The sequence below is a fragment of the Marmota monax genome, unplaced genomic scaffold (assembly GCF_021218885.2).
Source record: "Marmota monax isolate L192 unplaced genomic scaffold, Marmota_monax_Labrador192_F-V1.1 WCK01_AAM20220418_F8-fsc00013, whole genome shotgun sequence".
NCBI lineage: Eukaryota > Metazoa > Chordata > Mammalia > Rodentia > Sciuridae > Marmota > Marmota monax.
The window spans coordinates 21,890,882-21,962,970 of NW_026692202.1; the positions used below are offsets into that span (position 1 = coordinate 21,890,882).

At 37.4% G+C, this 72,089-nt stretch overlaps 1 pseudogene; it reads right to left on the reverse strand.

Moving 5' to 3' along the window:
* Window positions 1-9,138: 9,138 nt before the first annotated feature.
* On the reverse strand, window positions 9,139-44,686 carry LOC124083295 (14-3-3 protein theta-like; annotated as a pseudogene).
* Between the last annotated feature and the right edge of the window lie 27,403 nt (window positions 44,687-72,089).

Here is a 72,089-nt window from a genome sequence, read left to right on the forward strand (position 1 = left end):
TATGTGTCACTCGGCTAAACACTGGGGATATTATGAGAGCAAGAAAAAAGGAAAAGTCTGTTTACTTTTTCTAAGTCTTTTTAAATTTTTTTATGATTTAAAAGAGGACCAATAAGTCAAGGACAAGGATTGGAGAAAGGAAAAGGATTTATTTGGAATACCAGCAAAATGAGAAGGTGGTGAAATAAGCTACTGAGGGGAAAAGAATTTTTTTTTTTTTTTTGGCTCAGCATAAGTTTTAAGCTCCTTTCATCCTTCGGCAAGGAGGAAGGGAGGAGGCTTAGGTTAGGGAAGGACTGACCACTGGAGATCTCAAACAGTACTCTGGAGGTCTTGAATGGGACATTGTGGTTGGTATGTATGTAATCCCAAGTTTGCGATATCCCTATACATCTTGAAAATATCTTGATTATACTTATCTTGGCATCTTCAGCCCTGAGCAGGGAAGAAAGAGATTAGTAAATTTAGGGCAGATAGATCTTGTACTACCAGTCTCTGGCAAATATTCCTTAAATGATTAACATGTCTATCTGCAGAGTTAAACAGAATTCTGACCCAAAGGTTAAGGTACCAAAGGGAGACAGATACAGTATAGAGTTAGAGAAGCAAAGATTTTCACCCTATTTTTGTCACCCATTAGACACTTTCTCAGGCCCAATTGAAGAGTCAGTGTTTTTAGAAGAAGAGACTTTCGAGTCCCTGAAAAGTAACCTAGGCAATAATTATCATCATGCTCAGAGGTTCCATCTACAGCAAAGCTAGTGGTAGACTAATAATATATTGCTCTGTTGTGTGCTGATTAGTGATTTTTAAAAATCAACTAAAAGCAAGTGAAGCTAGAAGGCTTATTTAGGTTTTCCTCAAATACAAGCCCCCCGACCTTAAGATATTTATAAAAAGACTGGAGTGAGATGAATTAAGTGATAGGAAAAGGAATGCAATCAAAGTAGTTTTGAATGTTGGAGTCAGACCCAGTGTTTGACTCACCTAGAGAATCAAAGTGACATAAGATGTAGGAAACTATGAGATCCTTGTTTGCCACAGCCACTACCATAGCTCAGTTTTCTCTAATCAAGGAATCTTCCAATCTTTTCTTTGTCCAACTATGAAGCAAAACTAGGAGGTAATTTCATTCTGCCTCTGAAATCCTTACTCATTCCCCTACAGTTGTCTTTTCCTTTAATCATCCTCAACAAGCACTTCTCAAAAGCCAAAGTATGCCTCCCAGCTCAAAGGCATATTTATACCTCCAAAACAAATTGTTCCCTGCCTGGCCACACCCCCTTTGGCCTTGTCATACTCTGAACCCTTTCCTCTGGTTTCCCAGACATTATTAAGTTCTGCAACTTGTAATGAAGGTGAAAGAGGTTCTTGTGAAGGAGGTGGTGGAGTTGGATGATTTACAATACCTCCAGTACAAACCAATCAATGGGCAATCAAAGAAACCAATCAAAGAACACTATGTCTAAGAATTAACTTATCATTGTCTTTCCTTCAAATCTTGAGGTATGAGAGATTAGGGTCCCAGGAGCAACTTTGCCTTGATCAGCAGAGCTGGTATGAGCCTAAGGATCTCCCTTTCATCCAGCCCTGTTGCTGTTATATACTGTTACTAGGGAACTAACTTTTCCAAAGTGTAAACAACGAGATCTTGTTTTTCAAATGTTGTCCTGTCATCCTGGGGAGCATGCACAGAGACACCCAAGTCTGACCTTAAGTAACCTAAAAGAAAGAATCCCCTACATAAGATCTCATACATATTTCTTGTATCTCATGTATCCCAGGGAGGAGAAATTGGTGCATATGCAATAAGCATTATGGACAAGACACAGAAATCTGTCAATCACTTCTTCTTTAGCCTAAACCACTCCTAGCAAATGTTCACCAAAGGCGAACAAAAAACTCAGAAGCACATATAAGGTCTCATCCCCTCTAAGTCCATGGGCAGATTCCTTCCTGTCCCAGTTGCACCCTCAGAACCCATTTTCCCGCAGTAAACTCTCTTAACTGCTTCTCTTTGTTTGGTAAATTCTCACTGCTTCTGTGCAGCCGTCACCCAACTGTTCAATGACAAATCTGACTTAGATTTTTCATTTATATTAATGTCACAAACCCTGCCATACAACCAGACTGCTGATGCCTTATCTTTTTCTCCTTTCATTAGAAAGAGTATTTTGTTCTCCAGATGAGAAACAAAAGGGTAGAAAAGTTGAGTTGTCTCTATATGGTAAAACGAATCCTTCAGTAGCTAGCAAAGTATCTGGCTTGGCATTTGCATGCTGAGAAGGAGTATGTCAACACAGTTTTAGTACCTACAATGACGCTTCTGTGCCAGTGTCGCTTAAGGCCAGCTGTATCCACCAAAGTAAGAAAACATCAAGGATGGGCATTTTAGCTCTGAAAAGTTTAATCTAGAACAAAATCCCCAAATTTTCAGTGACATTATAATAAGAGAACCCAAATATCTTGTCTATGATGTGGGAATATAACGTAGACAAGATATTTCTTGATTTCTCTTTCTCAATACCAAATATATTGGTTCCTTAAATCAATCTCTGGCAAAAATAAGTAAATAAAATAAATAAAGTTATTTAATTATGAAATAAGGACAAGGGTCAGTTTTGAAAATATGATTCTTCCAATCCCCAAAGAAAGTTCATAATTATAACTGGAATAAATAAAGATTGTATTAAAAAAATTTTTGCACAGAAATAGTTATCGAAATGACAAAGAGAAAAAGAAGCTAATATTCACAAAATTGTTCATGTTTTAGGAACTAGGCTATACTGTAATGGCACCCCTCCTCCACAGAAAATCTTAATCAAGCTTCTCCAGTGGGTGGTAAACCCCCCGCCACCCACCTCTGTGTTCAGTCTCGTCTGTACTACTTCAATAAAATTTTTATAAATAGAGTTTAAGTAGTGAAGCCAAGCCCTTGTCCCAGAGCCCACACAGGCTGGAATATGGGCAGAGAGCATGGGCAGGGACAGCATGGAGCATGCCGTATGAGTGTAAGCCCATTGTGTAGCAAGCTAGGGCCAAGGGGCAGACCAGGATGGTACAGTAGGCCTACCATTAGTATTGATACTTTTTCAAACCCTGATTATCATACATTTTAACCAATATCATTAGTACTTTTCCAAACTCTAGCATAAAACTGCACTGACCAAGTGCCACCTAAACCCCTAGACTAGCACACTCAAGTGGCAACCCTTTCGCCCTGTGGAAGTTCTATTTTTATTCACATTTGAATAAATTCTACTCTTAACACTTACTCATCCTTGTCTGTGGATTTTATTCTTTGAATTCATGAGACAAGAACCCAGAAAGAAAATTTGGTGGTGAGTTTCTGGAGTCAGCTGCAACACTAGAGGGCATAACCTACCATTAAGAGATGCAACATGTTTCTTGGCTGCAGAGGCCCGCAGCTTATCCAGACCCCACCTGCCGGCAGAAGTGGAGAAACTCCAGTTTCAGTGGGATGAATTAAACATATAAAGCCAAATACTAATGTATTTTTGAAGACTTGGAAAAGAATCGCATTTAACATGCTCCTTTTTTTCATGAGTTATTGATCATAAAGATGAAAAAAAAAGTGATGTGAAGTGGTTGCAGTAAGTGAGATTGCTGGAGATGAGACTACAGTTATTTTCAACACTCTGAGGACTTGTCCTCATTAGAATTAGAAATCTTGACTAGAAATCTAGAGTAAATATAAGATTGCACTTACAAAGCAGTGACTCATCATTTCATCCAATGTATTATGTTACTGACTCTACTAATTTTCAGTTTATGTGTATGTATACGGTAATGAGGGAAAAAAACATTAGTTCCACCTTACATAAAAGCAAGCAGAGATACAGGCAGGTGTTTATTTAATCTTTCATAGAAGATCAGTAATTGATACCAAATTAAATCTAACTTGTGACTATGAGAATTTATGCTGTGGATGTTAGCCTTTTTCAACAACAAAAAATTGATTCTTCTTTCCCCTTTGTGTAGCTTTAACTCTCAATTTTTAAGAATTAAGTTGCTCAATACATCCACTACTCTGACCTCCTCCTTTCTGGTTTCTACCAATAAAGCAATCTGTAAAGAAATTTGAGACTTTGTCCTTCTGAATTAAGAGTGCATGATCCGTTTGCAAAGGGATGAGCATCAGCTAGGGGAAAAAACGTGGAACCCCACCAATTCAAACAATGGACTACTAAAGTAATACAGATCATTCGTGAACCAGGACTCTTCGCAATTAGAGAAGAAAAACAAAGAGGAAAAAAAGGGGGGGAGAATCAAGAAAAAACGAATCAATTATTTTTAATTAAATCAATTATTTTGAAGTTTGTGTTAGTGTTCTCCTTCTCATGAAATACAATTTCGTTTACCTAAGATTCCAAGATTTATTGGGGCAAAGGTACCAATGATCTCCATAGGAGTTTGTCCTAAGTAAGATAACAAAAATAATGCATCAAACCTGCATAAATACCCCATGAAAGCAAAGTCATCTTTGATAGTCTCACCTTTACCTACAGATAGTAGAAAAGTGAAAGAACGCAGTAGTTGTGTAGTTTGGCCTTGGCTCCACCTTTCACTTATTATCTGGGGCCTGGGCCATCACTGTAGTTATCAGAATTTCAGTGTCTTTCCTCATCAGTAAAATGAATATATTTTTCTTAATCTCAGCTGGAGCAGCTCAGATGGGGCTGGAGGACTAGTAATGGCTTCAAGTCCATGTCTGGCCTCCACTGGGGTGATGGATTGGCCACATCAAGGCTGAACCTCTCTTTCTTTGTAATCTCACGTCACTCAGGACTTTCCTTCACATGGTCTTCCTCTCAGGACGGCAGCGTAAGGCTTCTTTAAATGGTTGCCTTGAGCGCCCAGAGGGTAGACACAAGGATCACAAGACTTCTTGATGTCAAGGCTTGGAAATCCCCAAATTTTTTGCCACATTCTATTATTTCAAGTGGATTTGTAAGGCAAGAAGACATAAAAGAAAAGAAATAATTTCAAACTGATGATGGAGGAGCTCAAAGTCATATTGTAAAATTTCATGCAAGATGATAGGAATCGTGTGACCATCTTTGAAAACAGTATACCACAGTCTGCACAGTCCCTAGGGGAAAACCTCAGATAATTATGCTCAGAAATATGTTCATATTGTATAAGCAAATCAAGGAAATACTTTCTAAATAATCTGTGGCTTTATCCAACTATGTCTGTCTGGGCAAGCCTGCTCTATGTGCTACAGCAGGGTCTGACTAGGTGGGCAAGCTGTATCTCAGCAGAAGTAGCTCTGGATGTGGACTTTGAGAACTATTTTCTAAAAAGCACAATTATAGCTTCATTTATTTAATGCCAATTTAATGCTAATGTGGAGCTAGCCAGGAATAAAGAAGTCACCTCTGGACAGATAAGGATCTAATATGTGTAGGCAGGTTCTTCTTGTGAAGAATGGTCATTAGACAGAGATGGGTGGAAAAAGAAACACTGGATTGTTAAAATATGCAATTGCAGCTATGGGCTCTCAGTATAACCACTTGTTATTTATTTTAAAGAACATGTATTTAGAGACTATTCATATTTGCAAAGACCTCTTGATTTATTATACTTGGCAATTTGACTAGTAATCACTTCAGATCTGTTCATAGTTTCTATTTTGAGACACAAAACATAGCATGTATAAGCTCCCAGGCTCAAAATGTAATTCCTACTGGGGAGCTAAAATAAGGTTTCCACCTGCCCACTTTAAAAATTCTTAAAGTGTTGTTTTTCTGCAATGTCCAGGCAGATATTGGCAAAATTCAGAAATGCAGCTGTTCTTTTCAGCATGTAAATATTACCTAATTAATCCCTGGGGGCTAAACTTCCTGTAGTTGCCTATGATCTTATCCAGCACACTCTCAGATGCCAACATCAGCATTTTGCAACATCACTCTCTTCCCTCTCCTCCTCATAAATTCAACTTCCAAAGTGTTTGCAGTGATAGGAAGTATACCAAGAAAGTTAACATACCCCAAAAAAGTCTTTCAAATTCCCATTTTTACATCTCTAATCTCTTCTCTTCACAGGTTCACCCATTACCAATATCTCCCTTCATATCTCCCCTCTATTTCTCCTGCAGTCTCCTTTTAAACTTCTCTATTCTCACAAGCAATCCTCAATTTGAGCAATCCTCTCAACAAAACAAAGCCTTCTCTGGCTGACCTTCCTCAGCAAATTGTGCAAAGAAAGCAATTCTGAAATTATCAATGTTGGTGGAGTGAATGCAGTAAGAAAAGATTCTTGCTCCCTTATTCTTATTCTAACCAAGATGTCACACACCAAAAAATTAAAGATCCTTTTGAAAGAAGACAGAGAAAAGCAGGGTGGGTGGGAAGTGTAAAAAGAAGGAGAGGTTGTATTAACAAGAAAATAAATAAAGAGCAACATGTGTCATAAGAAAGAAGTAACTGCCCTTTTTTGTCCTCTATTTTTTACTTCACCTCTCAGACTCCTTTCTCTCAGAATGTATATGAGAAAAATGTGCCATCTCTTGGTCAAAAGCAACCAAGAAGGAAGCTTGATGTAAATGTGTTACCCTCCAACTGTGAATACAACACTGAGTTGAGGCAGAAGAGGTGAAGTAGAATCTCTCTCCACCTAAAATGGTCCAACTTTCTGGAGGATCCCATATATGGGATTCCTAGATAACAAGACACTACAGGAAAGAATTAGGCACATGGTATGTGATTTGAAGGTCAGAATTCTAGAAATTCAGAAAAGGGCTGTCAAAATCAACTGGGGCTGTCAGAAAAGATTCCACAGTCTGCCGGTGCTGGAGTGGCAACATGATGGCCAAGAAAGAAAATATTTTTGCTGGGTATAAAATTGGGGGCTGCTTTTCAGTATTTTAAAGATTCCAATTCATGTCCAATTCACTGTTATGCAGTTTCTAAAGAAGTCAGCTACAATTCTAACTTCTGATTCTTTATAGGTAATGTGTCTCTCTGATTTTTAAAAATTTCTTCCATATGTTTCAATATGATGTATCCAAGTGACTTTTTTTCTGTTGTTTTTTAAGTAGAGGGAGCATTCATCCTGAATTTGGTATTCTTGGACCTGTTGTTTTATATACTTCATTATTCCTGAGAGATATTTATCATCATATCTTGGTATATCTTTCTCCCCATTCTCTGTCTTTCATCCTTTGGGGAGTGCAATTACACCTATGTTAGACTATTCTATATTATCTGAAGGCCTTGGGTACTTTGATTTTTTATTTATTTCACTCATTTTTGTCTTTAGTTTTAATTTGAGTAATTCCTTTTAGCCTATCTGCAAATCCATTAGTTCTTTTCTCAGCTTCATTAAGGCTACTGATAAGCCTGTTGAAGTTATTCTTTATTCATGTTTTCTTTCTGGCATTTCCAATTGACTCTTTCTTATGCTTTCCATCTCTTTGGTATACTTTCTAATCTGCTATAGTATAGTTCTACTTTTTCTGTACTAGAGTGTTAAACATATTAGTAATATTTATTTAAAATTCCCTCTCTGGTAATTCCAATATCTGCTATCATCTCTGAGTCTGGATTTGTTCATTGCTTATTCTCTTTAAAAATAAGCCTTTTCTCCCCTTGATTTATGTGTGTCTGATGATTTTTGTTGATTGCTAATGTTTATCTGTGAGACTAAGAAAAATAATATTTATACCTAGAAATTTGAGCCAATTTGGTCAAGTTTTTTTTTCATATTGGTATGGTTACTTTCAGTGCACCACCAAGTTTAAATTCCCCTAGCATTACCTTTTACTTTTTATTAATAGAATTGAGTCATTTGGCATTTCTTAATCAGCACTGGAAATAGGAATAGAATTGCCACAAATGATTTAGACTAGCAAGAGGAGCTCATTCCCTAAGTCTGGAGATGTGTTTGACTTCCTCAGGGCATTTGACTATCCATTTTCTGAAGAAAATTGGGGTTCTATTAGGCAGAAAATCAACTTTTAGACTGGGGGGTAGTTATAAAATTTAATTTAATTTTATGTTACACAGGGCATAATATTTTCACAAGGTTTTTTTGAGACTGGAATCATTGATTAGCAACACATAATAGTAGTCCAATTCTCTAAAGAGCAATTATTAAACAAACTGGAAATCCTCTCACACATGTACAAATTTGCATAGAAAAATACTGAAGGTTTAGACTTGGGCTTGTCTGCTTTTATTTTCCCTTTCTGCGGTGTTAAGAAATGACACAGGGCTGGGGTTGTAGGTCAGTAGTGCCTAGCACATGTGAGGCACTGGGTTCAATACTCAGCACCACATATAATTAAGTAAAATAAAGGTCCATTGACAATTTTTTAAAAATTTTAAAAAAGAACTGACAGAAAGCACTTTAATTTGCCAAAAGCAATACTTTTATTCCGGCAGTGGTATGCTACTTTAATCACATAGTAAAGTGAATACCAGAACTGCAAAGTCAGGAGGTGTAAATGAATTTTTATTGAGAAGGGAAGTTGTCAACTTAAATGGTAGCAAATTAATAGTGAGTAAGAAACACCCTGTTGTCATAGATAGATGTGACTTCCATAATATGTGACATATAGGAGCCTTTTCAATTTGTGACCCTCGAACCAGGAAGAAATACTTTTCCCTATCAATCTAATATTTCTGGATTCCTACTGAAAAGGAAGACAGTAAGAGTATGAAAAATTTGATTACTAATAGGAAACCCCCAAAAAAGAATAAGGAAAGGAATGGAGAAATTAAGAAATTACATAGTACACCATTTCAATCATAATTAAGTACATTTTCATGTCTTCACAGTAATACAAAATACAGTCACTTGCAAAACTGGTTCGTATTACCTAAATACCAGATACATTTTTAATCCTCTACTAAGTGTTTGGAAGTTAACTTATGTTTAAATGAAATGAAAGTATTATACCTTTCTAAAGCAGTAACTGCACGCCAGGAAGGCCAAGGTGAGTACAAATGAAAGGATGGAGTTCTCCCAGAGAAGCAGTGTGAAAAGACTATAAACAGGTGATTCTATACACACAGATGGGTTCCTTTGGTATAGGAAATCCAAGTGGAATAAAAAAATGTAGGTGTACAAAAAGATTTCTTGAAGAAGAGAAGGATAACATCCTATTTGTATTTAGTTTTTGACCCCTTCTGCAGAATCACATTGTTCTCCACACTGTTGTCCATAATGTTAAATTGTCTGTAAGCAATGGCACAACCAGAGTGCGGTCTTTGAATACATCTTCATTCAGTGTATCAGGTTCTGTAATGGCCTCACCAAAAGCCTTTAGCCAGTGTGAAGGCAAGCTCTGGGTTATTGGGAATCTCCTGATAAAATACTGAAAAGTTCAGAGCCAGTCCCAAACAAACTGGGTGTGTGGGTTGTATCTCTTTCTTGCTTAATCAAATGCTTCTTGGTGAATTCCTTGGGAATTATCTACCATTTGTTTCCTATCACCACATGCAACTTTAGCAAGTAATTAGAAGTAATGTCCCTTCATTTTCACATAGGAGAGCTTACTCTCTGAGTGAGCTGCATTAGCTATTAAATGCTGATCCAACAATACCAGGATGGTGGTGCAGACGGACTTCATCTCTGACCATACCCCCTTAATCAGTGGCAACTTCTTGTCCAAGGTACTGGATTTTCTGCTTGATGCTTGAGATGAGCTTCCAGGCAGACCACCAGCCTCAATCACGTTCTTGTAGTCTACAGAGAGCAGGTCATGTTCCTTGCTGGACAGCTAAGCCCCTGATCTGTCACTGCGTTCAGGCAAATGGCTGTGTTGTCTTAATGTTCCTCCTGTTCGACCTTCTGGCTCAACTCTACCTTTAGCAGGGCATGGAGTGGAGTGGGGTAGGTGAGGGAGCAAGGTCAAACGTGGCCCTCAACTGATCCAGAGGAGCCCTCCTCCAGAGCTTCTCCTCTCCTCAGTAAATCCCACCACTTTGATTTTTTTTTTATCAACTTTTCATTTTATACTCAGATTAAAGCTTATGGAAGCTCAGCTGCCACATCTCAAGGACAAAGTTATGTACAACAAAATTCAATACATGTAATAAGACTTCGTAGTTCTACGTGTAGTTTAGTCTGGCTATGTGCCAAACACCACCTCATCTAAGCCAGACACATATTACTGATCTTAGAGTTGTACAGTTGTATAATGTGCAGCACAACCACAGAGATTTGGCATGGACTTGGTCCTTATTTATCCCCTTCCAGGAGTACCCATCTGGTTCACATACTTCCCTGAATTTAGAGCTTCAGACTTGGAACAAGGGTGTGTTGCTCTAAAGATCTAGAGATGCCAAGGTTACAGTCTTTGAACCAGCTACCAGTTAAATCTTGTGATGCACTATTATGCTAAATAAGCATAAGAAGAGAGAAAAATGAACTAGAGAACAAAGAAAAGAAACTGGTCCGAAGACTATTTTATAATATTTCCATATCAGTTTCTCTAATTTTTTGAACAGAGACAAAAGTCAAAATATTAAAACTCTTTTTGTAAGTAAAATAATCTTTTAAAAATAATCATACTTTCTCCTTTTTCTCTGTTTAGAAATAATACTTTTATTTTTTAGAAAAATTAGCCTTACCTAACTTGCTATCTGTTTTCTAAAAAAAATTAAGAATTTTAAGAAAAGGAATCTTTAACCTTTGAAAGAGACAGCCCCAGTGAGAGGCATTTTTATAATTACTGAGGCTCATGGTTTTATATTTGGAAAGGAAAGCTGTCTTAGTCTAGAATTATGGCTTATTCTCACTGAAGGTATGACAGGAGCAGGACCTATTTCTAGGTATTCTTCCTTTTCTTTATCTCTTGCTTTATATACTTAATCATTCCAATGCATACTAATTTAATTTTTACATAATTAGCTGACAGTTCAGGAAAAAAAAACCCTGCATATTTATAAATTTCTCTGTAACTCATTTATCTGCCCCTAGATACACAGACTCATAAATACATCCTCTAATCAACACAAGTGAAGTCTCAATCCTAATTTTAGTAATCTTGGTTTCTCTAAGCCTTGATTTCATGGATTGGGTGTTGCTCTAAGGAAAAGTCAGAGCACTGAACCCTCAAGAGGCTTAAGAACAGAAATTTGACAAAATTGAAGTCCAGTTTAGCACAGTTTAGAACTATTTTCCCATTTTGAGAAGCTGTCTACTCTTTTCTTGATACAGAGGATGTTTGCATGTGTTTCTGATGTTGAGCAACTGAGAGATTTTTCCCTATTGTACAATCTAAAAATTAAAACTTACCATAATATAAAAATGGTGGTCTTTGTTTCAAAAATTTAAAAAATACAATAATTCTGTAAAAGTTTCCCACTTGCCAAACATTTTCATAGGGAAAGGGAAAAAAGACCAACTACTCTGCCCCTGTCCCTCCCCAGTTACTGTCCCTAAAGCCCAAACCCTTATGGATGGGACAGAAAGACAGAGACTGATATTGGTGAGGATAGAATTGAAGACAGAAACAAAAACAAGGCCTCTCAGATTTGAAGAACTCAATCTTGGATCTCCAGTAAGTTTAACACACAGTGTATGTGAATTAAAAAGAGGGAAAGAGAAAGACAGACTTGAAGTTCTTTGACTGAAATTCTTCTGGGATACTGTTATTAGGAAATCCATCCTTTAATTAAAGTAAGAAATTGCAAACAACACAAAGAGAACAACTATGATGAGAGATACCCTTTCTGGACCAGGGTTCATTGTAATTGTATTCTCCTTTGCTGAGAAATGTGCAGAGAAGTATTAGGGAGATGCTGAAGGGCTCAGGACAACCCAGAAATTGTAAACACAGTGGCATAGCCATTTGTGGGGAGAGGCAATTTCTCCTTCTGAGAAAAGAACATGTCATTCCTGGTACTTGTGTCAGGGATATGGATCTCTTTTTCTGTAGGCATTTATTGAATAACAACTGTGTTCATAGACTGGCAAAGGGTACAGGTATTATTGATCCTGGAAATAGTGCTTAGAAAAATTAAATGCCTTGGTCTAAAGTGCCACTGAAGCAAAATGGAAACAATTAACAAAGTGAACACACAGTCTACAGAATGAGAGAAAATATTTGCCAATTGTTCATCTGAGAAAGGATTAATATCCAGAAGATATAAGAAAATAAAAAATTAATGAAAAATCAGATAATCCAATTTAAAAATGAGAAAAGATCTGAACAGACATTTCTCAAAAGAAGGAATACAAATGGCCAACAAATATATGAAAAGATACTCAATATCTGTGGTGAGCCGTGTTCTTAGACCGTTGCCGCCATTAGAAGATGGCGCCGGTCTCCGTTGTGGATCTTGGTAAACAACTCCTTATTTGGGAGAGTTGGCACGCTGTCCCTCAGCACCCTATGAGAAAACCCTGCGTGGCAGCTTTGGATTGGACTTGAGTAAGCTTTATTAGGCTGTGCTTGGGCACTCGGCGGGGGTCGCTAGAAGATGATACATGAAACAAGGCCTGAATAAACTGCTGAAAGAAGAATCCTGTGTCGTGTTTTCCCTTGCCGGCGAGGGGTCGTGACAATTGGTGGCCCGGACGGGGAATTATATTCCTCGAACCCAGGATCCAGAACTTTCAGCAGTCAGGGTGGTGCACCGGTAAGTTCCCAGGTAAAGTGGGAATACGCAAGCTAATAGCGGGACGCTCTTCGGTAAAGAAAGAGAGAGCGGGAAAAAGGATGCTCCCCTGTAAATAAGGAGAGAGCGGGGCTTTTGTACTTTCACTTTCTTTATAGCTCTAAAAACATTATGGGTGCTACCTCTTCAAGCCCAATTTTGTTGGCCCTAGATGGGTTGCTACATTCAAAAGGACTTAAGGTAAAGCAGAGCACTTTGCAGATGTTTTTGAGAGAAGCTGCCGGGGCCGCGGCCGCGGTCTGGGCATGAGGATGGCGGTGGGCTCAGTCAAGATGCAGCCGCCGTGTGAGAACCCGGCCCTGGCCGCGGCGGTGGCGGCGGCGGACAGCGCTCTGCGCCGCAGTCCCAGCGCCCGCGAGCCGGAGCGCGAGCAGCCGCCGGCGTCTCTGCGGCCGCGGCTGAAGGACCTGCCTGCACTGCTGCGGAGCGGGAAAACGGAGCGCCGCCGGGGGCCGGGACCGGACGGAGCCGGTGTGGGTTCCAGAACGCCTGACAAGAAGAGTCCCGACAAATACATCTGAGTTAAATATAACCACTTTGGCCATTACTTCCCAGGTGTTAATTCCGTTGTCTCCTTCTAATGAGACTTCTAATGCCACTCATTTTAAGGCTTCTCCTTATTGCACCCCTGAGTATGGCTTCCCTCCTATATTTACACCTTGTCAAGATCACTCTTGGGAGAAACATCAGGTCGCTAAAGGTTTTTCCCTTTCCCCCTCTCTCAAAAGGTACTTGTATAATTCTTCCAACAATAATTCCTCTATAGGAGCGGGTTGGTCCTGGTTTCAATGGTTGATTTCCAATGAAAAGGGGGCCACAGCCGACATCTCCGCTTTGGCTCAATTACGAGGAGTCCAAAGTTGGCTATTTAATGTTTCTGGCAGTACCCAAGACTCGGGGTGGGGTAGGAGACTCAAATCTATTTCACACAATGCACTATTCGGTAATGCAACGTTACCCTCTGCAGCAGTCTGTCTCCAATCTCCGTTTCTGTTCCTTTTGGCTAATGTTACATCACAGGGGATGCTTAATTGTTCTAATACTACCTGTTACTTGTCTGAGTGTTGGAATGGATCCTGGCCTATGGCAGTGGTTATGAAAATTCCAATTTTTGTCCCGATCCCGGTTACTGCGGATCCAGAGTCATTTCCTATTGTTGAACTGATTAGAGCCCGTAGAGATTTTGGAATTACGGCAGCTATAGTGACAGCTGTGGCAGTGTCTGCTGCTGCAGCAGTTACAGCTGGAGTGGCCATGGCTAGTCAAGTGCAGACTGCGGCCACGGTTAATCAGGTCATCCAACAAACTTCCAACATTTTAGAGTCTCAAAGTAAAATCAATCAACATATTTTATCAGGAATTTTGGCCGTTAATCAAAGGGTGGATCTCCTCCAAGCTCAGATTGAGGAATTGTCAGACCTAGTACATTTGGGTTGTGTTGATCATCATGCACATCTATGTATAACATCTCTCAGATTTAATGATTCCAGAAATACCTCTCAAATCATCGGACAGTACCTGGCCGGAAACTGGTCCATGGAAGCAGAGAAGTTGATCCAGACCCAACTGACACAAATTGCCATGTTGAACAACACTCTTGTGGACCCTGTGACATTGGGCCAATTTACGAATTGGCTGTCTTCTGCCTTTTCTTTCTTTAAGGAATGGGTGGGAGTAGGCATTTTTGGAGCGATGTGTTGTTTTGGGGTTGTCCTTTGTCTGTGGCTTTTCTGTCGCCTAAGAGCTCGTCATAGCCAAGAAAAGGCTATGATCATCCAGGCTTTTGCAGCCCTAGAGAATGGTATCTCTCCACAAGTTTGGCTTGCGCAACTTAAACAATAATTTCCTGGGTTTTGGCCATTGCACCCCAAGTTATCTTTGACATTGCACTGGGATTGGCATGCCCTCCTCTTCCTGCTTTCCCAGTTTTGGAAGGCCCATGCACTCTGCAGGCCTTGTTGCCATTGCACGCAGGTGGGCTTCCATGCTGGTGCTGCACTTTATGCTTTGGACCCTTCGTTTTTTCAGGGGCTGAGGGATGGTGTTGCCACTTCCAACCTCATAGTCACTGACCGGCTACTTGTAAAATCCCCTTTCTTTTTCACAGTCATCACGATGCAGGATGCGAGGCAAGGCACTGCACTTGAGTGATCCGGTCTCCGGACCTCAAGGGAAGCATGTCCTATTGCATATGGGTTTGGCGTCCACGCCCCGTCCCACGAAAAAAGACGTCGGCTGATATGGTGTCAGATCTAGGGAAGGCGCCTCCTTAGGACTGAGCCATACATTGCAGCCATGTTTGCACAGTGGGATAGGACCTCTACTTTCGCCTGCATTGTTTTTTAAGAGATAAGGGGGAACTGTGGTGAGCCATGTTCTTAGACCGTTGCCGCCATTAGAAGATGGCGCCGGTCTCCGTTGTGGATCTTGGTAAACAACTCCTTATTTGGGAGAGTTGGCGCGCTGTCCCTCAGCACCCTATGAGAAAACCCTGCGTGGCAGCTTTGGATTGGACTTGAGTAAGCTTTATTAGGCTATGCTTGGGCGCTCGGCGGGGGGTCGCTAGAAGATGATACATGAAACAAGGCCTGAATAAACTGCTGAAAGAAGAATCCTGTGTCGTGTTTTCCCTTGCCGGCGAGGGGTCGCGACAAATATCATTAGTCATTAGGGAAATGCAAATCAAAACTACGATGAGAACCATCTCACCCCAATTAGAATGACCATTACCAAAAAGACTAGAAATAACAATACTGTTGAGGATGTGGAGGAAAAAAAAAACTCTAATATGCTTTAGGTGAGAATGTAAATTAGTACAGCCATTTTGGAGAATAGTATTGGGGTTCCTCAAGAAAACTAAAAGTAGATTTCCAATACTATCCAGTTGTCTCACTTCTGGGTAGAAGTCAAAAGAAATTAAATCTGCACACCAAAGAGATACTTACTTATCCATGTTTATTGTGACACTATTGACAATAACTTAGATTCATATCAACCACCCATCAATAGATGAATGTGTAGGTAAATGTGGTACATATACACACTTGAATATTATTTAGCTATAAATAATGAAATCCTATCATTTGTAGGAAAATGGATGGAGCCAGAGGATATTAAGAAAAATAAGCCATACACAAAAAGACAAATACCATATGCTCTCTCTCATATGTACAAGCTAAAATCATTTGAAATGACTGTAGAATAGTGGGTTAGAAAGTAGAGATAAAGGATTGTTGAGTAATGGATTCCAAAACACAGGTAAAAGGAATAAGCTCCGGTATTCCAAAGCACCATAGGATAACAATGGTTCACAATAAACTATTATATATGTAATGAATATCTAGAAAAGAGGAATTCAAAGTCTCCAAACATAAAGAAGTATGGAGGAAAAAAATGCAAATTACCCTGATTTTACCAGTATATATGGAATGCAGATGTTAAAATATCACACTGTATCCCACTAATATGTAAAAGTAATACATATTAATAAAAATAATCTTACAAAATTAGAAACAAAAGGGAAAATTCACTTAACAAGGAGTGTTGGAAATAGAATTATTCTTGAAATAAATTGAGATTTATTATGAGAAATAATTGTTGTTTGGATCAATCTTACAAATACTTTCTTAAAAATTCAATTTCATTACAATATTATTTTACTTCAATTCTTCTATATGCAAAAATCTTGGTGAAATAGCTGTTTTCTTTTATTTCTGATATCACAAGGGACAGCCTGTTTTACTGTCCAAAGGACTAATGCTGCAATAGGGGAGGAAAAACAAAAAATATATATATTTTATTACATTTTCAGCAATTGAAGGGTAAAAATTCTTTGATGTCTGATAACCAGTAAACTAAGCCTACATCTGTCCTATGACCTAGCAATTCCATTTTTAGTTATACACTCAAAGGAAGAGAATGTTTATGTCCATGAAAATACACATGCTCACGCGCACACACAGAGGAATGTTCAGAGATGGCTTACTCATGAAAGTCATAAAAAAAATGGAGACAATCCAATTGTCCACCAATGAAGAATAAATAAATAAAATGTGGTGGAATCATCCAGTAGAAAACAACATGGCACTATGAAAATATCAAATTACTATTATATGCAATAACTTGGATGAATTTCATAGACAAGCTGTTGTGAAAAAGAAGCCAGATACAAAACAAGAGACTCTGCACATAGAGAAGTCAGTTAATGGTTATCTCTGAGACAGATGTTGTTTCAGGAAAACTTGGTGTACAAGAACCAGTCACCAAAGACAGAAAGTACTGAGAGACCAAAAAAAGTTAGACCAATCCAGGATTGCATAGAGTACATGCTACAATTGGAATGTCCCTGAAAAGGCCCATGTGATAAAGGCTTAGTCCCTGATTTAGCACAATTGAGTGACAGCAACTTTAAGAGGCAGGGTTAGTGAGAGGTCTTCTGGTCTTTGAAGTCATGCCCTCTAAGGGAGTTATGGGACTCTAGCTTCTTTCTCTTTCTCTCTCCTTTGCATCTAGATAATGAGGTGAACAGTTTTGCCATGCATTTCCCCCATGATATACTGTCTTACTACATGTCCAAGAGCAATGTGGCCAGCTAAGCATTTGAAAGTTGAAACTTCCCAAACTGTGAGTTCAAATAAACTTTTTTTTTTCTGTAAGGTGTTCTTTGCAAGCATTCATTATAGTTACAGAAAGTTAACTAACAGAATATAATGCATTAGGAACTATGTACAGAAGTCTGTCCTAGGTGGTAACAAGACAGGAGGATCCCAATATCAGGAGACAGGAGGAAGGGGTTCATATGATAAGCTAATCAAAGGCGGGCCTCAGCCAACCAGAATAGATATGGGCTACCTCAAAAACTATGAAAATGTCAATCGTCAATTAAGAAATAAGTGGGTGTGGATCAAAATGTTTGTCTTATAATCTTTTTTATCCTATATGGTTTGGAATGCATGTCAAGGACAAAATGGCATTTATAACCAAGATAGCTGTATCAGACTTAATCTGGATCCCTACAGTGAGTGGTGTTAACTGGCAAAAGGCATGAGAAGAACTTCTAAGAGAAACATTCTATATTTAATCTGTGTGATGGTTACCCAGGTGTAGGTTTGTAAGAATTCATTAATGTAGAAGAAAACATAGGGCCAACACTCCAACATATTGGCACAAGCACCAACTTCCTTTAAAAGACCCCTAAGGCTCAAAAAATAAAACTAAAAATCAATAAGTGAGATGGTATCAAATTAAAAAATTTCTGCACAGCAAAGGAAACAAGAGCATGAAGAGAGCCTATAGAATGGGGGAATATCTTTGCCAGTTACTCTTCTGACAGGGCATATATCCAAAATATATAAAGAACTCAAAAAACTTAACACACACACACACACACACACACACAATGATAATCCAGTCAGTAAATAGGCAAACGAACCACACTGTTCTCAAAAGAAGAAATGCATAGATTAGCCAACAAACATGAAAAAACAGTCAACATCCCTAGCAATGACGGATATGCAAATCAAAACTACATTGAGATTTCATCTTATTCCAATTAGAATGTCAATCATCAAAAATACAAATAATAATAAATGTTGGGAAGGATGTGGGGGAAAAGTTACACTCTTACATTGTTGGTGGGATTGCAAATCAGTACAACCACTTTGGGAAGCAGTGTGAAGATTTATCAAAAGTCTAGAAATGGATCCACCATATGACCCAGGCATTCCATTTCCTGGTATTTATTCAAAAGAACTAAAATCAGCATACCATACCATATTGATATAGGCACATCAATATTTTTTGTTATTGTTTGGTTGGTTGGTTTCAGTACTAGATACTGAACTCAGGAGTGTTTAACTACTGAGCAATATCCCCAGCTCCTCTTATTTTTTTTATTTTGAGACAGGGTCTCATTAAGTTGCTTAGGACTAAGTTGCTGATTCTTGTCTCAAACTTGCAATCCTCCTGTCTCAGCTTCCCTAGTTGCTGAGAGTGCAGTCGTGTGCCACTGTGCATGGCCATATTGACGTTTATAGCAGTTCAAATCAAAATTACGAAGTTATGAAATCAGTGCAGATGCTGGTCTAAAGACAACTGCATAAAGAAAATTTGGTATCTATACACAGTGGAAATATGTAATTTGCTGGTAAATGGAGGGAACTGGAGAACATCATGCTAAGTGAAATAAGCCAGATTCAGAGTCAAGGGTCAAATTTTTTCTCTCATATGCAGAAGCCAGAGGAAAATAAAGAAATTTTAAAAAGCGAATCACATGGAAATATAAGGGAGATTAGTAGAATAGAGGAAGGGAATGAAGGGGAGGAAGGAGTGGTGAGAAAGGGAGGAAAATTTGGAATAAGAGAGACCGAATTATGATATATGCGTATATGAATATACCACAGAGAATTCCACCTTTATGTATATTTATAAAGTACTGATTTTTAAAAAGCAATAAATAAGTAGAAGGAAGACCAGTATAGGAAGAAGAATAGGAATATAGGAATAGGAAGGTAGAGAGGGAAAGTAAAAGTACTGGGGATTGAAATGGAGCAAATGATATTTCATGCATGTATGAATATGTCAAAATGAACCCACTATTATGTGTAATTATAATGTACTAATAAAAAATATGTATACACATAAATTCATTACACTGTACATTTGAGGTTTATATACCACACTTCATGCATTTTATGCCTGGGCTATAAAATTAAAAAATGAACAATGTTAAACTATTGGTAGTAATATAGAGATGATATATCAAAGACAAGGCTCCTAAGCCAGAGAGGCAAAGGAATCTCTTCCTCTTGTCCCCTTTATTATGTGTGTGTCACTGAGGAAGAAAATGAAACTAAGAAGAGATAAAGAAGATATTCTGATATTGGGGCTAATAAAGCTTTGTGAAATTTATGAGACAGGCTTGAACCAGGATCCAGACTAGGTTCAGCAGTTGATAGAAACTTTGTGATTTGAAAAAGTACCTAATAAGATACACATGGAAGTCCCTTTAAATAACCTCAGAATTCCTACAAGCAAGGTTGAGACTGAAGCTCAGTGGTAGAGCATTTGCCTAGCATGTGTGAGGCACCGGGTTCGATCCTTAGCACCACATTAAAAAAAAAAATGAAGTAAACAAATAAAATAAAGGCATTCTGTGCATCTACAACTACAAAAAATAAAAATAAATAAATAAATCCCTACAAGCCACTGGCACTAAGCGAATGACCTGGTACCAGTATTATAATGTAAACCTGCCCAATTAAAAAACAAATTTTCAAGGAAGAAGCAAACCAAAATAGCATAGTTCTTATTATTTCAAAGTTGTGCTAGCTACACACACACACACATAAAATCTGTATTTAATTTAAAACACTAAAATGAGATTTCTTCAAAAAGCAAAATCTTTGACACTTTTCTTGTCAAGAGGCCTCAACATGAGCAAAGAGAATAGGCTCTTTGTATATGAGCTTTTACATTGTATTTTAATTATGCTGCTATTTTTGTTTGTTGTTCTTCATATGTTTCTGTCACCACAGAACACTGGGGAATGCCTTATACATCTAACATAGCAACACTTAATTCCCTTACCCAGAGACCCAGAATTGCAGGGCCTAGTGCTGCAAGCTGAGGATCACCAGAATTTTGCAAGGGGAATCATTTTTATTGGTTTCATTAAAACATTTTTATTATCTTGCTGGAAAAAGAAAAAAGATTAGAGAATTACAGAGGAAATAGTTCATGAGCTTATACAAAGTTATCCATACTTGGCTAATGAAGCCACTGTATTTTAGGTAAAAAATCTGGTTGTGTTTAATGTAACCCCAAAAGACTTTCTGCAACTCTTAACACTCTCAAATTCCTCTAGGAGTCCTCAGAAGGTGTTCCTTGGGTCTATGAAGCTGTTCTTTGAATCTCCATGAGATGGTTTCCATTTCCTCCTTTCTGGTCTAGATTCCCAAATGTTTCTTCAGAAAGTAGAGTAGTCTGGTCCACAGAGCTCATACAGTGGCACTGAGTGTACAGCCACCATTGTTGCCTTGCTATCATACTTATATGTCAATATGACCATGTTAAATATGTGTGCCTCAGTATGATTCAGGCATACCCTTTTTATCGTTGTGCTATATACAAAGGACCTGAAGTAATGAGACCTTCTGCCTTAAAACTATCAGGTGTGATGACTACCCAGAAGGCTGAGGCAGGAGGATCTCAAATTTCAGTGCAGGCAATTTTGAGAGATCCTATATCAAAATAAAATAAAAGGGTTGGGAATGTAGCTCAGTGGTAGAGCACCCCTAGGTTCAATCCCCAGTACCAAAAAATTTCCAAAAAATAAAAAAATAGAGATTTTAATGAATAGAATCGTTGTTTTTTTTAATTACTAATTCATTTTTACTGAAACAAAACCCCTCTTCCATAGGCTTAAACTGAATTGAGAGTATAGTCTCCATACATTCCATAAAATCACTTCCTTGCCCACTATTCTTTAACCAATTATGTGTGTGGCACATTTTCTTCCCTTCTTCATAGAAGCCTCCTGGTGTCATGATCAGGTAAGACCCAAGGAAACCAATCTCTGGGCAAACCACAAGATCAAAATGATACCTTTAGTACATCCCTTTGCTTAGCTGGCAGGTAGATACTTGCCCAATCTTACTAAAGTGAAAGTTCAGCTATTTATCTACCAGCCTAAGACACAATCCACATAGATTTTGAAGGAAAATTGCTTTCTTTCAACATTCTATCACAAAGTAACAAGTTTTAAAAGGGGGAAAAATTGGTCTCAATTAGGCACAAATTCATAAAATATACTATTTCAACATCTCCATCCCTGGGGCTTTTATAGTATCATCTCCTATAGAAACGGTCATCTTCTTGTCATTTTAATTTTTTAATACTGAATCCTTATATTTCTCCCAACTCCCACCCACAGGGACCAGTTAAATGCCTTTCCGACAGCCCTGCTAGCCAAGAGCTCACTCAATAATGAAGAGGAAATCTAAGGCTAAGGAGGACAAAACATCCTGAGAGACAGAAAGGAAGCTTGATCAGTAACTTGTCTCATTTTATTATGAACACATATGAAGGGTTCGTTTCTCTATCACACTGAATGTGTTCAAACTTGCAAAGATAAAGTTACTGATTGCTTCTTCCCTGCAACTTTCTGTAGCCAAACAGAGACTGAAAATGTATCTCCCACGCATCTATTGATTTTTTCTCACTCAATTCTGTATGTGACCAGAAACTAGTAAATACAGTTTCCATTTTATAAATAATTCCAGAGACTATTTTGCTTTCAATAAGAGTTTGTCTAGTTCTGTTTCTTGGAAAGAGGCAGTGGCATGGCATGTGGCATGATTATACTAGTCCCCCTGCTCCTCCCCTCCCCAGTGTAAAGAAAAATCCCTGCAGGCTGCAATGTTAGCAAGCAATAAGAATGTCACAGATGTTTGTGGGTTTGTGATCAGGTACCTGCTGACATTTAGATGTGTGCCATATCCTCGAGGAACTGCACCAGGGATTGGTGTGCTTTCAGAAAATAAAATCCATCAATTATTTTTTTCTGAGGAGAATGGTTATGATTTGTCCACACTTGCCAGAATACTAACGTTGTTTACTTTGCAGACAAGCTCTTTGAAACCTCTTCATGGATTTAAAGGTCCTTAAAACTGTGGAAAGCTTTTATGGCCATCCAAATTATTTTATTGACCCCATAAGCCTGGATGACTGGATTTGAGATTCTGTGGGTTCTTGATGACAAAGTTGGACAAATCCAGTGCACCTGCCCCAGTTCTACATTCTTTAAATAAATGTTTTTTATTAACTCCTCCAAGAACAATTTCCTTCAGAGTTGAATCTCCTATCTGTCAGTTTTCACTTTATAAACATAGAATACAGTGGCCAGTGTTATGGGAACAGCCTATAGAAAAATGCATAGAGCTCAGTGTGAGAAGCTGATCAACTGATTTGGGTCATGAGAATCTTTAAGTGATTTCAGTTTCATCTTTCATGAGACCGAGGATGAAGCTGGTGCAGCACTGTATCATAGGCTCTGGTAAGGTCATCAGTGTGTAAATCAGTTGCAAAGATAATAGAGTGGAAGACTCAGCAATCTGTTCTTTCAGTGCACTCTTATTTTCATACTCTCAAGAGCAAAATCATGAAGTGTTCATTATTTAAGATATGTATCACTGATTTATTAGAATGTGAATCCAACACTACTCTAACATCACTTATACACACAAGTATTAGATTTGTGGAAAACTCTTACATTGTGAAGCCAAGAGAGGAGGGCTAGGACTATTGGTTTTATTACAACATCTGCATTTTGTTTGAGTTAGACCTTGACCTGTGATTACTGAGTACATTTTCTCTTTCTGTTCTTCACACTCACCTTATTCTGGTTTTCACTCCAAGTATCAGTCCTACCATTTCCAGAGATGCAAAACAAACAAATAAAACATTATTAGAAATACACATCAGTACTAGCTATGGCCCCCATTTGTAAGAATCGCACCATGGTACCTCCCAGTGAAATAAAAATAAGAAAGAGACAAGAAATATATTGCAGTAAAAAAGTGAGATATATGACACCCAAATCAATGCTCAAAAGAAATATTTTAAGCAAAATCCAACTTAAGCAATAAATCCCATGAATGACCAACAAATGAGTAAAAAAGGAGTTCTTATCAGCAACTGAATCACTCTGTAGTTGACCTAAGTGACCCTAAGGACCTCTACTTGCCTCTTCCTCCAGATTCAAAGAAGTTAATAGCACTTGGCAGTTTTAACACTAATGGGATAACTCATAAAGATAATCAATTATTTGTTTAAATGATACCATGCTGATTTTTTAAATTATTCTGGAACACCCAATGGATGGCATTTCAGCATTCCTGAAACACTGTATATTCAGTTCAGATCTGGCAGTGGCTTCTATTCTTATTTAATATTTACTTGAATAAGATTTCCCTGGAACATAGCTGGCAGTCAAATGTATTCTGACCAGATTAGAATCTGATATGAAAAGACTTCAGTTGAATAATATTGTTCAGAAGCCTTGACTGTATTAAGAGTAGTTTGCATTTTAATAGAAATTTCAAGGGGATTGTCGTAGTTCTACTGAAGAGACATCATAATATTCTAAAAAGCAATCATTTATCTAACAAAAATATAATCCTAGATGGGGAGTCAAAACTCATAGTTCATAAATCAATTCAAATATCAGCCTTGCCATGAAACTGCCTCATAAAGGTTAGCACTCATTCATCTTAGTCCTCAGTCTTCTCTAAGCATTCATTCCTCCTTGCACGCCCATTGGCCAGTTTGTGCACTACACATACCATACAGAAACCCAGGGACCCATCCTCTTTCTTGTTTGTTTAAGTTTACCCAGAATCTGTTGAGATATTTAATCTGTAAATGTCCCTTTCATTGTTAACCACCTATATTTGGCATAGCAGCTTTCTAAATATGTATTTCTTCCTCTTCCTTTCTTCTTCTTCTTCTTCTTCTTCTTATTATTATTATTATTAGTAGTAGTAGTAGTAGTAGTAATAGTAGTAGTAGTAAGGGGTTCCTAGGTAAAAAGATGTGAATATTCATGAAGAAAGTATAGTAAAATTATATTAATAAGTTGGAGACATCTCTTACAAATATGGTAAGAATGAGACCTATTATACTAGCTGATTATTGCTGCATAAAAAATCACCCCAAAATGTAATGGCTTGTCAGGTGTGTTCTCATGTGCCCATAGACCCAACTACTTGGAAGGCTGAGGCAGGAGGATCACCGGAGCCCAGGAATTCGATTCCAGTCTCAACAACATAGCAAGACATAGTCTCAAAGAAAAGAAAACTTAATTACTTAATAACTTACAATAACATTTTATTATCTCACAGTTCCTGTTGGTTAGGAATCCAGATGTATCACAGCTGAATCCTCTGGTTCCAGATGTCTCAACAGGCCATGATCAAGACAATAATTCTAGCTGCCATCCGCTCATGGTTGAGTGATCAGCCATTTCCACACTCACTCATTTGGTTGTCAGCAGAACTCAGTCCCTTACAGGTTTCGGGACCAATGGCTTCAGTTCTTCCCCAACTCTTGGTCAGAGACTACCCTCACTTCCTTGCCATGAGGCATCTCCAACATGGCAGTTTTCTTCATTAAAGTGTGTAAGCAAAAAATAAATAAATAAAATAAAGGCAAAGGAAGAAAATATTCAAGTAATATGGAAGTTAGAATTTTTTAACCTAATCCCAGAAGTGACATCTCATCACTTGTACTCTTTTCTTAGAAGCAAGTCAGTAGGTCCAGCTACACTGGGGGAAGAGACTATGCAAGGACATGGATACTCAGAGGTGAGGACCACTGAGAGCCACAGCAGAAGCTGCCTATATCCCTGCTGGAATACCAGCAGCCTCAGCTATAGAAGCTAATGCCTGAAAGGGCTTTTGAACAGCAAAGTAAATAAATCTTTCAAAGTTTTCCCCCTTTTTTGACAAAATGATAAAATTTCCCTTAAGTCTATAGAAAAACAAGTCAAATTAACTTGTAAACATGGTAAAAATTAAGCTTGCTGACTTTACAAGTTTAGGTAGGCTTCCCAAGAAACATTTCATTTTCATTATTAGAGACAAAAGATTAAAGACTATGGGGAGACAAGGGATGCTAAAACTAATATACTAGACATCATCTGCTGGTGACAATAGCAGAGATTCCTTCAATAACTGACAATATTACTTACCTGGGTCATTTAGTGTAGAATGACAACAAAAAAATATCAAAGGGAATCAGGTCAGTGCATGATATCTCTCAGGGAATCAAACCTTCACACTGTAAGATGAAGGAACTCCTTTTCTTGTCCCCTTGAATGATAGGACAACAAATCAGATTGTGACTAGGAACACCTACCCATCAAGGTGTATGATCTCTGCACTCTGATAAGTTTTCTCCCACCTGGGATAGGAGAGATAAATCCTCAGGTAAGCAATAATTCGGAGTTTAATTTGCTGTTTCATTTCAAAGTTTCATTGGCTAAACCTTTCACCAAATCACCAAGGCCCCAGACTGGGAAGTATGTGAGATTACAGGCACAACTGAGGCCTGCCCTGAGAGAATGCCGTCTTTATGAGGAAGAAGCTGTGTTCCCAATAGACTCCAATACAAGGTCAAACGGTGATAAAAGCTGCACCTTGATAATGTTGCTAATCTGCTCCCTGAAGCGGCTCCAGGTTTATCAACATGGGCATCCACTGGAAACTTATTAAAAATGCAGAATCTCAACGCCACCCCCAGAAATACTTAATTAGCATCTATATTTTAACCATATTCCCACAGGAAGTGAAGCACAATCAAATCTAGAAGCACCATTGTAATGCAACTTCAAAAAGCTTTGAGAGAATCATGGAGAGGGGGACTAAGTTCAAGAGGAGCAATTAGAGAATGTGTCATAGAAAAGGTGTCATTTTAACTGAACTTCAGGAGATGTGTATGATTTCAATAGAAAGAAAATAATTTGTGGGAGAAAAAAAGAAACAATAAGATTGAGGTATTGCACAGGAAAGGGGATTGTTTGTTTTGGGAATGAACAATATACTCTCTGTTAAACTAAAGATAAATTAAAAAAGGCTTTGAGTACTGGTTAAAGGTTTTTTACTTTATTTTGTTGTCAATCAGAAGACACTGGAAGTTTTTGAGCAGAGCACAATAGCAATAAAAAAAAAGTTTACAGTCAGTAAAAAAGATATATTGGCTTGGGGAGAGGCCTAACACATACTAATTAGAAATGACTAATATAGGTTGACATAAGGTTAGAAGCTACAGCTCAGGGATGACCTTAGGCAGCCCTGCAATTCTAGAGCAGTAAATGGAAACAAAGAAGTGATAGATGTCAGAGGCATTGCAGAGGGGGAATCCACAGCTCTTAGTGAACATTAGAGGCTTTGCACGTGAGCGATTAGAAAGAAGATGATGTTACTCACTGATCTGGAGTTACTCAGTGATCTGAACAACACAAGCATTTGAAGAAAGAGAGACATATTTTTCCTTGACCTTCAGATCATTAGTTAAAAGCTTGAGGATGTCAGCTGTGTTATTGCTTTTCATGCCCCCTATACAAGCACCATTGCTATCTTGTCAGTGTTACCACTCTCAGCCTTCTCAGTATCTCTAAACTCAATCAATAAAAGTTTATCCTGTTGGTTTTTTTGTTCCTTAAATTTCGTTCAAGGAGCCCACATGAAAGAATTTTTTTAATAAACAAATTACATCTTTGCAATTGCTTTGAAAGCTCTAAATTTCAATTTCGTCTTGAACAAATTGAATGAAAGAAATTCCTTTCAGCAGAGAGTCTGGAAAACTTGATTGTGTCACATTTCAGGAAATAACAGGAAGACAGCATAGAAGAATGGAAGGAAGGAGAGAAACTTCCCGGAAAAATCCACCAGGAGTGAAATCAGTGACTTTTCTGTCAAGTAGCCCTAAGTTTCTTCACTGATGAAAATGATGAGGAGATCATGTTCCAATTGAAAACACTGTTTCTTTTCTCTTGCTTCATGGCTTCATTACCTCCCAAATGAATTACTATATTTAGAATATCATTATTCTAATTATTATTTTATCATTTGTCATTGAATATTTACAGGGAGTGCTTTGTTTTATGCTGTAGTCCCTTGAAGAGTTCTGAAATGCAGATCCTTTTTTAATTAGCAAGTTTAGATGTCTGCAAAGAGAGAAGGGTTTATTGCTAATTTATGCATAAAGAAAATATCTAAAAATAAGAAATTTAAAAAAACAAAGTCTGATTTGAAAATATGAAATATGACAGTAGACAAAATGTACCCCTAAAGAGCCTTCCATGTGGTCATCTGGATGAACCATGATGTGAAAAGAAAGGGTTTTTATTAAAACTCCAAATTAACAAGAAGAGATTCTGCTCTAGTTGGATAGAAGGTACAAAAAACGGCGCCTGCAGCCATAATTCTACTCTAATGAAGCTATCTCAAACAGCAAATCAAGATTTCTTCTATTCTTAGGGAAAGAAATGCATCACCTTTATAATTTTAACCCTTTTACCTATAACCTTGTTATAACTCTCATTAATCTCCTTCTTCCTGAATTTTACTTTCATCAATTTAAGAGGGCAGTATTGAGCAAGAGACTTTTCTTATATTCTATCTATTATATTATACTGAATTGCATGCTATGACAAAAATATCAAGGTTAATCAATAGAAATAAAATGATTTTATTATATATAGTGAATTTATTACATATATGATGTACACATATAAATATATTTATATATTTAAATCCTTATAAGTGACCAAAAGAATGGTGTGAGATAAAAGACCAAAGGAAGCAGAAGGTACAACTGAGATTAAATGAAGCATTCACATTCGACCTTATCTCAGAAATGGGGTACATTATAATGAAAGCCATGTCATACAATAAAGCAAATAGTAGAGAAAAATACTAGTTGGATGATGTACACCCTCCCCGCCACCACCCTGCCCAGGTAGAGGTCTTTGGAGCAATAAATAGAATGGATTGAATAGTCAATAAATGGTGAAGTAATACAATAAAGAATTTGAATGATATTCTTTCAATATGATAGGGTCTTCATTAGAATGGGATTATATCTGTTAAATTTCTGGATTAAAATGGGTAAAAAGACAAAGACAGACTGAAGATTCCAGATTGAAGAAAACTGAGGTGAAAAGAAACAGGGCTGGGGATTGTAGCTCAGTGGTAGAGTGCTCACCTCACATGTAGAAAGCACTGGGTTCCATCCTCAGCAGAACATACAAATAAAATAAAGGTATTGTATCCACCTACAACTTAAAAAATTTTTTAAAAAGAAGTAATGTTATGCTTGACACTAAATTGGATCCTGGACTGTGAAAAAAACGTAAGCCGTTACTGGAACAATTGATGAAATCTGAATATGGACTGTGGATTAGATGTTTGTATTGTATTGTCATTAAATTTTCTAATTTTGATACATTGTTCCAGTTATAAAGACAATGCCCTTGTTATTAAAAAATATACTGAATATTTAAGAATAAAAGGAGGGAGTCGCATGAAGATTTACTGGTTCATTTGAACTGTTTACTCTTTGTCCATGATTAGCTGAGGAGTCCAGGACAAATGCTTGAGAGAATAAATGTGGAGTCATTAACAAGGATCATATACTGGCTACAACAAAGATTAAAAAATATAGAGGAAATAAAGATTTGTGATTTTTGAGGCTGGTCATAAAAGACACTGCAGCTTTGAGCCAGCTACCATGTCATAAAGACATTCAAAAAACACTGTGGAAAACTTTATGTGGAAAGGAATTGCTGCTGCCTATTATCAACCAGTAACAACTTGACAGGCATGTGTGTGAGGCTCCTTGGAAATAGGCCCTGCACCCCACTAAAATCTTCACATGACTGTAACCTGGTAGAAATCTTGACTACACATTCATGAGACTAAGAGACCTTGAGCCAGAAACACCCTGTGACTGTGCAGCCTCAGCAACTCCTGTGGTGTGAACCTTGGTTACCTGTGAATGTTACCTGCAGTAGTCAAAGAATATGAGGGAATCCAAGATGGCGGGCCAGAGAGGAGGTGGCATTCAGTGTCGCTTCTTGACCAGGATCTCACCTAGTGGGAATACTGCGTCTCTGAGAGTGATAGAGGACCCTTATATAGCTGCTCTTGCACAGAAATCATGAGCGCTGTGCCCCCATGCAGGGCTCCATGCCTCAGCTTTCCAGCAGAACTGACTCCTGACACCCAACTCCTGAAGTTCTAGCCCTCATAGGGCTCCCGAGCGCCTTAGCAGGATCACCTGTCAGCACCACTGGGGAACTCCCAGACACTGCTCTGCTCCCAAGCAGGACGCTCAGCTGCTACCTACCCCCAGCGCAACGCCATCACCTGGCTCCTCACACCCCACCCGGCACCCACGCCTGGGCACTGAATCAGACTGCCTCCATCTTGGCTCACCTTCCTCACCATATTTGGTGGGGGCAGCTCCCAGATTGGAACTTCCAGGTACCTGGTTTCCAATACCCCACGCTCCCCAGCAGCAGTAACCCAGCACAGTAACCACCCAACTCAAAACAACTCTCAGTGGGACAGGTGCGCAGTGAAACCAGGGCACCGCCCATAGGAGCCTCTGGGAGAGAGATCCCTCTATTGGGAACTGCTAAGGAAGAGGGAGATGGAGCTAAAGTTTGGAGACTTAACAGAGAGACCAGGAACTGGGAAATCTTTAGGCAAGATAGGGTGATAGGACCAGGCGCTCAAGTCAGACAAGTGGACCCAAAAAGAGACCCTTGAGGTGCAGTCTCCCTGCAAAGACTGGCAGGTGCCCCTCCTTGCTTCCGGGCGCCCTGCACCAGGACCAGCTTTCTCCTCCTGGTTATCTTCACTATCCTGATGGCAGAGATACCACGTAACAACAGACAACCCCACCTATTGGATGAGAACAAGCAGGAAAGATACAGATTTCTAAACTAGCAACAATTCTGGTTTCTTCCCTCAAGATTAAAACTAAAAACTTCCTTTCAACAAAAGAAGCAATCTGTGAGGTGAATAGAGAGCCCACATCTTGGGAGCAAATCTTCACTCCTCACACATCAGATAGAGCACTAATCTCTAGGGTATATAAAGAACTAAAAAACCTTAACACCAAAAAAATAAATAACCTAATTAATAAATGGGTCAAGGACCTGAACAGACACTTCTCAGAAGAGGATATATGATCAATTAACAAATATATGGAAAAATGTTCATCATCTCTAGCAATTAGAGAAATGCAAATCAAAACTAAGATTTCATCTCACTCCAGTCAGAATGGCAGCTATTATGAAGACAAACACTAAGTGTTGGTGAGGATGTGGGGGGAAAGGTACACTCATACATTGCTGGTGGGTCTGCAAATTGATGTAGCCAATGTGGAAAGCAATATGAAGAATCTTTGGAAAACTGGAAATGGAACCACCATTTGACCCAGCTATCCCTCTCCTTAGTCTATACCGAAAGGACTTAAAAGCAGAATACTACAGGGACACAGCCACATCAATGTTTATAGCAGCACAATTCACAATAGTTAAACTGCAGAGCCAACCTAGAAGCCCTTCAGTAGATTAATGGATTTTAAAAAAACGTGGCATATATACATAATGGAACATTACTGAGCAATAAAGGAGAATAAAATCATGTCATTTGCAGGTAAATGGATGGCATTGGAGAAGATAATGCTAAGTGAAGTTAGCCAATCCCAAAAAACCAAATGCTGAATGTTTTCTCTGATACAAGAAGACTGATTCAAAGTGGGGTAGGGAGGAAGAGCATGGGAGTAATAGACGAAATCTAGATAGGGCAGAGTGGTGGGGAGAAGGGAGGGGGCATGGGGTTATAAATGATGGTGGAATGTGATGGACATTATTATCCAAAGTACATGTTATGAAGACACAAATTAGTGTGAAAATTGTTTGTATACAACCAGAGATTTGAAATATGTGTGTTCTATATGTGTAATAAGAATTGTAATGCATTACACTGTCATACATAAATAAAAAGATTAATTTACATAAGGTAAATAAGCATCTATGTTTTATACTTCTTATATTACTATGGTTCACTAAAGAACCCCTGGTTATGGTAAGGGATGGCTACCACCTTTACTAGCATGTTCACTATGGAAGAATGTCAAAAATACTATTCTGTTACAAATATCAAAGTTTTTAGATTTTTCTGATTTTTTTCCTTTCTTTTGTATATTTTGTATTTATTTCAAACTTCCTCACTAAATGTTGTTTTTAACCACCATCTGTATTTGGTTCTAAATATAGTTCTAAAATTATTATCCCATTAAATCATTACAACAATGACAAAAAAAGAATAAAAGGATACAAATATGAAAAAAAAAATGGGTAAAAAGATTTTCGTGCAACATTTAGGTGCTGTGTACACTGTTGTTACCAATAATATCAGTACCTGGATTGGGGGAAAAATAAAGCTGGCATGCTATAATGCCTTGATTTAATTGAGACATTCAAAATACACTTATCAAAACTTAAAAAGACATAAACCATTGAATATTCCAAACAGTGTATTTAAATGTACAATTATATATGTTTGTTTATTTATATAACCAGAAGCCTATAAATTATCTGCAGTAGCAGAATGGTGGAGCTCATGTTATCACACAGGCCTAGAAATATACAATTGGCATTAATCAGCAGAGATAATAGTTAAATGTGTGGGAGTTGTAGTTGCCTGAGTCAGAAAGAATATCAAAAGAATATAAAAAACAGGAGACGCCTATGATGTGGCCACAATTGGGGAATGGTACACAATCATGAAGGAAAGATTCAATGGGACATGTGACTGAGAACTGCAATTGGGGGGTGATAGTGAGGCCAAGAGAAGGAATGTTTCCGAATGGTGAAGGTGGACATAAGTTAAGGAAATTAAGACATGACACTGTGTCTTGTGTGGAAGATCAGGGTACCATCATGGTTGTTTCTGGGAAATTCTTTCTTCTTGATTTACAGATGGTCATCCTCTCACTGCATTTTTACATGCTATGAAATTGGGGAATGGTAGAAAGAGAGAGAGGGATTAGTGCCCTCCTTATAAGGGCACTAATCCCATGATGAGGGCTCACCCTTATCTAAACCTAATTACTTCCCAAAGTAATTAGGGAAAATGCCATCACATTGAAGTCAGGGGCTTGAACACATGAATTTTAGGTGGGAAAAACAAAATCTATAGCAGTACTTGATAACAACCACAAAACTTCAATAGTAACAATATTAAGCATTTATTTAGTTTATAATTCTGTAAGGTGTTAATGACTCTTTGGGTATTACCAGGGTTTACCCAGATTCTGGTCTGGACCTCAACCTGTGCTGACGAGACAAACTGGGTTTAAATGGGCTGGCTGAAACACTGAGCTAAGAGGAAGGCACGAATAATCACACAACACAGACATAATTTTCAAATCAGGGGCAGGATGGCTTTTTGACCTTAAGTGTCAGCTTCCGTGCTAGAAAGAGAGAGCTCTGGAAAAAGAGAGCATGAGACCATGTTTCCTTTATTTTATAGCGGGGACATCAGAGAGGGATAAGGTTTCAAGGGTGGAGTCTTGCTTCATGATGTCTTGTCTCCTGGTCAGCAGATTGACTGACATCTTTTGGCAGGTCACATCCATCTCAGGTGCTGTGTGGGATCTTAGGCAGAGCTTGAGGGGGAGGCTCACCTGCATCATGCCATCTATCCCTGACAGGGAGTTCGCAGTGCCAGACCTATCCCCTCATTTGGCTACTATGAGCAACAGTCCACACACACAGCATATGGACGGCTTGTGACATCCTGGTAATTGGCTGGTTCTCAGCTAGGGCAATAGGACCATCAGACATGTTGGTCTCATCTTATTTAAGAGTAACCTTGCATTATTCTTCTGGTGATGGCATAGACACAAGGGTAAGGAAAACAAATTACCTAATTTTTTTTAAGCTCTATACATTGCTGTCACTAAAATTTCTTTGACTGATTCCAGATTCAGAGGAAGAAAGTTATATAAAGTTACATGAGGGGCTGGGGTTGTGGGTTATCGGTAGAGCATTCGCCTAGCATATGGCAGGCCCTGGGTTGGATCCTCAGCACTACAAAAAATAGATAAATAAAATAGAGGTATTGGGTCCAACTACAACTAAAAACTAAATATTAAAAAAAGTTACATGAGGATAAGTGTAGATACAGAACCACATGAAAAATTAGCGGCATTAATGTGATAACCTATCACATACAGAAATATATGTACATGTGCACTAAGACATGTGAAAATGTATATAACATTATTATCTGTGTAATAATTGCAAACCACCCTAATGTCTTTCAACAGAATAGTCAATTGAGAATAGATAGTTGTGGTGTAGTCATAAAATGAATGAATATAGCTAAACAAAATAGCATGAATGAATCTTCCAAACGTAATGTTAAATAAAAGGATTCAGTCACAGAAAGGACATTCTGTACAATTTATTTATATGATTTGAAGATGACACAAAACCAAGAAGCAGTGTTAAGAATGCTTGGTGAGAGTAAAACTATGCTTAAAAGCAGGAAATTGTCAACAAAAATAACTACTTATTAATCAATATATAATAAAAATAAAAATCATGACTATATCTCCCAGTGCAGATGGCTGTGGTGGGGTGAAGAATTGACAGGGATAATGAAGTGGGTTTCTGGGCTATAATTTTTCTTTTAAAGAGTTATGCTGCTCACATTGATCGTCACCTTGTGATAATATACTGACCTATAAACTTTTGCTATTGTAGTTTGCAGGTGTAACATTTCACAATAAAAAGTATTAAAGGGTAAAAGGAAGAGCATATACTTCCTTTGTTGTTGTTGTTGTTTCCCTCTGTATATAGACAAAAGCAACAAGCTGGACAGAAGAAAAACCTTACCAGGCTTATTTTCAGTAATATCAGAAAATAAATATAATCCTTTGTCTCTAAGTATGTGGAATAACTTCTAAAAGAAATGAAATAGTTAAAAGAGTTGAACAGATCAGAAGATGTAAGGAAAGAAATGCTGATTTTATTTTAAACTTCATAGACTAATTTGCTTTCTAAACTATGTGCAACTTTGGTAAATACTTGAAAGATTATAAAATCAATAGTGTTTTAATAAGTATAGTTTTAATAGCATCAGTAAAGCCTTCAATGTTGTGGCTCTGCCAAACCCTGGCTGAATTTATGCTGTCTGTGGGTGTCTCTAAGGGAGAATGAAAGAACACCCCTCCCACATCACTTTTTATTCTCTCATCCTAGAATCTTCTGGAGGTTTCCTGAATGATTTCATTTCATTCATGAATAACTCTTATCTTGGGTGACTGTCTAAACCAAAATGGAAGAGAAGACTTACTACAATGGAAATCTTGCAACTCCAAGAAAAGTAGCTATCAATATTAAGAAATAAAACTGTCCTTTCAACCATGCAAACTGCATTCAGTTACTACAGGTCCTTTGAAATGACAGACACACTGCAGATTGTGTGGGCTGTCTACTAATAGTGCAACCTCACAAGGCTTGGTTCCCTGCCCCAGACAAAGCCAATAAATCCAGAAGCAGTGCATAGGAGGAAGAAGGACTTGTGCTGGAAGCTGGTAGGCTCTCACCTTCAAAGACCATCTTACCCCCTGCCCTAGGGGAAACTCTTTTACCTGATTTCTCAAGGAAAGGTATTTGGGTTCCAGATAGATGGGCACTTCAATTTTCCAGTGTTTCATAAAGCTGTTTCTTCTGCAATGGGGCTGTGTGCATCTTACCAAGTTCACATAAGTTGGTGAGAGATGCAGAACAGTGGACCTAAAGAAAACTTAAATGATCAAAGTTTCCACGTGATCGCAGGGGCTTGTTTGGTTTTTAGTGTGGTCAGTGTTTCTGACAAGCAGCCTTCCAGGTGTGATGTTCTCCTGTAACTTGGTACTAGGAAATGTTCTGGAAGGCAGGATTTTAAGCATTTTTAACTAACTTTAGTGTGCTGCTAACCTATAAGAGAGAGGGCAGGCAGAAGCAAAGAGAAACTTCTGAGGATTGGGTCTACAGTCAGGAAGAGGGTTATGTATGCTTTCAATAGGAACATGGCTAACCCTGTCCTCCCCCAAGGGACACAGAAAGCTGTGTAGCTTTTCAGTGAGGACTTGGATAGAAGACAATTTACAGGTCAGAAAATCCAAAATTGCATTTTCTTTCTCCTGGCCAAGTCTCCCCAGAGGAGTGGGATGGAAGTGCTATGAGAAACCGGCTCCCTGGGTGGGGCAGGACTATCTAATGAATTGCAACTTTTTGGTTAAAGACCAGAATACCTTGCCAGAAGTGCAAACGGCAATAGAACCTGTGTGGTGGATACCCAAACCTCACCACCTGACTTTTAGAGGAGGGACAGAGAGATGGTGATCAAAACACTCTTCCTGAGGTTCATTGTTTTGCATTCCTACAGCCTGCCAAAAATACAAAGGCCTTATTTTTTCCACAGTAAGAATATTAACAATTCACATTACTGAAAACAAAATGTCAAATGGGGAAAATCTTTTCTCTGAATTTACTTTGGACACTTGGGCATTGTGGTTTCTTTGCATTCCCAGACACACTTGACTGGTGACAAATATGTAGGCACATTATTAGAATAGCAACCAGTTGCCACTGTTTTGTTAAAAATCTAAAATTTAGACATTTTACATGCAGAATCTTCAAGTAAAACAGACTTTAGAAGGGGAAAAAAGCTCTGCCAGGAAAAGTTGAATGTTGCTCATGAAGGATTCTGTTACTGCATGAAACACCTTTTCCTATAATTGCTATTACCAGAAGTAGTCATTTTCTCTCTGAACAAAGACAATAAAGAAAACAATGGCAAAGTACATTTCATAGTCATACATTGAGCCCATTCCAAAATAGGTATAAGTTTATTTAAATAACAGCATAATTAAGTCCATACTAATTATTGCCTTTAAAGGAAGAACATAAAAAATACTTGCAAGAATTATGTAATCATATTAGTTGTACCATATTATACATCTGGTTAAATTAAAACAATGAACTCTCAATCAGACAGTGAAACTTAATTCAAATGGGGTGAACTTCATATTATATAGCTATGAGGATACAAAACTTCTGCCTAGGGAAAAAAAAAAAACACTAACTTTTATCAAATGGTATAAATGACTCATTTCATGCTACACTGCTCATTAAAAATCATCCACCCACCTTTTTCCTTCAGTCCCGTCCCCAATTTTCACAAATCTGGAGATAACCTGAAATGTATCATCTTACTCTCAAAAGTGACTTCCTGGAGCACAGTGCTGATTTATCTATAGCACAGTTGACTTCTTGGTGTTTTATGACTATGTCAGTCCCATACTGCAGTTGGGAGTAGTGATTTGACTGTCACTCTCAGGACTCTTTCTGTCTTGACTGTCATGGAATTATCTGACTGATAATGGTATTATATGCCAATTATTCACCATTTTGAGTACTTATGGTCTGCCATTCTTAGACACACCAAATTGTTTTTGTGAATCCATGTTGCTTTAAAATCTGTTCAAGGTAGCTTTTCATGATTTCTTGACTCATTTGATTTCTCTCCCACTTAAACAATTTTCTTTCCTGAACTGTGTTTGGCTTTGTATAATTCTTTTAGAGCTGTGGTTCTTAACCTGCTATACTTTTACCCCCAGGGGAAATTTATCTGACAGTATCTGCACATTTTTTTTTATGGTCTCCAGAGGGAGTGAGTAAGTGCTCTGGGCATCTGGTGAGTAAAGGCCATGGATGCTGCTCATCACCCTGCAGTGCACAGGACTGCCTCTGCAACACCGAATCATTTGGCTCAAAATGACCCATAATGCCCAAGTGAGAGCATGGGGAAAGGTGAAAGTCCCTCTATTCAAAGCAATCAAAATAAGACTCAAGTCACTGGTACAACATGCAAACTCACTGGCAAAAGCTCCTGCTGGCCCACTGGGAGCAAGATGTCCGTGGAAATTATATTGGTGCAAAAGCTTCCTCTGTATTCATCAGAAATCAGAAACCATGAACAAGCAGAAAGGCCTCCATGGAAAAAGAAAATTGAAATAATGAGATTTTTTAAAGATGTGAAATGAAAGTCAGTTGTGAGTTATAAGGATTTCAAGGAAGCAAAATGAACAGCAGAATTAAAAATTTGCTAGGAATAAAAGCAATGTCTTCATCAATAAAAGCCAAATTTGAGAAACTTTTTGAAAATGGGAATGAGGAAGGAAAAGGACAAAGTCATTCAAATAATGGCAAGAAAAAAAAAAGAGAGAGAGAAGATAAATCACTGATATTTATAAGCATAACTACAGAAGAAATAAATATATTTAAAAGGTATATTCATATTATCAGGCAAAATAACGAAGAGACTCACATAAAGACATATCCTATAATACTATTGAATCATAAGGATATAGAAAAGAATCCTAAAATTATATATAAAAACAAAACTGTGAGGCAACATCTACAGAAGTTATTTCTTTTTAAGAGAAAAAGTTTTTGATGAAAGAATTTGCATTTCAATTAATTTTATTCACATGAATAAAAAAACACAGCTTCTTCTCACACATACAAGGTCAAAGAATAGAAAACACTCACATGCATTTATTTTTAAAAACTTCTCGAAGTTTTTCTCCAGCTAAGAAATGAATAAAACTTAAGAACTCAATACAGCAACTGTTTTTAATAACCTTCCAATGAACACTGAAACCATAAAGTTAAAACTAAATGGCTGATGCAATAATGGTTTAAAAAAACTAAGTCAACTGTTGAACTAATTTCAAAAAAGAACATATGTAAAATAAAAATGGTATCATTTTAAAGAGAAACCTCTAAGACAGTAGAGGTTTTTCAACAAAGTTAAAATAATAAAGATAAAGAAAAGTTGGAATAGTAAAGACACATTAAATTCTTCATCTTACAAGAGCAAGAAAAAGTCAAATATACATCTTTCATTTTTATACTACAACTTCTAAACACCTTCAGTGTAATTGGTGATTGAATTAGAAGTAGCTATAAAAAAATTTCAAAGAAAGAAAGAAAACAAAAGTTAGAATACAAAACAGAAAGAAAAAAATGATGAATTACAAAACTCATCACAATTCTTAAAAATAGATTTAATTTGTTCAATAAAAATAAAAATATAATTAGTCAAAAAAGTAATACACTAAAGGTACTCATAAAATATTATAAAATTTAAAATTTAAATTAATTATGAATAGAATATGATCTGTACTCATAAAATGGATTAATGGTTTAAAAGTAATATTAGAGTTGTTTAGAATGTGGTGAGGCAAAAATTCTTCAAGTTTTATAAAATATTTCTGGACAAATTTGTCAGCATGCCTTAGGAGCCTAACATAGAGATGCATACCCTGTGATCAATTAAACTAAATGCTTGAAAATCATCCTAAAAAATATAATGTAGACAAACAACATTACCTAATAAGATTCATTGTAGTAGTATTTTTATAGTAAAAACTTTAGATATTCCTTAACATCCAAAATAGGGAATAAGTCAAATTAATTATCATATCTGTTACTGTTTAGATGTGAAGTGTCCCCCCCAAAGCTCATGTGTGAGAAAATGCAAGAAAGCTTATATGTGAGAGGGTTGTGTTATGATAGCCTTAACCTAATCAGTGCATTAATCCTCTGATAAGAATTAACTGGGTAGTAAATATAGGCAGGTAGTGTATGGCTGGAGGAGGTGGGTCATTGGCAGCATGTCTTTGGGGTATATGTTTTGTTTGTGGTGAGGGAAGTCTCTATCTCTTTGCTTCCTGGTGCCATATTTCCAGCTGATTTTCTCTCCACATACCTTCTCCATGATGTTCTGCTTAACCTTAGGTCCTGAGGAATGGAATCAGTCATCTATGAACTGAGACTTCTGAAACCATGAGCTCCCAAACAAACTTTTCCTCCTCTAATTGTTCTTGTCAGGTCTTTTGGTTATAGCAATTAAAAAGCTGACTTAAACAATATCCACATAATAACATGTTATACAATCATGAGAAATATGATTTTTAAAAATTATTAGCTATCATAGATGCTAGAAATATGATTTTAGAACCAGATAAAGTTCCATAGTTTACCTATTGTGAGTTGAACTGCTGTTAACATTGGCCATGACCCCAATCACTGTAGTATGCTGATTTTAAGTCCTTTGGGTTTAAACTGAGGAGTGGGATAACTAGGTCAAATGGTGGTTCCAGTTTAAGTTTTTTGAGGAATCTCCATGCTACTGTCCATAGGGGTTGCACCAATTTGCTGTCCCACCAGCAATGTATGAGTATGTCTTTTCCCCCACATCCTCACCAACATTTAGTGTTGTCTATATTCTTGACAATTGCCAGTGAGTGAGATGAAATCTTACAGTAGTTTTGATTTGCATTTCTCTAATTGCTAGAGATGATGAACATTTTTCCATATATTTGTTGATCAATTATATTTCTTCTTCTGTGAAGTGTCTATTCAGTACCTTAGCCCATTTATTGATTGGGTTATTTGTTTGTTTGTTTTTGTGTTTTTTTTTTTTGTTTTTTTTGCTGTTTTTTTACTTCTTTATATATCATAGAGATTAATGCTTTATCTGAGGTGCATATGGTGAAGATTTTCTCCCATTCTGTAGGCTCTCTCTTCACATTATTGATTGTTTCTTTTGCTGAGAAGAAGCTTTTTAGTTTGAATCCATCCCATTTATTGATTCTTGATTTTTACTTCTTGTTTTTAGGAGTCTTGTTGAAGGAAGTCAGATCCTAGGTTGACATGGTAAAGATTTGGGCCTGCTTTTTCTTCTAGTAGGCACAGAACCAATCTAGAAATTGAAGTGCCCTTCAACAGATGAATGGATAAATATGATGTATATATACAATGGAATATTACTTAGCTTTAAAGAAGAATGAAATTATGGCATTTGCCAGTAAATGGATAGAGTTGGAGAATATCATGCTAAGAGAAATAGCCAATCACAAAAATCCAAAGACCAAATGTTTTCTCTTATATGTGGATGCTAACTCGCAATAAGTGTGTGTATGTAGGGGGTATGTTAGAGAAAATAGAGTTACTTTAGGTAAAGGGAGGGGAGGGGATAAGAAGGATAGTAGAATGAAATAGATATTATTAATATTAATATAAATATATTATTATATTAATAAATATATTATTAATGAAATAGATATTATTAACAGTTATATATATATATATATATATATATATGACTGTTGTGATTCTACAACATGTACAATCAGAAAAATGATATATCATACCGCACTTATGTATGATATATCAAAGTGCATAAATGCATTCTACTGTAATGTATAACTAATTAAAACAAAAAAAATTTTTAAAAAACCAAACAGATAAAGTTGTAATATGATCATCATTTAAAGAAAAATCTTTAGTGATATACTTAACTTTGAGAAATTCACCAGAATGATTACACTGGTAGTATCTGCTCAATTTTAATGTTTTACTTGGTCCTGTTATCATTTTTTCCAAATGTTCTGCACAGACCACTCACTCCTGCACTCAGTGGATTTTGTTTTTATTTCAGGTAGTGGATAAGCAGATCAATGACCTGGCACAAAACTTTAAGAGAATGAACAAAATTAAAGTAAGGTTTTCAAAGAAAACAGACCAGTATCTTTAAAGATATGAGAAGATAATTTGTAAACTTCAAAAGTCAATTTCCAGCAGAATTATACATCAATCAAATGCAGGGATTACATGTATTTATCAAGATTAGGCAGAAAAAAGACTTCCAGACATGCAAAAACAGTCTCTCATTAAGTTGCTCAGGGCCTTAGTAAGTTGCTGAGGCTGGCTTTGATCTTGCAGTCCTCCTGTCTAAGTCTCCTGTGCCCCTGAGATTACAGGAATATGCCACTGTGCCTGGTGAAAACTTATATCTTATTACATACATTCTGCCCATTTACCATCTCTATATACTTAAGTGTCTTTATTAGGAAGTTAAGTCAAAAGACATATTTGTATCACACAGTAGGGGGGCCATGGTTAACAATAATGTAATGTATATTTCCAGAAAGCAGGAAGAGATTTTGAGTAGTCTCACCAAGATGAAATGATGAATGTTTGACATGAGGGATATGTCACGTACCCTTATTTGATCATTACACAATATATACATGTATCAAAGTAACATCTTACTCCATAAATATGTACAATTATTATGTGTCAATTAAAAATGAAAAGTTGAAAGTAAATAACAATGCATTTGTTTACAAATACTTAGTATGTAATTGTTTAAAATTGTTGTAACAGGAAAAATATGTACCTTTATTGTTTAAAGTTATAAAAATAAGTAACAGCAAGTAGTGATATAACTGTATTGAGGGAAAGGAAGAAAACAGATGATGATATAAAGGAGTTAAATTCCAAGAAGTCAGAGTTTATATATATAAATATTAGCTAAAATAACCTAAAATAGGTAAAAATTTAAAGAGTGGGGTGGGAGTAAAGTGGGGAGACAAAATATATTAATTTTTATTATTTTAAGTCCTTCTATGCCAAATTATTGTTAAAATTATGCCCATGAATACTTTTTTAGGCTGTAAAACTTTTTTTAGTGAATAATAGGTAAAGATGTAGAGACAGTATGTTTAGTCAACTCATTAGAGAAGTTTGGTTATCAAAAGAAGCAAATATTGGGGAAATACGTTGATGGTGTAAGGGCAAAAAAGCCATGTCAATTGTTTTTTAATGTCAAATCATTATATTTATACTATGATTGAAATAATGATTAAAAACAGACAAATCAATAATATTTTGTGCTTCATCAATGCAGGAGATAAATAGGCACAGTTAACCATTTATAAAGAAAACCTGCCTCTTTTTTTTTTTTTTGGTAGCGGGGATTGAACCCAGGGATGCTCATTGAGCCACATCCCCAACCCTTTTTAAAATTTTTTAACTTTGAGGCAGGGTCTCACCAAGTTGCTCAGGGCCTTGCTACGTTGCTGAGGCTGGCTTTGAAATTGTAGTCCTCCTGCCTCAGCCTCCTGTGCCGCTGGGATTACAGGAGTGCACCACTGTGCCAGTGAAAACTTACATCTTATTACATACATCTTTGTCCACTTATCATCTCTATATACTTATCTTCAAACTTTCAAATAATATAGCTGATGTCTTCAACTTGCCATTGGAAATCTAAGTCAATTTGAAGTGTTCTGCTGGGAAACTTCATTGTAAAAGACTCCCTTGTCCTATTTCTTCAAATTATACAATAGATGACTAAAAGTCAAGACTGGATGGTATCTTGCCCTTGATTTAGAGAAGAACCCCAGTAAGGAAACTACTGGGGAATTCTAGTCTCATTAGAACATCAGTTGACTTATTTTTTCTTTTCTGTGCAGACTGTACCTTCATCTTTATTCAAAGCCCATCTGGGAATCTGCCCCAAGTACCAGCTGGAGTAACATGTGATTGTGTGACTGCCCTGGGTAGTGTAGCGTTCCTCAGCACTTCCATCTCATTGTAAGTGGTGATGGGAGACAGTTTATTCAAGGATCTACCCCAATTTCACAGGACTTTCTTCAACATGACTTGAAGAACTTTTGGCCAGATATTCCAATTAAAGCTCTGCATATCATGTCTAACAGCTGGTTGCCTGACACCCTCAGACAGACCAGTCTCTGCTTCAATTATATACCAAAAAAATGTGTATATTGACACCTCCTTATTTGAGCTGTCACTGTTAAGTCTTATAATCCTAAATTAAATATCCATTCTGAGGCTGTGGATCAAGGATGCCTGAGGAGAAAGACCGAAGGCACTGAGCAAACAGGTGTTATTGGGTTTCAAATGATTAAACACATCATCTTGTCTCCAAGAATAGGTGTCATCACCTATTACTAAATTACTTATGAAATTCATGCCTTTGAGTAAGCTCAACTACTCGCATTCAGAACTAGCTGAGGGCATACTAGTAATTGAGATCAAAGAAGAAAGTTTGAGGTGTTGCTAAATCCTTCCATTCTCCACTAGTTTGGCTTTTACTTCATATTCTAGAACTGAGGTCAAGGTGGAATCTTCCACTTTAATGCACATTATGGAAATCTGTAGTCATTTGAGCTCAGGCTACAGATAAGATTGATCAACTTTCTTTCTTTTTTTTTTTAAGAGAGAGAGAGAATTTTTTTAAATATTTTTTTTACATTTTTCGGTGGACACAACATCTTTATTTGTATGTGGTGCTAAGGATTGAACCCAGGCAACACGCATGCGAGGCAAGCGCGCTACTGCTTGAGCCACGTCCCCAGCCCCTGATCAACTTTCTTAATCAACTAGGAAAGATTCAGAGTGCCTGGGAACACAAAATGAATTTGAAGAATACCCAAAAAAGGAAATAGATTTATTCTCATAAAGCACTGCCTGGCACATAGTAAATGCTTTACAAATATGTGTCAAATGAATGAACTATTACACCATCACTGCTCACTTGGTAGCGATGACTATCTGGAGAAAACTGAAGTGAGAAGATTGTGCCAAGGGCTGATTCAGGAGGAAGGATTCCTTCAGCATTTACCTATGCCTTCCCAAGGCTCAGGAGTGTGAATGGCTCCATATGTGCCATAAAATGCCATTCCTGTTCCAGAGACAGATAAAAACTAAACATTCCTAAAAACCTAACAATAGTAAATTTAAAAAAAAAAAAAAGAATCCCATGTAACTAAAGATTAGGTTTGTTAAGTAAGAATGATTGTTATTTATGCCATTGAACTCTGTATTTCTTGCCTAGTATTTCTGCCCTTGAGTTTGGGGCAGCCATATCCTACCAGAAAATAGAGCATGAGTGCAGTACACTTGTTTTTAACATTAACAAAGGCTCTGGAGAGATCCAAGATGATGAACTAGAGGGAGACTGCATTCCTTGTTGCTCCTTGACTTGGGATTCAAGCAGAGGAAATAAATACTGTTTCTCTGCGAGACAATCCTCCTGCCCACAGATTTCCTGTGTTTCCCCCCATTTGTCCACCATGATCACCAGACCTTTGCCAATATATCTATATTGCCCGCCCTTTGCATGCAGACTGCTGCCAGCCACCTTTGCCTGTTTGCCTGCCTTTTGCCTACCCATCGCCTACCTTTAGCCTGCCCGTGGCCCGCTGCCCAACATTCATATGCCAAGTGCCTACCCCTTGCCTGCCGACCATCCACAGACTCCCATAGAGCACCAGCTGCCTGGAAGTCCACTGTCAGGGTACCTGCAGCTTTGGTTACATGTGGCCACCACCATCTTGGGACACTGGCCAGGGCCTGGGAGTCCATGGCCAGGGGGATGCAGGTCTGTCTCTGCCACCGCCGCCATCTCAGGGCATGGCTGCCTCAGTCTGGGGACACTGGACAGGGTCTGGATATATATTGTCGGGGTACCTACAGGTCTGTTTGCACTTGAGGTCTTCCTATTGGGTGTTCTAGTGGCCGCCATCTGGCTGCCTCTTTGAAGGGTCACTCCTTTGTGTGAACACACCCCTGGTGGTCTCTCTGCAAGTGAATGGCATTGAGATCAAGGGATTTCACTAAGGCAGAGCCTGGGGAATCTGAAGCCCAGGTCCATCAGATGCAGCTAGGTCTGTGTGGGCCAGTCTGGGCCAGGCAAGCCTGCGGAAAGCTGGAGACTGGGGGCACTTGGGAACAGGGTGGGGAGCACAGGTTGGAGAAACTGGAGAAAACTTGACTATCTCCATCTCAGTGAGTCCTGAAGTGTGTGGGGATGGAAGGGGCCAGCTACAATGGTTAGGAAGACCAGAAGAGGGTGAGAGGTCATCTTGCTGTCAGCTGGCCCAACCAATTGTTCTGGCACCCACCAGACTGGAGCTACCATCAAACTTCAGACAATCCCACCTATTGGTAAAAAAGGGAAGCTGAGAACATCTTTGAAAGCCAATGGAAGCAATCAGTCAATTTTCCATAGAGAATTTCATTTTTTTTTCTTTTTTTCCCTCTCTGTCTCACATCTCTACCATTTTGTATCCAAATATTTTTAATTCATCAATTATTGAGGAATGGGATATCTGAATAGTACAGTTTTTTGTGTATTCTTATATTTTTAACTTTTAAGAAAAACTGTATATATTTTTTCTCTCACTTATCTGTCTCACTGGATTCTCTTTCTCACTTCTCTCAAGTAACAGTCAAGCTCTATTAATTCCCTCTTCACTCTTATTATAAATTTTTACCTTCTCCCTTTCTCCCTCATAAAATTATATCCTACACTACTTCTGTTCTCTCTTTGTCCATCATTTTAAAAAGTAAACCATTTTAGCAAACTTACTGTTTATTTTGTAGATAATAATTGAACAAATCATTTCTGTTGATTGTGACAAAACTGTAGAAGTCTTAATAGGAGCTATTTGGATTAAGATTGCATATTGTTTGCATTGGGTGCTGTTAATATTGGTCTCCCTCTTAAAGTGAGGTACTAGAAGCATTCAGGGACACCATATAAGACTTTAGGGTAGAAACTGTACTGTCTCTGACCCATACCACTGGATGGGAAGACACACAAACAACATGAAAAAATAAGGGAATAAAGTGCCTCAAACAAACAATATGTTTCAACAATGGAATCCAGAGACAACGCAGTAGATGAAATGTCAGAGAAGGAGCTTAGAAGGTACATAGTTACACTGATTTTCAAAATAAACGATAATATCAGAGAGAAAATCCAGGAAGTGAAAGATCATTTCAATAGAGGCAGAGATTATAAAAAGGAATCAAGAAGAAATCCTTGAAATTAAGAAAACAGTAAGCCAAATTAAAATTCTATCACCAACAGACTAAACCACTTGGAAGATAGAACCTCAGGCAATAAAGGCAATATATACTCTTGAAAATAAAGTTGATCCACAGAGAAGATGATAAGAAACCATAAACAGAACTTCCAAGAAATACGAAATAACATGAAAAGACCAAATTTAAGATTTATCAGAATAAAAAAAAGATGTGGAGATACAAACCCCCCAAATGCACAATCTTTTCAATAACATAGTATTGGAAAATTTCCTAAATCTAATGAATAAAATGTAAAATCAACTACAAGAGGCATACAGGAGAGGGCTGGGGATATAGCTCAGTTGGTAGAGGCAAGCACAAGGCCTTGGGTTCAATTCCCACTCCCCACCAAAAAAAGAGACATACAAGACCCTAATTGTACAAAATTACAGCAGACCCACACCAAGGCATATTATAATGAGAATGAGTAACATATAGAATAAAGATAGAATTTTAAAGGCTATGAGAGGAAAAAAATCAAATTACATATAGGGGAAAACAAATTCAGATCTAAGATGGATTTCTCAACCCAGACCCTCAATGCCAAGAGGTCCTGGGACAACATATATCAAGCTCTGAAAGAAAATGGATGCCAACCAAGAATTTTATGTCCAGCAAAACTAAGCTTTAGATTTGAAGATGAAATAAAAACCTTCCATGATAAAACAGTTAAAAGAATTCACAACTAGAAAGCCTTCACTACAGAACATTCTCAGCAAAATATTCCATGAGGAGGAAATGAAAACAAAAGAAAAGAACATCAGCAAAGGGAGGAACTATGCTAACAAGGAAAATCCAATCAAAGGAGAAACTAAGTCAAGTTAAAAACACAAAATAAACCCAATGACCAGAAATACAAATTATATATCTATAATAACCCCAAATGTTAATGGCCTAAACTCATCAATCAAAAGACATAGACTGAGAATTTTTGCATCTATGTTCATTAGAGATATTGATCTAAAGTTTTATTTCTTTGATGTGTCTTTGCCTGGTTTTGGGATCAGGGTGATATTGGTCTCATAGAATGAGTTTGGAAGTGCTCCCTCTTTTTATATTTCCTGAAATAAAATTGAAGAGTATTGGTATTAGTTCTTCTTCAAAGCTCTTGTAGAACTCGGCTGTGTATCCGTCTGGTCCTGGGCTTTTCTTGGTTGGTAGGCTTCTGATGGTGTCTTCTATTTCATCACTTGATATTGGTCTGTTTAAATCATGTATATCTTGCTAACTCAATCTGGGCAAATTGTATGACTTAGAAATTTGTCAATGCCTTCAATATCTTCTATTTTATTGGAGCGTACATTTTCAAAATAATTTCTAATTATTATCTGTAATTCTGTAGTGTCTGTAGTGATATTACCTTTTTTATCATGTATGCTGGTAATTTGAGTTTTCTCTCTCCTTCTCTTTGTTAGTGTAGCTAAGGGTCTATCAATTTTATTTATTTTTTTAAAGAACCAACTTTTTGTTTTGTCAATTTTTTTCAATTGTTTCTTTTGTTTCAATTTCATTGATTTCAGCTCTAATTTTAATTATTTCTTGCCTTCTACTGCTTTTGATGTTGATTTGTTCTTCTTTTTCTAGGGCTTTGAGATGTCATGTGAGGTCATTTATTTGTTGACTTTTTCTTCTTTTAAGAAATAAACTCCGTGCAATGAACTTTCCTCTTAGTACTGTTTTCATAGTGTCCCAGAGATTTCAATACGTTGTGTCTGTGTTCTCATTTACCTCTAAGAATTTTTTAAATCTCATCCTTAATGTCTTCTGCAACCCATTTTTCATTCAGTAGCATATTGTTTAGCAATGAATCCACTGCAAGAGAAATTAGGAAAACTACCCCTTTCACAATAGCCTCAAAAAAAAAAAAACAACTTGGGAATCAAACTAACAAGAGGTGAAAGACAATTACAATGAAAACTACAACACACTAAAGAAAGAAATTGAAGAAGACCTTAGAAGATGGAAAGCTCTCCCATGCTCCTGAATAGACAAAATTAATATTGTCAGAATGGCCATGCAACCAAAAGTGTTATACAGATTTAATGCAATTCCTATTAAAATTCCAATGACATTCTTTATAGGAACAGAAAAGGCAATCATGAAATTCACTTAGAAAAATAAGAGACCCAGAATAGCCAAAACAATCCTCAGCAAGAAGAGTAAAGCAGAAGGTATCACAATAGCAGACCTTAACCACACTATAGAGCAATAGTAACAAAAACAGCATGGGATTTCCTCAAAAGTATGAATGGATAAAAACATGTAGACCAATGGTACAAAATAGAAGACACAGAGACAAACTCACGTAAATATGGTTATCTCATACTAGACAAAGGCACCAAAAACATAACATTGGATAAAAGATGGCCTATTCAATAAATGGTGCTGGGGAAACTAGAAATCCATGTATAGCAAAATAAAATTAAACCTCTATCTCTCACCCTGCAAAAACAAAAAAAATCAATTCAAAGTGGATCAAAGACTTAGGCACTAGAACAGAGAATCTGCCCCTACTAGAAGTAAAAGTAGGCCCAAATCTTCACCATGCCAACCTAGGATCTGACTTCCTTAGCAAGACTCTTAAAGTGCAGGAAGGAAAATCAAGAATCAATAAATGGGATGGATTCAAACTAAAAGGTTTCTGCTCAGCCAAGGAAACAATCAATAACATGAAGAGAGAGACTACAGAATTGGAGAAAATCTTTACCACATGACCTCAGATAGAGCACTAATCTCCAGGATATATGAAGAACTCAAAAAACTTCACACCAAAAAAAATCAAATAACCCAATCAATAAATGGGCTAAGGGATTGAATAGAAACTTCACAGAAGAAATACAATCAATCAACAAATGTATGGAAAAATGTTCATCATCTCTAGCAATTAGAGAAATGCAAATCAAAACTACTCTTAAGATTTCATCTCACTCCAATCAGAATGGAGTGGCAATCATCAAGAATATAGGCAATACTAAATGTTGGTGAGGATATGGAGGAAAAGACATACTCATACATTGCTGGTGGGACAGCAAATTGGTGCAACCACTATGGACAGTAGCATGGAGATTCCTCAGAAAACTTGAAATTAAACCATCATTTGACCCAGTTATCCCACTCCTCAGTTTATACCTAAAGGACTTAAAATCAGCATACTACATATTGCAACCAGATCAATGTTAATAATAGCTAATTCATAATAGAAAAACTATGGAACCAACCTAGATGTACTTCAACAGATGAATGAATAAAGAAGATGTAGAACATATACACAAGGGAATATTTCTCAGCCTTAAAAAAGCACAAAATTATGGCATTTGCAACTAAATGGATGGAGCTGGAAAATATCATACTGAGCTGGAAAATATCATACTAAGCAGAACCAAAGAAGCCAAACCCAAATGGAAATAAGCCAAAGACCAAAGGCTGAATGTTTTCTCTGATAAGTAGATGCTAATCCATAATGGGGAGTAGGTGGGTAGGGAAGAATGAATGAATTTTGGAATGTGCAGAGCATAGTAACAGGAGGGGAGGGAGTGTGGGGATGGGAAGGTCAGTGGAATGAGACAGATATTATTACCCTATGTACATTTATGATTACTACCAGTTCTGCCAGAGGAGGGAAAAATTGTGCTCCATTTGTGCACAATGTGTCAAAATACAGTCCACTGTCATGTATAACTAATTAGAACAATTTAAAAGAAAAAAATCTAGTGGGCTTCCTCTCCTTGTGCTCATTTGATTAAAATTAGCATGTTCAGAGAGGACTATCTCCTCAAATACCTGAAATAACTGTCAGTGTGTTGCATAACTTTTGGTCATGTTGACATGGCACTGTTACAAAAGTAAACTGGCTGTGCTCTATTGTATAAAATTTCTCCAAGATAATATTTTCAAAACATGGAAAGGAAAATAAATACTTTAAACTCTCAAAAAAAGTAATTAAATAAATAAAAGGAAGATCAATAGAATAGAAGAAGGGGATCGGGGTGAGGAGGAAGGTAGAAAAAGGGAAATACTGGGGACTGAAATGGAGTAAACTATATTATAAGAATTTAAGAACATGTCAAAATGTACCCTGCTATTATATATAGCTATAATACACTAATGAAAACTTTTTTAAAAAAGAAAAAAGCATGAGATATTACCCTACATTACTTCAAAATGTACTATACAAGTGCAATAATTAAAACAGCATGATATTGGCATAAAATTCAAATAAACTTTTTTAGAATATAATAAAATACCTACACAAATTATAAAGGTGTCATTGCACTGTGCTATTATGGAACAATATTAAATAGAAATGGTAATACAAGTGTCTTTGTATAATCCCTGATTTAAAAAAAAAATTCAGAATTTCCCTATTGATTATGTTTTCACCCTAGACCTTTTATTTAAAAAAGCTTCATGATACATAATTCTTGTATCGTACAATTTACTCATAAACAGAGTATAGTTCAATGTTCTTTTCTGCATTACATTATTTTTTATTCTAAATGTATATGATCTATCTGTGTCTGTGTGTATGTCTATATATCATTTTATATGATAAAAGTTGTCATTTCAACCTTTAGAAAGGAAAAAAATATTTCTGGCTGAGGTATATTTATCTTCTGGACACTACTTACTGCTGCCTATCACCGAAGACCTTTGCTAAACCCTAAAGTGATAAAATGGTACCCTTTTCAACTCATGAGATCACCAAGGGAGCTGAAATTCTACTGAATAGTTTATAAGTCTAAAAGGATGTTTTCCTCAAAATGATATCTTAGAGGGTCCTTTAACATATAGTTATATTTATAAGAAAGAATAGAAGATGAATATGATAGCAAGCTATATAGATATATAATGTCTAAACTATTCTTAACCTTGGAATAATTATCATAAATATATAAATTTTAAAAAATATTTTGTTTTAGTTGTAGTTGGACACAATACCTTTATTCTATTTTTATGTGGTGCTGAGGATCGAACCGAGTGCCCTGCATGTGCTAGGTGAGTGCTCTACCCTTGAGCCACAACCCTAGCCCCATGAATCTATAATTTTATGCAACTGTTCTACAATAACTTTAGAGTTACTGCTAGCAAACATTTTTCTTTACATTTATTTTGAACTTTTTCTCTGTTATTGAAACCTACACAAATAAAAAGACTCTAATGCCTGAAAGAGTGGGTGGTAAAATGAATAACACAGTGCTGTATAATGGAGTGAAAGACCTGAATCCATCCAGGTTGTAATTTCAGTCCTATCTTGGCAGGCTGTGTGACTGTAAGCAAGTTACTTAACCTTCTGCAAAAAGAACAACACTGACATTGCAGGATTGCTGGGAGAACTAACTGGGATAATGGATAACAAGAATAGTTCCTGTCACATGGAAGTTACATAAGGTATACAAGGTACCATTATGATGTTAAGAGAGACAAAGAATGTGTTTTTTAAGAACTGACAGTAAAAGAATTGGGAAAATTCTAAATTGGGAAGAATATTATTTCTTTAAATATAAATAAAGGAAAAGAAATAATACCTGTTCCTCAATTTAGAAAGAATGGTGCTAGTATTGCTTATGATATTAAGGCACTTTGACTTTGGGAAGGCTAACTCCAATGAAATGGTACATTGGAGAGGTGAGACTGAGAAGGAGAACCCCCAGGTGATGAGAGGGGCTCAAAGGTGTTCCTCACAGAGCTCAGTTAATCATCACCTCCATTCTTGAATAGACTGGGAAGGAAAGAGCTCACTCAGAGCAGTAAGAAAATTTACTGAAGAGTAAACAAGGGGCACTTACTGTGAAGCAAAATGAAAAGTGGGAGTTGGTTGGAGTGATTGAAGCCTGTGTTCATCATGCAAATTGTTATAACAAAAACAATAACAAAAGGCAGTCCTTTACAAAATAAAGGCTTATTTCTCATGTTACAGTCCACTGTGGGTGGGCAGTGGAGTGAAGTGGGAAGTTCTGATACATGTAGTCACTTTAAGACTCAGGGCCCTTCCATCCTGAGATATCATGATCTTCTAGGACCTTAGAGTTCACTACTGGGTTCTCCACACTGGGATAGCAGGTGAGGGTAGGAAAGAACTTGGAGAATTTCATAGGAAAGAAAGAGAGAAGAAAAGAGGGTTAAATGAACATATAGCACTGTCATGTCCATAAAGGCAGACATCAAAATAATGAGCTTGCCATCAAGTAAAGTCACTTATCTGAAGAAGCTAAAAGATTCATTCATAATATAAAACAACCAAAATTGAAATAAGGACAAAGAAAACTTTGACACTAACTTCTACATGCCAGCAAATCAGATTCAACCTAAATCAGGGATAAGGAGCAGGGGACTTTGGGTGCTGGTAACCATTAAGAACAAGTATGAAATCAATGCTCAATCATTGCAGATCAGCCTGAAACTCAGGAAGGAAAGGCAGAAGAACAATATGGAGTGGTCTTCCTCATGGGTAGGAACAGAGGAAGAGGGGCAGAGAAACAGAGAGCCAGAATATAGTAGAAGGGGCTGGAAGTAGACACACTTTGTCTCTCAAAGGCCCATATGTTATAAATTGGGTGGCCATGCTTAGCATTACTGGAAGGAGGTAGGGTCTTCAGGAAGGGGGGTGCCTAGCAGAAGAAAATTAAGTCATTGGAAGAATACCATAGACAGGGATCTTGGGACCTTGGTCCCTTTCTGTCTCTTTCCTTCCAGCTGCCATGAGTTGACCAGTTTCCTCTGACACATTCCCACCATGATGTTGCTTTGCCACAGACCTAAAAACAATGGAACCAACCAACCATGGACTGAAACCTCTGAAACTGTGAGCCAAGACAAACCTTTCTTTCTTATAAGTTGTTTATTTTAGATATTTTGTCATAATAATAGAAAGTTGACTTACACCACACTTCATGTCCCAGAAAAGACTCTAGGAGGTCAGATAAGAAAGAAACTCTCAGGCTGGTAGAGGTAGCTCAATGCTAGAGCACTTGCCTAGCATGTATGAGGCCCTGGGTTCGATTCTCAGCACCACATATAAATAAATAGATAATGGCCCATCAATTATATATATATATATACACATATACATGTATATACATATATATATTTTTTTTAAAGAAATAACCTCTCATAGTCATGGAGGTTTTAGAGGTCATCAGGAAGGTGATTCTGAAAGTCTCCCACAGCAAACACAGAGAGGAAGCAGTCACAGCACCAAATTTACCTTGGTCTAAGGACTGAGCAACTTACATGGGGATAAACCAGACAGGATAAACCATATAGGCTAATTTTCAAGGCAAAGACTCTGAAAAGTATCATCTGTGAGACTTTTGATTTTTTAAAAAAAAATTTAATATATTATGTTTTTAGTATTTTCAAAATACAAGGAGCCTATTCATGAACAGTTTTTTAAATGCCTTTTAAAATGTAATTAAAATCACAGACATGGTTAGGTGATCTAAGAAAGGAAACAAGATAATATAGAGAAGAGGACAAACTTACTCATATTAAAGTTCTTAAACAATTTCAGAATCTGTAGACTATTCCAAGCCCCCACCAGTGTTCGTCTTTTTGGTCAACCCTGCTGGGTTCCCTGATGTGACCAGCCGTAAAAACACTTATCATCTAAATGGTGTTTCTTTGCTTATTTCAGAAACAGCAGGGAAGAGTGAAAATAGTTCATTTTTGTAGCAAGGCTGGACAGAGAAGGAAGTTCAGAAAGTAAAATAGGGTATTTGCAGCTGAAAGGAACAGAGGCAGGACAAGCAGCAGCCCACAGGAGCAGCCTGTGAATTCCCTCAACAGCTGCATGCAAACTGTATCTGGCTCAAAGAATGGATCTAGCAACCCTGACTGTTCCTCCAAAGATCACTGACACACACCTGGTAGCATTGGAGGTAAAGGATGCTCTGAATTGACATAAGGGAGATTGGGAAAAGTAAACTGGTAAATCACCTCAGGAATCAGTAAAAGGGTTATACTCTTTAGCCTATTAATTTCACACCTTATAACTCTACTAAATGAATTAATCAAAAACTGAAAAAAAGATGAAAACACTAAGGCTTTTGTTGCTGTATTAAATGTACATATTTATTTTTCCAGTACCCCATCCTTTGGAAACAGCGCTGCATATTTATGTACTTCCACAAAAGCATCCTTTGATACATGTGGGCCTGCTCTGTACCTCCCAGTGTTGTCAAGGGTGGGGTCATGACCTTCACCCAGACTCTAGCTCATGGCCACATAGGATGGTCCAGAGATGGACACTGAATTTCAAAATGGCGATCTCCATCCTTCCCTGATATCTGTATGGATCCAGAATGGAGAAAGTGGTAGTCTTTGTGCAGTGGCTAAAACTGCAATGTGTAAAAATTCAGGCATTTGTAGACAGCCATTTGGGTTGGGGAGAAAAAAGGAAATCTAACTGAAGCAGGAGAGGAAAATTAAACAGATGCACAGAGGCAGATGGTGCAAACGGAAAAAGAAGCATTCGAATTCCCACAGTTCTGACATTCAGCCCTAACCTTGCCTTTTTTTTAAGGTTTAGGAACTGAAAATTTCTGATTCTGTGAATTGTTCCAGCATTCTTTTCACAAAGGTCAACTTATTTCAAAAAGAATACCTGTCAATCAGAGCACCAGATCCCGAATTAATAAAAAGAAAAATTTTTAAGGGAATGCTTTAAAAGCAATTTACATAGATGTCAGTGGGAGAGCCATTAAGTAAAGATGTTGTATAATTGTGCTTCTATTAAAGCCATTATCATGAAACGACACAGCACTATAGCAAACACATTCAGAAAATCAGAGAATAAAACTGTATGAAACATTCTCATTGCAACCATGAAAAGACCCGTATATTTCTAATCATTAGACTAGAGGATGGGATAATGAAACCTTGGGGAAATGCTGTTATAGTAATGTTTCAAAAACAAAAATGAAGTATCCTCAGCAAAGTTACATATGTACACACACAAATAAACTAATTACATGTATGTAGATATTTAGTAAACACAGTTAACTAAAGTTTGAGAAGTTCTAGTCAAAAGAATATATACAAAACAAAAGGAAAATTGACCACAACACAATGGCAAAATAAGATGCATCCCTGCCCTACTCCCAGCTGAAGTGTCACATTATATTCTAATCACTTTCAAAGGCTCTATGACCAGCGCCTGATATCTGGCAGGAGTACTGAGTTTCAGAGAGAAAATGGCTTCAGTCCTACTGCTCTGCAAGCAAACAAGACCAAAATGTCAGCATTCCCACCTCCAGCCCTAGCTCCTATCATGTCCTGGATGAGTGAAAAGTCATTACTTCAACATAGGAGTTATGAATGCACACATCATTGCCAAAGGAAGAAAAATAGAGGTTTAAATTTTTTACCCCTTCCTGTCTAAGAAGAAAAAACTCTCACAGCATTTTCCCCTAAAATCCACTGAATTATCCTAATGTGCACACATATCTTAACATGTCACTGTGAAACTAAAAGAAATGCCTTTACAAGTGGTATTATCTCATGTCATTCTGACGTGCCAATCATCTGATGTGGCCATCCTTAACTCTCATTTTATAGATAATGATGAATTACCCAGTTCAAGGAAAGCCTTCTAGTTGGAAGACCAGAAGGCAAAACCTGAACCTCTTGTACTTCCAAGTTTACCTATTTTCACTGAATTCTAACACAGCACACGTTTAATGGTGATGATGGTGATAACAGCAAGTTTTCCTGTGGAACTGGGATTACGCTCATTGTGTGATCTTTAGGAAGCTGCTGTGGAGAGGGGTGGGTGATGTTTGCTTGTCACAGAGAGGCAGTGCTTTTCAAGCTTCAGTGCTCAGAACTGACTGAGGGCAAGAGTTTCAGAGGCAGGAAAATGAACCCAGTCACTGTGAATGTAAGCAGAGGCTGTAGCTCTGCTCAGCTGGAAGATTGAAGGGTGGGAGAATAAAGGACCACTTGAGCCAAAGCTTCACAGACTCTGATTCTGAGACTCTGTGATGACCATGGAGCAAGGTTTCTTAGCAGACGTCATTTGGCTTCTCAGGTTCTCCCTGTTCAATGGAGACCAGAGACCACCATATACTCAAAAGAGGAACCAGGTTAGATCTTGATAGAGAGGACATCAAAGTCCCCATGCCTATTATAAGCTAGTAGCTAAGATTTTCTGTTTTACATACTGAACTTTTGTGTAGGATTCTATTTGGACAAGAGTTTTCACTTATTTAAAAATTTTTCTTCATGTAGATACATTATTTGAAAATCACTGAACCAGATGATCTCTGTGCTTTTTAAAGGAACATTTCCCACTTCCAACAGCATTTGTCTAGACTATTACACAATAGAATGCTTTGTCTTACTACAACAGAAGCTATTAAACAGCCATGGACTTTGAACTATCCTCCAGCCAAAGCTGATAAATGGTCAAGAACTTTGAATGCCCCAATGTGCCAGGGTGCTTCCTGGATCCAAATGAAGTCTTACCTAGGTAGTGAGCAATGAGGCGTACTGCATCAATTATTTGTGGCTATGTGCAGATTCAAGAACTCATTGTACCCTATCTTTGATGCAAACTTTCAGTTATTTTCTAACACATAAAACGTCTCAATCTTTGTTACTGAGTGAACAACTCAAAAAAATATTTTCAGTGCATTCTGTTTCCTCTCCTGGTAAGTAAGCTCACCTTTGTTATCTCCTCAGTACTCAGTGCCTTCCTTCATCATCCTTCCTAACTGGCATGCTAGGGCTCTTGGATATACTGTGGAAGCAACCGCCAGGTCCTGCGCTGGTCTAACCTAAGCCATGTGTGCAGGAGATGGCCATCCTCAATTTGCAAGTTCTCGAAGGGCAACCAACACTCAGATGTGCAAACATGATAAGGCACATAAAGCAAATAATACTCAATTGAACTGTTCTTGCACTTTATAGGCAGGATTAAATAAGGAGAACTTTTTACTTCTGAACTGACTTACTAGTACAAATCCAACTAAGCATAGGAAGCTTTATTTAAAATACCTGGCCAGTTTAAATCAAATATTTAATTGAATTTTTAAAATTTTCCCACAATTAGTTGTAAAAATTTATGTGTGTCACTGTTTCTCTCTCCTTTCCCTGGCCCCCTTCCCCTTCCCAGTCTCTCCTCTACTTTCAGTGCTTTCTAGTCTTTTTTTTTCTTTTTTTTAGTTTCCACATATGAAAGAAAACATGTACAATATTTGTCTTTCTGTGTCTGGCTTACATCACTTCACATGATGTCCTTCAGTTCCATTTAAGATTTAATCTTTAGAAGATAAATAGGTTTAACAGAAAAACCAAAACAATTTTTGAAGTTCAGGAAGACTTTGCTCCCGCTCAGTTCATCTCTTCCCCCTGCTGAAGGCAGACAGCTCTCTGCCCTCCTAAAAGCCAGACTAGTTCCTCTTCATGAATTCAAACATCTTTATATGAAGTTTTTAAGCTTGGGGTCTATTAGCTGAACTCAATGAGCTGGCTTCCCCCTAACTCTGACTATACTCAGATTTTCTGCATGTAATAGACACTCTAAGGTAGCTTTTGTGAAGAAAAACCTCCACAGGAAGAAAAAGAAAACTGATTGGCTGGATAGTAGGTCTCATATTCTGATAGCCAGAGGTTAACACCTGCAAAGAATGTTGAAGAGACAATAGAAAATCTTAATGATGAAATTCAGGAAGTGGGTAGAGGGGTCTTCTCTGTACATTTATTTCAACTTTGCTGTGTCAGTAAAATTTTTTATAATAATATTTTAGAAAAGGAGTAATTCATAAACACTCTAAACTCCAAACTCAGAAACAAGAATGAGGAAAGACCTATAAAAATGGTGCTTAAAAGGTCTCACTTTGTTGCAATGACAGTTAGGCCAATTCTTAGTTCTCCTGAATGGTGAAAATGACTTTTCTGGTCACACAGTACATTTGGCAAAGAGGAGAACAGAGCAGCAGCTAGAAACAGTACTTTGAGGTCTCTGCTTCCTTCCACTCTAGAGGCATCCTTTGGCTCTCCTTAACCTGTACTACATCACTCTTCAGAGACTCAGTGCCCTCTGCTTTGTAAAACACTCCCCCATGCACAGTAAAAAGGAAACAAAGCTTTATAGCCCATGTTCTGAGAGTTTGAACTCTCAGTTTCTTGTCAGCTGCTTCACTTTTTACTTACTTAACCAAAAGTATTTTAACAGCCAAACAAGCTGGTGCTGAAGATCTGTGCATGAGTGTGTTGAGCATGGAGAAGGTTTCTCCCATTCTTGACACCCCAAAAAGCCTAAGCAGTCATAGATCAGAGGTCAAAGATGCAAGGCTCTTGAAGACTATTTAGTTCACTGCCTATATTTTAGTCTGTTAATGCTACAGGACAAACCTGAACTATGCAAACCATGGTAATAGCCAATCTCTTTTATGAGTTGTACATTGAAGGCATAGAGTTAGAATCAAATTGTCTTTATCCAACATTTGCACTAAGTGGATGCAAGATGTTGTTTGGAACGAACTATTCTAGTGAACCATGGAGTTCCATTGGGTCCTTGAACTCTATCTAGAACATTTCTAAATAAATTAGTAAAGAACATAATGTGATCCTAGCAAAATGATCCTACCAAAAAAAAAAAAACACCTTGCTATTAAAAATCAAAAAGAGGAATAACATTCAATATCTCCAAATAATTGGTAGGTTTAAAAAATATTTTATTTTAGATGGGGTTCTGTTTGCTGGCAAATATTTAGATTTTCAGAAGCCTCTTGCATTTTTTGTTTCCCAAGGTGTTTTAAGCCCACCTCAGAATATGTTGCATCTAGAACTTGATTCTTCCTTCCTAGAAGGAAAGCCTTAGTCTTTGTGACTTATGTAAGACCTAATGCAAGACCTACTGATGACTTACTAGAATAGTAAAGAGGGGAGACCATTAAATAGTAAAGACATGGAGACCATTAAACAGCTCTTTGAACAAGCTGAGTTTTGTCTGATTGAGAATCTATAAGACTTTCCCTTCTTTCTTACTTGGTGAGCTCCAAAATTTCACGTTTGTTTTAGCCTGAAGATCATTGCCCCCGATATCACTTTGTATAATAATTTTATGAGTATTAGAGTGAGAAAACACCATACAGCACAGACCATTAGAATGTGAACCGCTTACTGAGAGGGACTCTGTACCATCCAGCTCATCTACATGCCCCAGCAACTATACCATGATGAGCATCATTGATAAATGTTGATGGATGGATAAATAAACAAGAACATTTGCAAAGGGCTTCAGATCATACTAGTAGGTTGAGTATTGGAGAAGAGATTCTGGATGAGAGATCAAGAGGGCCTAACATTCTGGTGACTTGGTGTGGAATGGCATCAGTATGGGTATGGTGACACCATCTTTTTTTTCCCCTTAAAGACATGGTACAGGCCAGCCACAAGAATAGTAAAGGACTACTTGGCCATAGGTTGGAAGAAATGAAAATATAGAGGAAAACAGAGAGAACAGGGAAAGCTTCTGTTATGCTTTGGATGAGGAGTTGTCCCCCAAAAGCTCCTATGTAAGACAATACAAAAAGATTTAGAGGGGAAATGATTGGGTGATGAGAGTCTTAACTCAAATCTCTGTACCTGCAGAAGAGCAAAGGAAGATATTGCAAAGTAGCCAGGTACTCAGTAAGGAACCCTGATGCTTCCATCATGTATGTGATGGGAAGGCTATGAATGGATTTTAACAAGGGGTGTAACACAATCTGCATATCCAGAAAACTGTGAGGAGGTGGGGCATACTTAAGACAGAGAAGACAACAATAATGCTTTCAGTGATCTTGATGATCATGATGAGAGTCTGAAATCAGGCAGGGACTGCAGAGATAAAGAGAAGGAAGAGATTTGTATATGAGATATTTAAGAGGTAAAGCATACCAGAGTTGGCCACTCTCTGGATAAGGTTCCAGCAGTCATCTAGATTGACTTCCAGGTTTCTGGTTGGGATGACTGAACGGGCTGTATTTTTAAATTTTGTTTTGACATAGAGGAAAAGGAATATTCTGCTTTGTAATGGCTTGGTTCTAAGAGCCAGTGTGGGAATATTCAGGGAAAGACCTGCATAAGATACTAAAGTCATAGAAACCATCAGGAACAGGTGATCTCTGCCTGTGTGTGTTAATCAAGTTAACTATAAAATTCAGGGGGTATATATAGCACGATATAAATATTCAGTGAAAATCAGAAAAACTGAGCCATGGACCCTAACTTTAAATTATCAATTCTTCAGGGAGACAATTTAGACTTATTCTACACTGTCTCCTAGACATTCTCAGCTACATTGATACTTGATGAATTTTGGTTAAAACTGATGTTTTAAAATTGTAAGTGCCATACACAGGGTCTCTTATGTTCCTGTAAAAATGATGTGAACCACTCAATGCTTCTTCAGCCCTCAGTACTTCCTTTACCCAGGAAACTCATCCTTCAGGAAGCAGCAGAGGCTTCTTGGAACCTGAGGACACTGCCTCTCACAACCACCTCTGCCTGAACCTTCTATGTACTTGTGCATCTTTTTCTCTAGGCGGTGAATTCCTTGAAGGCAGATATCATTCATTTGTCTCTATACCTAGAGCCTGAAACATTAAACATTTGTGTTTACACTTACAAACTGTCAAATATTAAGCTATCTTCTTTCATGGATGAACTTACAGCAACAGTAGAATCAGATGCTGTTATTATCCCTATTTTGCATGAAGAAATTGAAGTCTGGAGAACTTAAGAACTCCAATTATCAGCCTTAGTCATTCAGTCCATAACTGGCAAAGCTTCAATTTAAACCCAGGTCTAGACTTCAGAGTCTAATTTCTTAATCACTGATTTTTCTTCCTTTTCTCATTTCCTCTAGAGTTTAGATGTTGTGTGTGTGTGTGTGCGTGTGTGTAAATTTTTATCTGGTTTCCTCTTAGGAAAAAATGACTAATGACCTTATGTCAAACTTCCTAAACATGACCACATGACCACAAACACTCAAATTATCTGACTAGTACAGTAGTACAGTTTTTCACCAAGTTGCTAGGACTGAACAGGAGATTCACATGATCCCTAGGGACAAGGTCAAACCCATTCTCCAAGCGCACAGTGGGTTTTTTGAGGCACTGTCCAGAACTGCAATTTCTAACACTGCTTTAGGAAAGAAACTTCAGGATAAAGAGGACCTTGAGGATAGAGTGCTAAAGAAGCAGTTATTAATTTAGAGTTTGTACTGCCTACTTTGCAATGCAATTCTTCCTCCTATCACTTACCAGCCATCTCATTTCCAAATGAGAACCCTTGGTGTTAGAGATGGAATTATGTAAAGATATATAAAGCTGTCCTATCTGCTACATGATCAGTGCTAACTGACACCTGAACATCAACAGTCCACATGTACTCAGAACAGATTTTTATTTTGCTCTGGACAGGTATAGGACCTTAATAATATTATTCTGTTTAACATTTGCAATGACCATCAAATAAGGATTCCATTTATGATCTGGGTTTTGTGGCTGACTTGCTGACTGAGTTTGCTAAACCAACCAGAAGCTGGATCCCCTTGTGTGTTAAGTGAGAATAATATCTGCCCATCTTTTCTATCTGCTGTTTCAAAACCATAGCAAGAAGAAAATTTTTTGCTGAAAATTTATGCAATTCTAAATTCATAAATATATATTTCCTAGCCATTCTTTTTGAGTTTGTTTTCTTAACATAAAAATATATTGATGTCTAAACTGTTTATTTTTAGAAATAAATATTTTATCTTTAAAATATTTAAATAGTTATGTAAAATATTTATCTTTGGAACATATTTTATGATTCCATTCAGAATAAAGTTTTTTTTTTAATTTTTTAATTTTTTTATTAGTTGCTTAAAACATTACAATGATCTTGGCATATCATACATTTGATTCAAATGGGGTATGTAATCTTATTTTTCCACATGTACAGATTGCAGGATCACATTGGTTATACAGCCACATTTATACATACTGCCATACTAGTGTCTGTTGTATTCTGCTGCCCTTCCTATCCCCTTCTATCCCCCCTCTCCTCCACTCCCCTCCTGTCACCTCTCTCTACTCCATCTACTGTAATACATTTCTCTCTCTCTTTTTTTTTCTTCCCCCTCACACCATCTTATATGTAATTTTGTGTAACAATGAGGGTCTCCTTCCATCTTCTATGCAATTCCCTTCTCTTTCCCATTCCCTCCCACCTCTCATCCCTGTTTAATGGTAATCTTCTTCTCATGATCTTCCTCCCTGCTCTGTTTTGAGTTGTCCCCCTTATATCAAAGAAGACATTCGGCATTTGTTTTTCAGGGATTGGCTAACTTTGCGTAGCATCATCTGCTCTAATGCCATCCATTTCCTTGCAAATGCCATGATTTTGTTATTTTTTAGCGCTGAGTAATATTCCATTGTGTATAAATGCCACATTTTTTTATCCATTCATCTATTGAAGGGCATCTAGGTTGGTTCCACAGTCTAGCTATTGTGAATTGTGCTACTATGAACATTGATGTAGATGGGTCCCTGTAGTATGCTCTTTTTAGGTGTTTTGGGTATAGTCCGAGAAGGGGAATAGCTGGGTCAAATGGTGGTTCCATTCACAGCTTTCCAAGGAATCTCCATACTGCTTTCCAAATTGGCTGCACCAATTTGCAGTCCCACCAGCAATGTACAAATGTACCCTTTTCCCCACATCCTCACCAGCACTTGTTGTTGTTTGACTTCATAATGGCTGCCATTCTTACTGGAGTGAGATGGTATCTAGAGTGGTTTTAATTTGCATTTCTCTGATTGCTAGAGATGGTGAGCATTTTTTCGTGTATTTGTTGATTGATTGTATATCCTCCTCTGAGAAGTGTCTGTTCAGATCCTTGGCCCATTTGTTGATTGGGTTATTTGTTTTCTTGTTGTTTAATTTTTTGAGTTCTTTGTATACTCTGGAGATTAGCAATCTATCTGAAGTGTGAGGGGTAAAAATTTGTTCCCAGGATGTAGGCTCCCTATTTACCTCTTTTATTGTTTCTCTTGCTGAGAAAAAAAATAAAATACTTGGGAATCAACCTAACAAAAGAGGTGAAAGACCTATACAATGAAAACTACAGAACCCTAAAGAGAGAAATAGAAGAAGACCTTAGAAGATGGAAAAATATACCTCGTTCATGGATAGGCAAAACTAATATCATTTAAGTGGCCATATTACCAAAAGTACTCTATAGGTTTAATGCAATGCCAATCAAAATCCCAACGTCATTCGTTGCAGAAATAGAAAAAGCAATCATGAAATTCATCTAGAAAAATAAAAGACCCAGAATAGCAAAAGCAATTCTAAGCAGGAAGAGTGAAACAGGTGGTATAGCAATACCATATTTTAAACTATACTACAGAGCAATAGTAACAAAAACAGCACGGACTGGTACAAAAACAGGCAGGTAGACCAATGGTACAGAATAGAGGACACAGAGACAAATCCACAAAATTACAACTAAAAGCATGCAATGGAGGAAGGATAGCATCTTCAACAAATGGTGCTGGAAGAACTGGAAATCCATATGCAACAAAATGAAATTGAATCTCTTTCTCTCACCATGCACAAAAGTTAACTCAAAATGGACCAAGGAGCTAGGAATCAAACCAGAAACTCTGCATCTAATACAAGAAAAAGTTGGCCCTAATCTCCATCTCATGGGGTCGGGCTCCAAATTCCTTAATAGGACACCTATAGCACAAGAGTTAAAATCAAGAATCAATAAATGGGACGTATTCAGACTTAAGTTTTATAATTTTTCTACTAATAAGAAGTTAAAATTCACACATAAATATGCTCTATATAATTTATTTAGCTGGCTTTATCAGAAAATCATATAAAATTGGAGCTTAAGTAATAATCACTAAAATTTGAGCCATGTGGATGAAAATTTTTCTAAAACAAATTAGTCCACCCTGCTCATCACATAGACTAAATCAAGGTTTTGAACACATTTACTTTCTTGATCCAGTCTATGTGACTTCACCTGCTCTCTGCTTATGATTAATATATGGATCTTTTGGTAAACTGGGCATGTTATTTTAGACTGTCCATGATCCATCTGATAGCATCACACCAAGTAGCTCAGGAAGCAGGAAGTCATGAGTGCTCTGAATGCCCTGGGAAGCACATGCATTCCAGAATTAGGAGAGAAACACAGAGATTTTCACAGTGGTGAAGCTTTGAGAGTTTTGATGATTTGGTACATGTCAGAAAATCTCAAAGATTAAAGAACAAGTTGGTGCATATCACATTTTACCCTACTAATTTTGACCATGTAGAACTTGGTGAGCTCCTTGGGTTTTGGGGGGCAATATATACTTCACTTGGGAATACTATTTCAATTCATTTGTCAGGTGATTTGGAAGGCTGCTGGTTTCAGATAGATCCCAGAGCCAAGGAGGGTTCTATGATAGGTCCAAGCTTCCTTTTCAGTCAAACATTGTAATCCAACAGATCCCATATTGCTAGAAATATCCCCAATGGATAAACAGCTGCTATGAGGAGTTTATGAAAAACTCTGATAGGAAAATTATGGAATAGATCCCTAAGATTCTGCAACAAAGTCATGGCCTCTATGACAGAGAATTATTCACGTGAAAGTAGTTTCAAATTGTTATTAGTTCCCAGTGAAGTCTGAATACCTAGCCTCAGGACCATGTGACCTGAGTGTCCCTTTACAAGCCAGGTATTATTATGAGGTAGGCATTATTATGAACTAGATATTATCCATTGAAATGATAGATTTCTGGTCAGGTGTCAACTAAACACAACTAACCAGTATAAGTTGGGCCAGACTCCAGTGTCACCTACTGACATTTCTCCAACGTTTCCCTCTCATTCATCATCCAGAGCCACTTATTTCCTATGACCATGACATAGAGGAATGGTGGCTGTGATTTATTGGTAAGTCAGAAAAGAACTGCAACTCTATGGCAGTCTGTCCATTATCCAATCCAGCAAAATACATCACTCCGAAACTTGGTGTCTTAAAGTAACAAAAGTCATTTTATTAAATCTCATGATGTTTCTGGATTGTGCATATGCAAAGGGCTCATCTGGGCAGTTCTGGATTTGGGGGTCTTTCATGAGATTATTTTCAAACCTCGTGAAGGAGCTGAAAAGCTACAGAAGCACAGAAGCTAGGGTCTGATTGGGCATCTCTCTCTTCATGTGCTTTATCTGCTCATGGCCATCTCTCCACGTGAGCTGATTTTATCTTCCTCATAGCATAATAACTGAAAATGGAGGCTATGCATAGGCCCAGCAGTATGGGCTCTCTCTCACCAAGGCTGATTTAGCTCTACTGCTGAGTGCTCAACTTGCCAACAAGAAATAGTAAAAATAGGCTTTTAATATGGCACCAATCCTTGAGCAGACATCCCCGTTGGTTGGTGATGCATTGATTGCATACTGAAGGATCTGTAATTTTTCCACACATGGGTTTCTCTTTTCTCCAATAGTACCTCCCTTGTAACACTATTCAAAAATTCACAGAACACCTACCTGATCTCTTGATTTGGCTTACCATACCACATTGCTTCAGTCCAAGGGACCCATTTTGTAGCAAAGGAAATGCAATAACAGTCATATAACTATATAACCCAGTGAATTTACCAAGTACTTGTTATCCAGAAGAAACTAGCACAAAAAATCTTGGAATGACCTACTCAGTTATCAACTTGAGAATAACATCTTATAGAATTGAATACTTCTGAAGAATGAGGTATATGATTTGGATTAATGACAAATGTTTCCAGAAACCAGATTATATGAGTCTAACAACCAAGAGGAAGAAATTGGATTAGCTCCTCTCACTTTCACTTCCAATTACCCATTTGCTGACAATGTACTTTCCTATCCCTATTACCTTGGGTTCTATTGTTTGTTCCTGTTTCTCAGGAAGAATGTTTCCACTATAAGGTTCACTTTTTTTTATCACTACAACTTGTTCTCTGGGAACCTGAAGACAAGGAGCAACAGGCAAGGAAAGGAATTTCTATATTCGCATGTGAAATCAGCCCTTGTTGATCAAAGTGTGGATAGATGTCAAGGGAAATACAAAATGGATAGAATAAGAAGAAAATGTTTAATATCAATCATAACTTTGCAACTAGCCCCACCAATGAAGATAATAGCTTGGTTGTTAACTTTGCATTAACTCCATTCTAATGGAGGTGTTAAAGGTGCTGGACAGTAAGTGATGCAAGAAATGAACCATGTCTTATGTATTATGTCATATTCCCTCAGCCTCACATGCCTCTTTCTCTAATCACCACTGAAGAGTAAACGTCATGCAAGCACAACTGAACAGTGCTTCACCTAACACCCATCACTTGAAACTTTTGTCTAGTCTGGGACTTCTCTGATAAAATCAAGACATGGGTATGCTGCAGGAGGGCCAATTTTGTGCCCAGGGAGGGGGGCAGATGCATGAGTTAGCACACTATAGAGTAAACCTTCAACTAAATAAATAGTTTCCTTTTTCATCCTGGATGAACTATCTTCATATGTATTTTTATAGCTTCTTAGATGAAAGATACATGGAGTCTGGAAACCAGATGCACATACTGGTGGCCAGTTTGATAATAATGCATCTTTTATTGGCTCTGCTTTCTTTTCCACCTTACTTCTCTTGTCCCACACTCCTAAACCCTTAAATTGACCTCCTTAATAAAATTTTAGTTCACAATTCCTTTGCCTCAGACTTGGATTTCTGGAGAACTAAGCCCATATAATCTGTAGGTAAATCCCAGGACCTGTCCATCAAGAACTATAGGAAGTATATACAAACATCCACTTAAGAAGAGCTGGCCTGTCTGTGAGTTTCATTTCAGCTTCATTTAGGTGCACACATCCCTTTTATGTTTTTCTCGCTTTTTCCTACCTGCCCAGGAAGAGGGGAGGGACCTTATTATTTCCTGAGGACAAAATGGAATCCTAGGGGCATATGTGAAGCCACCATACAGAGAGGTGGAACCTTCGGTATAAATGTCAAGGACACAAAAACTCCCAACTTCCATTTTTCTTTTTCGGGTATAGAATTTTAAAACTGGGTTATTCCTTTCATCTGGAAGATGCTATCAGTTCTAATGATTTAGTAGAATCAGATTGGAGTTCAAGTTAAAAGAAGCATAATGGAAAACTTAGATTAGTTCTTTCCTAGATATTGAAGAAAGGAGGCAAAAGGATATTTGAAGGGTATTCATTATGGAAGGCAAATAAATAGAAATTATGGTCAGTGAGCCATAGCTAACAATAAAGATAGTGCATTCAGCCAGAGACTCCCACCTTCTGTCTCAGAATTCTAAATGCCACAGAAAAACCAGCATCTGACAAACTATGATTATAGCAACCTCCTTTAAGTTGTTGCCCAGTCCCCTATCTTTGCCTATCATTTATTCCTTGGGATGGGTCATGGCAAGTATTTCAGAGATATCATTAGAGAAGCAGCAGATCATGAGGTACAAAATTTGGGCATTGGAGTCAAAGTTATGAGTTCAGATTCAAGTTCTGATTCACAGTAACTATCAGTGATGGGAATTATTTGTATTTGCATTTTGTGTAAACAATTCTTTATGCTTATAAAAGTTTTATTTCTGGGACTGGGGTTGTGGCTCAGTGGTAGAGCACTTGCCTAGCACATACTAGTCACTGGGTTCAATCTTCATCACCACATAAAAATAAATAAATAAAAATAAAGATTTTTAAAAGTTTCACTTCTGGATCAGGAGTTAAGCATTTTCTATATAGAAAAAAATAATGTTACCAAGTCTGGAGAAGTGATAAATATGGGAGTCAGATGAGGAAATCTAGAAACATTCAAGGAGACCCAGCTTTGTCAGGTGTCCTGGCACAGGCTGACTAAGCTCTGTCATTATCTTGTCATTTCTAAGAGGTCAAGATAAACCTCAGTTCCAATGTCTTCTAAGTGTTAAATAATGCACCTCTATCTTCATTTTTGGTCCTGATGCTTGACTAATTTTTTCATTTATTTGGAAATCTAAAAATTGATGACCAGAAATTAAATCTATGATAGTTTAAAAAAATTACCATGATCCATAGCTTTAGAAAAAATAGTTTCATCATAAACTTGGAGTGCATACATGTCAATTATTTAAAACCTAATAACCTAAATGTGATATTACTACAAGACTAGAGAAAGATGTATACTGTGTTAAACTGAATATTAGTATTTGGGACAGAAAGATGTCAATCACATGTTTTTCTTTGTCTTTATAGACATGTACTTATTTTCCTTATAAAATAACCCAGTCTTTGTCTACATAGACAGCACTACATAGTAGTGCTCTCATTATAAAAGATATGACAATAAAAACATTATCTATTGATGTAAGGGAAGTTTTCCAGGGGAAGCCATCATGAATAGTTACTAAACTAATAATGGCAAAAGAAACACTTTACTATTGCAGTAACAGTAGCAGGGAAACAGACGATATAAATGTAAAATGAAATGTAAAAGTTGCCATTTTTACAGCATGTACAGTTTTACAATTTTCCAAATGGTATCTTAATAGGAAAGTTATGTTTTGAAAATTAAACCTCATCCGTACCTTCTGGGGAAAAAAAAAACCTACTACTATCAATATATAACCACTTTAAAAATGACTGATTCTCTGCCACTTATGATAAAAGTTTAGAAAAGGGAAAAGGCAAAGGATTGATGTGGCCTCATGACTGCAGGAAGACACTGAGCTCCTGACCTTCCATATGTGTATACATGTCTTTGTCACCTTTAAAGTGGGTTGTGTTTGCCACTGTGGGACTGTACATTTCATTTCCTGGGCATTGAGCAGTAGGCCTCCTCTGAAAACTGTAGGATAAATCATCTCTGTATCAGACTGTACCACTGACCTCTCCTCTGAGGTGTATCTAAGTCACTTAGCAAGGAACACTTCCTATGTTCTGCTAAAGCCTCCACCTCAGCCAGCAGCATGGTTCCTTCGGTTCCTTCTGAGCACTTAGCCTTGAGAAACACTGATATGAAGGGTCTAAAAAATATAATCAACATAACTACCCAAACTTTTGTCCAATGTTATTGTCTGGTTAAAGGCTCATTCTCTAGTTCATACAGAAGAGTTAGACTCACATTCTATCATCACAAATGCATTATGGAGGAAAGGGATCAGCCTAGTTCAGAGACACAAAGGTAACAGCTCTCACCACTCCACATGAATATATGTTCTCACCTGACAATGCAGGTGGATTTGGTTCAGCAATCTATGAGTTACCAAAAAGCATGAGGTCAACTTCATATGATCAGGGAAGGTACAAGATTTCCATCAACCCAGCATAGGTGGCCTCATAACTACAGCCCAGATGAGAGAGAGAGAGAAAGAGAGGGAGATGGAGACAGAGATGAAGACAAAGACACAGATAAAGACAAAAAGTTGGAGATATAGGATGTATTCTGTGCTTTTATAATTATGTCAAAATTAATTCTACTCTCATGTAAAACTAAAAAGAATCAATCTTTTAAAAGAGAGATAAAGAGAGTACTATTAGGACAGACTAGCCCAAGGAAAGGTTTTGGAAACTGCTCTTTATTTTATAGAGTTATTGATTATGGTCACAATTCAAGAGCTGCCAGACAGAATTCACATATTGTCCTGTAGGGAAAAAACAACATTGATACAATGATAATTATTGAATTTCTACTATGAAGCTGGCAGTGTTTGGAAGCTAAAGATAGTTTGATAGATAATTCTATAACATTAATAATATTTATATTCTGGTAGATGGGGAAGGGAGACAAACACTAAAATGATACATAAATAAATAACATAATAGCAAATATGATCGATGCTATAAAAATTGTTATATGATAGAGTATGTAATTAAGATTGAATCAGGATAATTGGACTAAAACCTAAATGACAAGAAAGAAGAAGCACCCAAGTATAATAAGGCCTTCAAGAAGAGTGCACTCAGGCAGAGAGGGCAGAAAACTCCAAAGCCCTCAGAAAGGATAACAAGAAGGTCATTGTGGCCTGAGAACGGGGTGGAGGAAGGTGACACTGGAGAGGTGACAGAGCCAGGTCTCATGGGATCTTGAAGATCATGGCAAAGAATTTTGGGGTTAAGTGAAATGGAAAGGCAGTAAAGGATTTTAGGCAGGGAGGTAACATAATTTCATTTGTTTTTAACATGATCTATATGATTTCCATGGTGAAAATGGATTGTAAGAGAACAAGAATGGGAATAAAAAATGAGATAGTATGACTTCCTGCCACAGTCAAGGTATACAATGATTCAGTTTTCAGCTAGGGAAATAAAACTAACATTTGACAGAATGAGAAAATAATTTTGACATATTTCAGAAGGTGTGTGTGTGTGTGTGTGTGTGTGTTTGTGTATGTGTGTGTGTGTATGTGTGTTGGTTTGGGTTTGGGGGTTTTTTTTTTATTTCTACCAGCTCCAGAAGTCCCTCATATATCCCCACCTTTTCCCCAGAATGCAACTTTCATCCAAGTACAACCATATCCTGGTTGTCACCTGTTATCTCTTGAAGAAACGTTTTTATAAGGGCTACACTGGCAAACTCACCTACGGATAGTCTTTGTATTAGTGCATTTTCTTTTACTATAACAAAATACCTAAAGCTGGGTTATTTTATAAAGAAAAGAGGTTTAGCTCACAGTTGTGGAGGGTTAAGGAATGGTCCTGGCATCAGTGTGGCTTTGGGGAAGCCTTCATGGTAGATGGAAAGCATTCAGGAAGGAGCGATCATAAAGCAAGAGAAGAAGCCAGGGAAAGGGAAGTAACAAGTCTTTTTCCTTTTATAACAACCTTCTCACTGTCCCACAAGACCTATGTTAATCATTTCCAAGGGCAATGACTCCAATGACCTTCCTCTAGGCCCCACCTCTGAAAGGTCCCACCACCTTTCAACATCAACACTCTAGGAATCAAGATCCCACCATCCTCAGCTTGTTTTGTTCCAGTTGAGAAGGCATTCCTGATGCAAGACTCCGTGTCTAACTGCACGGTAGAGTCTTGGAATCATCGTTTTATCTTTGGGGATAACATTTTCCTCTAGTATAAAATGGGATATGGTTACACATCATGAAGACCCTCTATGGGTGCTGCTGAGAGCTGTTTCCACAAGCCTTAGAAACAATACATTTCTCTCGTCACAATGAAATGCATCGCTTCAAATAGATAAACTAATCAGAAGCAGCTGGAATAAATCAAAGACCCTGATAACTCAGAAACGAGATATATATCATCCTGTGGGAGAAAAGTACTTTTAAATTGTTTAAATGTGCTTGCCTAACATGTCACTAAAAGCTGTAATCTTCCATTTTCCATTAATGACTCCACCAATTTTCCCCTAATGTTTTAAATTAACTATCTTCTCTCAAACATGATGCTGCTCAACATTCGAAGAAAATGGTCCCTGTATTTTTTCTTATTAATTCTAGATTTAGAAAGCTAAAACATGCAGCACAGTTTTACAAAAGTTTATTAACGCTAAAGGTTGGCATGTTTCCTATCATTTGAAACTTCAACACACTGCCCCAATATAAATATGCCTGTTCTTTTATAAATTCTATGACCCCTGTGATTGTTGGCAATTACAACTATGCCAAACATGAGAAATTAACATTATTTTTATGAAGATGCATTGTGTTTATAAAACTGTACAGCTGACCCTGTTTTTTAACTGATCTCATCCTTGTATTTTTATTCTTCCTGAACCTTTTCTTTCCAATAATGACTTTCCTGGGAAAAATTGAAAACAAAGGGAGAATGTGACAACATTTCTAGCTCCCCATATTGAAGGTAATAAATGTACCTCTATTAAAAGGAGTGATCACACCATTCCCAATTAGTTGTTGTAGCACATTTGTCTAATGGGTAAAGGAAATGTAGTATTGACAGAAAAGGAAAAAAATAAATTTTTTCATCAATCTACTCATCAACCACTAACTGTCAAATTGAGAAAGATTTCAGACATACTCTAAAAGACCTGTAGTGGCTATTTTGTTTGGGTTTTTGGTTTTTACTTAAGA